At 46.2% G+C, this 58074-nt stretch overlaps 1 protein-coding gene across 13 annotated transcripts; it reads left to right on the top strand.

Moving 5' to 3' along the window:
• Positions 1-1439: 1439 nt before the first annotated feature.
• On the top strand, positions 1440-57589 carry LRRC8D (leucine rich repeat containing 8 VRAC subunit D). Of its 13 annotated transcripts, none has more exons than XM_068952557.1 (4): positions 1461-1520; positions 18857-18992; positions 25517-25704; positions 54711-57589. In XM_068952557.1, the coding sequence occupies exon 4, from the start codon at positions 54713-54715 to the stop codon at positions 57281-57283; it is 2571 nt and encodes an 856-aa protein (XP_068808658.1). In that variant the 5' UTR covers positions 1461-1520; positions 18857-18992; positions 25517-25704; positions 54711-54712; the 3' UTR covers positions 57284-57589. The 13 variants fall into 13 exon arrangements, 12 of the variants coding, with proteins under 12 accessions (XP_068808655.1, XP_068808664.1, XP_068808658.1 ...); XM_068952553.1 differs by lacking the exon at positions 1461-1520 and adding an exon at positions 8170-8268; XM_068952558.1 differs by lacking the exon at positions 1461-1520 and adding an exon at positions 17907-17981.
• The last annotated feature ends 485 nt before the right edge of the window (positions 57590-58074 follow it).

Raw genomic sequence — 58074 nt, 5'->3', positions numbered from 1 at the left:
AGTGCAAACGTTGTGGGAAGGTAAAAAGGAGGAAGAAAAGGATACAGCAGTGTCATAAGGATTTTTGTGGCTGCGGAGTGCAGAGAAGAGAGAAGGGAGACAGAGAGAGGGAGAGCTGGTGTGAAGGTGGAAAGGATGGAGAGAGGGAGATGTTCCAAGGTGGGAAGGAGGGGGAGAGACAGATGAATAGGCAAATTATAACTAATAAAAGTAACTGTCTGGAGGAGCAGTAATGGGATTGTCACCCAAAAAAGAGGATGATGCTGGCAGTTGGTGAGCAAGAGGGAGGCGTGATCAGGCAGGCGGGGAGAGGGACAGAGGTGGGCTGAGCCCGCTGGGCGGGAGGGCGGCAGCGGCGCGGCGGGAAGCGGCAGCAGCAGATGCTGGGGCTGCAGTTCCTATGGCAACGCACACAGGCGGATGCAACAAGTGTGCAGACGTGGCAGCCTTCGCCGGGGGTAGCTCCGCACGTTTCCCCATCATGCTCCTCGCCGTGAGCGCGGAGCAGCACATCCTCATCTGCTGCGCTGGGGTATTGTCCCTGCTAAAACCAGCAGAGGTTACTTGCACGTTCTGGGAAGGACAGATCCTCTAACTGTTCAGAAATGGATCTTTTACACCGTTTCTCTTGGGCGTTAGACGTGATAAATCCCAGCAGAACGAGAGCTGCTCAGCGTCTCGGCAGCGGCGCGGCGTGCGCGTGCCGCACGGCGAGGCGGCAGCTCGCCAGCGCGTGGCCCTGGACGGGGTGGCAGAGCGCGTCCCTCGCCGCAGCGCCCAGACCCCCCGCTCCCGCCAGCGGGGAGCCCGGGCTCAGCCTGTCGCCCGGCTGTGGCAGGCCGCAGCGCCGGCTGCTTTACAGCGCGTCGGCGCCGTCCAAGGGGACAGGCGTAACACGGCCCCAGCCTAGCGCGCGGCAGTTTTCACAGGCTTTGGGCTAGGGCTGAATTTGTCACTCCCGACCATTTTTGGCCTGATTTTTCCCTTCCTCTCCCTTAATAGCTGTTGCAATTAAGCAGTGCTTTGGGTGCGCAGCCACTCCACAGCATTGCACTAATGTCCTGTGTTAAGCAGCAGGGCACAGCGCGGAAAGCCCAATTCTGCGCAGTCGAGAGGCGCTAAAGCTGGGTACGCTGGCGCCCGGGCACCGCCGGGGTGAGGGCACCGCTGCCGGCTGCCGCGCAGGGACATTTCTCCTCCTGCTTTCCCGGGCCGCCCCGGCAGCGCCAGGCGCCGGGACGGGGCGAGCAGGCCGCGCTGCGCGCCCGCGGCAGCGCTGCTTGCGCGGGGCTGCGCCAGCCCCTCCAAAGCCGCCCCGGGGCGCCTCGGCGCCTTCACGCCCGCCCTGGGAAGCGCAGCTGCATCCGACAGCAGAGGGAGCTCGGGGAGAGGAGGAGGAAGGAGGAGGCGAGGAGGAGGAGGAGGAGGAGGCGGCGGCCGGCGCAGCGCGGCCCTGCGCGGCCCTGCGCGCTGCCCGCGGGGAGGCGGAGCGGGCGGGGGCGGCCGCGGCCGCGCAGCAGGTAAGGACGGGGCTGGGGGGAAGCGCAGAGGGATGGGGGGGAAGAGCCGGGGGTGGCGGGGGGAGAAGCGGCTGAGGAGCAGCCGCCATGGAAACGAACCGCCAGAAGAATTGGAGGTATAAAAAGACGTGAAAGAGGCCGAGGGGCGCCGAGGGGCGCGGGGCGCGGCGGGGGGCTGCGGCGGCGGCCGGGGTGCCGGCTGCGCCCCGGGCGCGGGGGCCCGCCGCTCCTGCGGCGGCGCTCTCTGTGTGCTTAAATGTTTACAGGGTCTACCAAACAACAACAACAACAAAAAAAGGAATTGTTTTCCCCAAGGACAGCCGTGTGCAGTGAGCAGTGCTCTCGAGCCAAACTCATTTCAGGAAGTTTCAGTGACATTTTGGGAAACTCAGAGTCACACCAGTATCAAAGCAACGCGGTGAATATGCCTCTGTGGCCAGATAAACACAGCCATGGTGGAAGAGGATGGCTGTTTCTGCCACACTCGGGATTATAGCAACCCCGATCAGTCACATCCTATTCCTACAAAGCCAGAGCACGGATATGAATTTTTAGTCATAGAGCTGTGAGCAGGAAAATAAAACTATTCTGGTCTTTCCATCACCCCGTTCCCTGCGGTCCTGGGTACAGCGCGAGATCAGTCATGATTCATTCATTGTACAGTCTCTGTACAAGCCAAGGGAAAACCACCTGCTAATTTCAGTTTATTAGGTCAGAAAGTATTATTAACTCGACAAACCAACATGCTATTTTGGATTAAGGTGTGATCAAACCTTCCTTCTCCTGCTACCTTTTTTTGTATGGCAATAAAAGGAATTGGAGATGTTTGGGGTTGAGGGAGGTATACGTTTTGTTGTTTCTGGTGGCTAGACAGCACTGGCAGTGAATTCACTGCTGTGCAGTACTTGTGTTCAGTGCTTTTTCCAAATAACTTTCATTTTGAAGGCAAACAGAAGACAGAGCGTACTCCAGAATTCAGAGATTAAGGTAACTTGCGTCCCTGTCACCGTACATGTTTGTAACACTGCTCCCTTGCACACGTCTTTGAAGCAGGAGACGAAGCAGGTTTTCAATGAGCGGGCCGAGCCGCACAGCAGCCGTGCATGGGCATCGCAGGAGCGGTGGGATCTCTGAAGCGTGTTGTGTTGGAGGGTGGATAGTGTGATGCTAATTTGACAGTGGCTATCTCATTGGAGAAGCTTTAGGGATTGGAGTACTCTTGTTGGTTGTCACTGTATTTGAAAAAGCCTTGGGAAGAGGCTTTCAGAGGTGTAATTATATCATGCTGTTGCTATGCTTTCCCCTGGGTAGAGACTCTGGAATGAAGCGAGCGGTTTTGTTTGATCTGTAATATGTGCGGGGAGCTAGCAGAAGGTGCTGCAGCCATAGTGAAAAGATTAATCTAGCCATTTCGGGCAAAATCAACTTCTCTTAGCGCTGTGCTGGCAGGACTGGGACTCTGCAGGCTCCCAGGCGCACACAGAGCCCTGTTTCAGGTGTCGAGGTGGGAAAACAGCTCCAAGGGCCCTGAGTAAGTCTCCCTCTTTTTAAATAAGCTTTCTCTACTCTCCATTTATAGAAGGTGCGGTATTTTCTTTGCCCTGTGGGCAGATAGGGAGACAGAGAGGACATGCTGCATGTAAGAAATAAAATGATGTATTTTCCCTCTTCTCCCCTTTTTGGGGGCTGTTTTTTCCTTGCCTTGCTCAGTTCTCAGGTTTTTAATGGTCCAGCTGGGTGAGTCCTTAATCTTCAGCCATGTGAATGGCTCTTTGCAGCCTCAGAGCATTTTGGGCCCACATCTGTTTTTTTCTCTTCTCTCTGTTCTTGCTGTTCAGAAAGCTCTGCGCAGCTGTGCACCTCATTATGTCCTTGCAACTAGGCTATTTTGAGAAAACTTCTAAAGAAATAACAAAATCAACAAGCCCTAACTATTGTAAGTCGGATTGGGGAAGTAAAGGTTAAGTGCTAGCACAGGTACAGCTAAGCACTCTGAAGATTGCCCTTTCTTTAAAGACCACCGTTTTCTTAGATCAAGGTAGGGCACTTAGATTTTGTGTCATGTCATTTGTACACAGAAAGTGCCAGAATCATTCTATAGGGAAAGTCAGTCGAAGTCTGAAGAGGGAAGGAAGGTTTTCGGGCGTGATTTGAAAAAGGAAATAACAGACTTAAACGTCCCAGGGGAAGGCAGGGAACTAGCTCCAGCTAACTGGGCTGGACACGCTGTGACAGCTGGAGGCTTCTGTTGCTCTTACCCTGCTAATTCTGGTCATGCCATGTTTTTAATTTTTATTTCCTACTCTATGCTTAGTGTTCAGTATTTGTGGAAACAAGGGCGAGCAGGAAGGCTAGAGACCGTAGAAGTTGTTGAGTGCAAAATTAAGAAAGCACGAGGAGCTGAAGCTCCCGACGCCTCCGAGGTGGTGCCTGGCGCACGCTGCTGAGCCGGGGCCTGAGGAGAGCACGAAGATGCCATGTTAAGGGGAGCGATACTGGACTCTGCAGCAGGCTCCATCTCGGGCTGACTGCGCGAGACAAACCTTATTCCTAACGCCCTGCTCATGCCGTAGCCCTGCCAGCAACGGCCCGCAGCGAGGAAGCGGCCGGCAGCAGGCGATGCCGTATGCCCACAGCTCCCTGCTCTTCCGCCAAGCCTCCCTCTTGTCTCAGGTGCCTCTGGGTATTTTGTGAGTCTATCGTCCTTTATTGATAAGTTCTGGAGTGAAGAGGATTGGCCATCGGGTGGTATTTCCACTGGATGGAAAGTAAAAACTCATGAAAACTCGATCTCCCATGTAACCAGGAGCAGCAAGCATAGGCGGCTGGGTTGTTTCTGCCTTCCTCTGAAAAACTTTGCAGAATGCAGCCTGACAACACACACCGCTTATCGTACACCCAGGCGCAGCTGCTCCTCTTGTTGTTTCAACACGTAAAGGTTGTGATAGTCGTTAAGAGTGAGGCTATTTGGAATAGCCAAATTCTTCATTCTGTTTTTACATGGCTACGTTGCACGTTGAGTGAATGACTTTTTATTATCTCAAATGAAATAGAAGAATTGGTGAGTCGGTTGTGGAGTTACAGGAGAAATAAGGAGGATGAAGAAATCATGTTTTATTTAAAACGATCTCATTCTCACATTGTACAATAGAGGGACTCCTCTTTGCAGCACAAAGGCAAGGTAATGAGACAGTGTCTTTTTCCAAAGAGGACGTTGTGAAGCAAGGCATGGGCCTGGGTAATCATGTAAGATGGAGTTATAAAGCAGCAAAGAAAATTGGTTGACAGGAAGTAAAAAAACAATTGATGAAACTGTAGCTGTACCTAGTATGATTAGGACAAAGTTTTGCAGTGCTTTTTACAATGGAAGAATTACGCTTCTCTGAGTTGCTCAGACACCTTTGAGATTGTCATAAAACTGTCGCTAAAGGAGAACTGGTTGGCACAATTTAGTAGACTTTCTAAAAGCTTGGGCAGCGTGTCCTGGTTACGGGGCCAGCTGTGCTGCAGGAGTGCCGGACAGTGCCGGCGCGCAGCCCTGGGGTGACAGGTTCCCTTCTCCTCTTTGAAGGAGCAGCGCCTCGAGCTGACCGTGCTGCGGCCAGCTCTCCCCGGCGGCCTCCCCGCAGCCAGCACGGGCGCAGGCAACGCAGGCCGCTGCCAGCGTCAGCCGGCTGCAGGGCAACAAGACGGCTGCCAACCCGCTGCTCGATTTTGCCTGAGAAGTCAGACTCGCCGCGGCGGGAGGGTGCAGAGGCGGCAGGGACGGCTGGGTGCTCTGGCTGGGAGCGGGGCGGCACCTGCAGCCCCGTCCCCCTGCCACTTGTCCGGGGTGGGCACCACGAGCCGAACTGTTCAGCACTTACAAGTGCTTTTTTTTGCTGGGAACTGGTGGCCAGGAGCCAACCAAAGTGACTCATATACATCCTCCCCCTTATTTAAACCAGAGTGTTCCCCTTCAAGCTTTGCACCTGCCATGAAGCCAAACCACCATGTTCCTGGAAGGGAAAAGTCGATCCTCTGGCTGCACCTCTCTTGTATGTTGCCATCAGCACCTCCTACCAAGCAACCACCCCATCTACCCTCTTCAAAATCCTAATATTCCCCTTCATCTTAAGTTTGGCTTGGGAGAAAAAACTGTCAGCCCACCAAAACTGAGGCTGAAATATTTTGCAGTGAAGAGTTTCCCCATTAGCTTCCCCAGGAGCCGCTGGCACGCTCTGCTCTTGGCACCAGCTCTTCCCTGCGCTCCCCGTCTGCGGGTGTCCAGCTCTGCCTGCTTGGCCTGGGCTCACAGGGCACCCACTGGGCACTATCCGGCAGGTGTATCTGAGATGCACAGGATAGCGATTCAGAAATTACCTCCTGCGTCCTCCGCACCAGATGTGTCAAAAGTTGAGACACGTCTTTGGGTGAAAGGAGGGAAGGACTGGAAAATCTCTTAGAATAAACTGTTGTTTTTTCAACTTGGCCAAAACCAAAACTCCTTCGGAGGACTAATATTTTCTAAAGCTTTTTAATGACACAGGAGCGGGGATAATGCTAAGGTGGAAAAACCTGTTATCTCTTGGGTAATCAAGGTTAGGGAACTTGCAAAACGTAAACTAAACTGCAGTTGTAAAAATAAATAGGTAGAAGGTATCCTGGAGGCATTACAACTGCACTGTTATTGCTTGTTAATGTCAGCACTAATTCAGCCCTCTGAGCCACAGAGCGAAGGAACAATTGTAAAGCGCCAGGGCCAAACCTGCTTAAGCAGAAAAACACCATTCTCTCCTTCGCTGTCTGTGTTTTTCTGGCATCTCTTTTATTATATGGAATAACTGGAAGCTGGCTAATTTGTGCTTCTGCTAAAACAAACCTATAGACTGTAACAGGAAAACAGAATAGCTGGGACATAAATTAGCCCTGACCTGAGCTCCTGCAGGTTTGTAACTCCCCTGCTCTTTCTGCCATCCCACGTCAGCCTGTCCCAGAGAGCCAGTGCCAGCCCCGGAAGGGGCAGCCCAAAAGCACTGCCGCTTGAGCCCAGGGAACACCAAACCCGAGGTAGGGGGAGAAGACCTTGGTAGAAACGCTTGAAAAGGAGGCATGTAGAGTTTTAAATTAAAAAAGTGCAAGTTACCTTTAAATACATATCCTAACGAGGGGAAAAAAAAAACCCAAAAAGCAAAAAAACCCCAGTGCAGCATATGGTCTGTAGGAGGTAAGTCTTCTGCACTTGTATTTGCCCCATCGGAAATGGACTGTAACTGGATCTGCATCTGTTGAGCGCCGGTGTCTCCTGTCGCCAGCGTTACTCATCTGTTTTGCTGGTGCGCCTCGGCTTGGCAAGGTGGCTCTCATTGCAGAACGAATGCGGATTCAGCTAGTTCTGACCAGCCCTGGCATTTGAAAAAATCCTTTTTTTCTGCTTGAATTTCTCTGCCAGCTGCTTGCGAGTCAGGATTTCCCAGCCAGCAACTCCTGTTATTATCTGTTTTCACCTCCCTTGATGGTTACCAGATTGGACGGCTTTTAGCTCCATTAATCTTTCATCAGTGCGGAGCCCCGGTATCACAGACCCCATGTGGCCTGGGCGCTGGGTCAGAGCAAAAATAAATAAATAAATAGATGATCAATTTGCCTCACTGAGGAAGCACTTAGTGAGGTCTGAAATTCTGGCCAAAAATAACACCAGTATTGATGATCTCAGAGAGGAAAATAGCTAAAAGCCGAATGAAGGTATTAAAAAAACCAAAGCTTAAAATAAATGACAACTCCTTAGACTAAATCTGAACTCTGCTAAAATTCTTTACCAGATGAATTTCATTTCACTGGTATGAAAACAGCGCTAACCAGCTGCGAGCAGGGCAAGCTGGCCTAATTTTCTTTTGGTCTCAGAAGCTAATGCTGCTAAGCAGGGCCTTCCTTTGTAACTTTTGGTATGTCTCACAAGCATTTGGATGAGACGGTCTGGTTGAAACGCCTCTAGTAGTGTAAAGGAGCGTTTCTCAGTCTTTAAAGGGCCATAAAGCTAATCTAAACAAGCAGTTAAGGATTATTTCCCATCCCCTGCAGTTCCTGGAAGTTATGGGGATTAAGTAAAATCTGGAATAACAAGATGAACCAGTATTTTTTAAATTAAATTCTTGATCAAGTTCAATATAATTTCAAAGGAATGGGTCACATCCAGCTCTTGTTCAAAAAAAAAATTAGTTCTGCTCATTTTCAGGTCATTTTCAGTTTTTTTTCCAACAAAAACTTCAGGATATTGGTGTCATTTCAGTTTAAGAATAAAGATAAGGGGGGTTGTTGGGGGGGGGGGGTAAGGGCCAGGTTCTGGCCAGCCCCCCCCCCGCGCCGCGCCGCGGAGCAGAGCGGAGCGCTCCCCGACGGCTGCTGGGCGAGGTGAAGCCGCCTTCGGCTTTGTGCCTGACGCGCAGAGGCAGCGCCAAGAGGCGCCGCTTTTCGCGCGAACAGCAGCAGACGGGCGGCGCGCGGCCCGCGCAACCGGCCCGGCCCGGCCGCGCGAGCCGCCCCCGCCCCCGCCGGCCGGCCGGCGCGCACCTGCGGGCGGGGCCGGCGCTCACATGCGCGGCGCCGCGGGCGCCATTGGCCGCCGCCGGTGCGGGCGGGCAGGCGGAGGCGCGCGCGGGGGCGGGCGGGCGCGCGCCGCAGGGCGCTGCCGGGAGCCCCGCGCGGTGCGGCGCGGTGCGGCGCGGCCCTGGCCGCATGGCAGCGCCGCGGCGGTGACCGCCCGGAGCAGGTCTGTGTCCCGGCGCGGGGGGGTAGGGTTGCCCAGCGGTAACCCCTCGCCTGCTCCGCCTCGGGGATTGCTTTTCGCGTGCCTCCCCCTCCCCCCCTTTTATTTAAATTATTTTCCTAATTCCGTCTGCACGCGAGCCGGATTTGTGTGGTTGGTTGCGGTGGCGGCAGCAGCCCGGCATGCGGCGGCGCGGCTCCCGAGGCGGCCGTGCGCCGGCTGCCTGCCTGCCTGCCTGCCTGCCTGCGCGCGGGTGCCGGGCCCACGCGGCGCCCCGCGTGGGAGCGCGTCGAGCAGCGGGCGAGCCCCGGCGGCGGGCTGGCGCTGCGGGGAGACGCGGCTGGAAAGCGGGGGGGCCCTCCAGCTGCTTGCGTGTTGCGTGGGGTCAACCGCGCTTGGCCGCCTTGCACCAGGCGGAGATCGCAGGGCCCCAAACCCCTCCGTGAGAGGCATCTTCGGGGCGGAAACGGGCGCGTCGCCTGCCCGCCGCCCGGTACGTGGCAGTGCAGCGCTCCGGCCCCTCGGGGCTCGCCGGCCCGGCAGCCTCCGCTTCCCCGGGGCCGGGGGCAGGTTGCTGGGGCTGGGGGGGCGCGGGGGGGCCGTGCTGCGCCTGCCCCGGCGGCGGGGGGTGCTCGGGATCGCTGCCGGGGTTACCGCTGCCGTCGTCCTCGTCCCCCCCGTCCCCCCCGTCCCCCCCGTCCCCGAGTTCAGAGCAGTATTTGTTTCAACATTGCACCTCTCAGTCATGACAGGGAAGGACGGTCTTCTGCGGGTCTGCGAAAGCGCCCGTGGGAAGCCGGCCTGCCCCCTCGCTCGGCGGGGAGGCCGTGCGGTTGGGGAGACTCGCAGGAGCAGCCTGGCGGCCTTGATCCCCCCGAGCTGAGCTGTTGAGAAAGCGCTCTCATCCCGGACAGGCTGCATAAGTAGTCCAGTGCCTTACTGTGTTTTTCTCTATCTTTTTTTCTCTCCTCCTCCTCCCCACCCCTTCTGGTGGCCGAGGAAAGCCCCCTTCCTTCAAACACTAGGAGTAAGGGTTTTGGTAGCGCAGAAAACTGGTGTGATGTTATTTGCTCTTGATTGCCGTCTTGAATTTGTTCACCAGGCCCTGCTCTGAGGCCAGGATTGTATTCATTATTTTGTGATTTATAAATCCCTTTTAAACCTTTTATTTGTGGTTGGAACTGATTTATGAGGTCCTGAGCTAGGTGATGTTTGCTGTGCTGCACGCCATTTTCTCAGCTGTTTCTCAGGAAGCGTTGCCTCTAGAGTAAGCTCACTTGCTGCTTTGCCTGCATGTTGCTCAGTGTGAGGGACGCTTGTCTGTTAGGTCTGGCATGTCTGTTCTCTTGCACGTAATAAACCAGCAATATTTAAATAGATACTGTTATTTGCGATCAAGGTTACTTTGATAAAGATCCAAAGTTTATAAAGGCTACCTGAGGTGACATAGAGAAGGAAGCAGTGTAAGCAGTAATTTATTTTGTAAGATCCGGATATGCACACTAAATACGTGTACCGGTCCTGACATCCTTTGGGGGAGCAGTTACCTGTGCAGCGTGTCCAGACCTGGAGGAGGAATTATAAAGTAGCAGCACTAAAAGCAGAGAAAGTCTGCATGGGAGGGTAATTATTAATAGGAGCAAACCTATGTAATAGCCACGCGAGGAGAGTCAGAACAATTAGATGCTTGCTGCGAAAAGATTATCGTACATTGCACTAACATATAGCTGAACACGTGAAATACAGTTGATTCATCCTAGCCCTTTCTTAGCCCTATTTCCTGTCACCTCAGAAAACTTTCTTTCTCTTCTGTGAAAGTAGGTAGCAGTCTGGAGGTGAATCAGCTCTAAATGCTGTATGGGGACATCTTTCTTAACTGCATGCCTGATGAGTAAGAAAAAGCTAATGCAGTTGGTGATACGCTTTCAAGAGGTCCTCCCAGTAAATGCAAGCGGGGAAAATAGTAGATGCCTGCCTTTGTACAAAAGCACTTGTAAGCCTGCGTGTTGTGGCTTGGCGCAATTCTGTAAGAAGCGAGCGACTCTACTGAAATTTCCCACCTTGAAGTTGCTTCTTTTTCGTTTCTTCAGGTCTTCTCTTTCCTTCTCTGCAACATGTCAAGGACTTTTTTGAAGTCTATTGAAGCCAGTGGAAATAAGTGGATTTTGAGTCAGGTCCTGTATCGCTGGCTGAATTTTTTCCCCCCCTTGTGTTCCCTGATCACATCAGCTGTTGTGTCGTTTTCTTCAGTGTTGCTTCGTGGTGGGCTGGCGGGGGGGTTGGGGCAGTCCTGCAGCCTGGAGTCCGCCCTGGCTTGCTCCTGCACCTCCAGGAGCCAGAGCAGAGCTTACTAGTACAGGTACGTGAAGAATTAAGTCTTAAGGCTCAAAGTGTGTAATCAGAACATAGGCTTGCAGATGGCCATTTCTCTGAAAAGTAGCTTGAGTCACAGATGATGTCGTGGGGAACCCAGGGTACTCCTTTCTCAGCGGGATGCAACCAACGGGAGCTCCAGCTAGTTAGTATTTCTTTTACCGGATAATGAACTGGGAAGGTGGTTCCCCCTTCCCCTTCTTCTCAAAAGAACGATTTGTATCTTGTAAGTAATTAATACGTTTGCTGTAGTTCTTAAATTTTTAGCAAACCCAATTATCAGTCTTTACCTTACACTCAAATGTTAGGAAGAGTAAAACATCATATTTGTTTCTGCTATTTTACTTTTTCCATTTTTTTGTCAGCATTGAAACTAGTCTACACAGTTCTCCTTTTTGCTTCTTTCCTTCTGTATTTTCTTTGGTAATTGGAAGATTACATTTTATGAAAAAAAACCACTGCTATTGATAAGACAAGTGGAAATAATTTTCCCCAGAAAACTGGCGTTTGGATAAAGATTTTTCTGTGCTTTTGCATAACAGAAAAAAATGTTTAAGATGTCAAACTAGCAGTAAAAAGCCTGTGGACTTCACCATGCGGAGACTTGTGCACATGATTAGCTTTCCACACACGTGTGGTCTCATGAGCATGCACGCGTGCATGAGGCGCTCTGGGGTCAGAGGGCTGGTGCCTCATCTCACGAGTGCTTACTCTCGGCTGTGATGTTGAGTTGCTATGGGCCTATACTTGTGAGTATTTGCCAGAAAAAGGCTAAAATGTTGAGAAGGAAGCTTGTGAAATGCGCAGCTTTCCAGGAACTACCAGCTTTATGTTTCTAAAAAGCGAGCTGTGGTGACTGTTGTGAGGCAGCTCTGCACCTCTTACCTTGAGCTCGCTCGGCTCGGGGCCAGGTTTTTTCCAAGGGCGACTTGCTTGCGTTGGGATGCGATTGACTCCAGATCTTGTGGTCTAAGCAAATTGAGTGCAATTCTCTTTTAACCATTTAGCAAAGAGCAGGTACCGATTGCTTGCCAAATAATTCTTCCCCTCAGGGATCCCAAAGAAATTTAGGGAAGAACAAAGCCAGTATTTCTAGTGTTTAACTTGTGGAGAATCCTCTTGGGCTTTGGCCTGTTAGAAAGCGAATCGCGTCAGAAGGCAAGTTGGCACTTCCTAATACCATCAGTAACGCTCATTTCCACATCGTTAATTTTAACTGACGCTGCCTCAGTCTTTCTCTCACTGCAAATATCTTTAATTAAAAGAATGGAGGCTCCTTTCAGTTACCTCTATGTTCTTTATAACCATATTCTTCCAGTCTTGCCAGAACAGGATCCCGTCCCCTCCAGGAAACAGCTGGGGAAGATGGCCTCAAAACACCTTCCCGTGGCAGCTCCCTGCCTGCTCCGGGAGATATCCCTGGCGGGAGGGAGCTTGTTCGCTTGAAAGGGAGCCAGCAAAACGCCGGCACTGCCCAGGGCTCAGGGCTCGGGAGGGAAGCAGGGCCATGGGAAGAGGCCCGTTGGTTGGCACCACTCTAAAAGAAATGCTTTCCCTTGTCTTCTTCCTCCCTTTCCATGGATAAATCAGGATATGAAAACCTGTTGTTTGTGCAGTCTCAAAACTGGTGCTACCCATAATTTTTCCTTCCTTTTACTTGTTCTTTCTTCAAAAGTGGCTTATTTTCAGGCTGAAGTAGTTATGAAATTCAAGCCTTCAAAAACAGTTGTGGTGTAAAATACTGCTCCCCCTAAGGAGAAGGCAAACTATTTGTTGTTCAGATTTTTTTTTTTTTTCTTAAAGACCCGTTTCTCTGAGAAGGTAACTGTGACAAAGTGAGGAAGAAAATAAGCAGACTGAAAGCATGTGGCAGCCAGCAGCAGGTGAGGAGAGCCATCGCCTTTACCCACTGTGGTCCTGCATTTTGCCTTACGTAGTCAATAGAAGAGGAAATGGTCCAGTGCTTGTGACCTGTCTTGCTCCTCCTTAGTGCTAAAACAGAGCCCTTTCTATATATGGCCTTTTTGTTGAAAGCTGGGCACCTCAGGTGTTGTGCCTTATGAAGGTCTCCTTGGAAGACCAGGAAACTGCAAGGGATGATTCCCCCGGCCCAAGGGGAGGGCATGACAGACGATTAAATGCTGCTGCTACCTTGTCTTATTACTGTGCTCTTCAAACTGTTTGCCATGCATTTAAATTAAAAAAAAAAAAAAAAAAAAGCACAATCCCTAAAATAATTTTAGACAGTGCTGATAAAAATCCCTCTCGGTTCACTAGTGCAGGATTCTTGTCCAAGTCATGTCTCCTGATGATTTTCCCTGTGTGTTGGGAAGAAACGTGGGTGGAACTGCCTAAACATAGGTATCTATTGCTGTTTTAGATGCCTTATCTGTGACACCCACGTGGAGCTGGCAAACCTGAGGAGCTGGCAAACCTGACAGGACCTACAGCAGAGTGTGTTCTGGGGCATCTGCTGGGGACCAGCGATGCTGTGGACTGAGCACTTCCCTGGGTTTGTGACGTGAAGATACGTGCACAGGGAAGGAGTGGGCATGAGGGCTCCTTAGAGCCCTTGCAGTGAGGCAGCGGAGCAGGCTCCTGCCTGCCCCCGTGCAACCTCATGGCTGCAAAGCCACAGCCAAGATGTGGGCTTTTTTTCCCCTTGAACTTCATTCTCTACAAGTCAGCACTGAGATAAGTTTCTCTATAAAAAGTGTTCCTGCTTGCTCTTGGTTTCTGCTGCAGCCAGGGCTGCCCCACCTCTGCCGGGCTGAGGCTGCAGATACCAACATGCCCGCTAAAAGCAGCGTTGTTTTTTGAGTAGACTTTGGTTGAAGAACTTAATTCTTGCTGCAGGGATTTTGCAATTTATGGCAGTAGCTCTAAGGAGAAAACAGATGCATATGATGTGCATATAAATAGCAGTGCTGAATATCTACTCTTCAGCCATCGCAGCGTAAGAAGGAAAGGGGGTTTGCGCATTTTCAGGTGGTGTGAGATGTTGCATAAAGAGTGCCTGTGCCTTCAGCAGGCTCGCTGAAGCTACGTGCGCTACAGAGAGAGAGAGAGATGATCCTAGGCTCTTGCGGTGCCTTAAGGTCAAAAGAGAAGTTGGAAATCCTAAGGAGATTTATTGTGCATCTTGGTGGGTATATGTACAAAGTTGGCTTGTCATATTTTATCAACAAAAAGTGTAAATATCAAAGTTGTCTGTCTCAAATGTACTGATTAAAAAACAAGGTTATACAACACTGATTTGCTAATTATCTGAAAACAACCTTTCAGTTCAATAGCTTCCTCTGTGCGTATTAATATTTTATACAGAAGTGTTATATAATAGACATTTTGTCATCTTTGCAGTCTTGCGCAGAGGAGTACGTTGTCAGGCTCACGTCATTTGGATTGTTTGGTATAAATTTGTCTGCTAATCCAGTGCAAATGTCAGTGAATGGTTAAAAAATGTCCATCTTGCATATTTGTATATGCCGGTTTGTGTACAGATCACGGAAAGGGAGGATAGGAACTACTCTGATTTGACAATCTTGGTGTTAAAGCTTGGGCCAGACGTGTGGAAGGTAACGCACTGTCCTGTTTTGTTCTCAGGCACCAATATGGTTACAACCACTTTCTGCATGCATTAGCAATTGCCTTCATCAAAGATGCACAGAGGAAGCAGACTTCACTCTTAATCTAACTGGTGTTTAAAAATACAAACTCAGAAATGTGCATACAGAACTCCTCTGAACGGCTGCCATCCAGAGATGTCCATGCCCATGGACTGTAATTAAATTGAGAAATAAAACCTAAACTACCTTAGCCTGGAAGAGGAACTGACGAAAGGGAAATACAACTTTTGGGGCTTTTTTTTCCTTTTTTTTCTTTTTTTTTCTTTTTTTTTTAACATAACACTTACTGTTTTAGTAATTCATATTAAACTCCTTCACTGCTTTACCATGTTGGCTTTGTTAGCAGAGGGAAAGGGCAGACGGGCTCGATAGCTTTGTGTGTCCCCTGCCCCCGTCTCCATCCCTCTGACAATAAACCCGTTGGCTCTTGCAGCGAGGAAGCAGAGGAACGCAGGCAACAAGCATGTGTTGATGCTGCAGAAGTTGCGAGGTTAGGCAGTGCTCGTGCCCCACTGGAAAGCGGGTAGGAAAGAGTCAGGCAAGAGAATAGCGGGAGAAGAGTGGTTCTTGAGGAGGAAGAAGGGAGGAGAAAAAGGAAAGAGACAGAAGTGGGTGTGATAAAACAGGAAAATGAAAAATGAGGTGATTTGGGCAAGACTCTATTTCTACTGGTTAATATTTGTGGTTACATTTTGCATGTGTGTGTTTTCAGTGTAGTTTGATTTAGGATGTGTCTATATTGAAGGAGGAGTGTCCTGATTAGCATCAGTCCGTTGAACCGAAACAGATTATAAGGACAGAAATTATCTGGCTCAGGGTTACAGGAAAACAAAAATGGTGAAGTGTACAGTAAAGCCAGAAAATAAAAACATGAAGGAAGCAGGCAAAAACCTAAAAGAAAATAGTAATATTGTGGCAAGCGAAAGGAGATAGCAAAACTGTTGAGATAAGTGTGAGTAAAAATAAAAGCCGAAAGCACGAGCTTGTGTGCGCTGTTCTGCCCGCGCAGAGCGCCTGAATTCTGTCCCGCTGAGGCGTCTCCTCTCCGGAAACGGCTTTCGCCCTCAGCGTCCCAGGGCCGACCGACTTCTGCTAGTTCAAAGCGAGTCTGAAAACACGTTGCAAAAACAGTGCAGGGCCAGGCCTGGACGTCCGTGTTCGTTACGGCAGGCGGGACGGGCAGCTGTAAGGGTGCAGGGCGCGGGCCAGGGGCTCTGCCGAGAGCAGCGCTGCGGGGCTTCCCGCCGGCAGCCTGGTTTCCAGGCCGGAGCTCGGGTTTGCTCCCGCCGGCCGCTGTGGAAAGGGGAAGCGGCGCCGTCCTCGCCTGGCGCGGGGGGCGAGCGCCCTTGTGGTGGCCTCGCAGCGGCTTAAGCTGATTGTGAAACCTCACCCGGCGATAGCAGCAAAATCTCCGATTTGTCGGGTTACGTTGCGTTGTGCTTTTGATAATGCTTCTATGCCAGCTTGGGTTTTCCACCTGTCTCAATAGCGTGATGTTTTCCCTGTGTGGCATTTTGCTGTTTTTTTTTTTTCCTCATGCCACAGTAAGAGAGGGAGATGGCATTTTAGCCAAAGTGACTGTCAGGTGTGTACTGCCGGCTGTGTACTTGGAGATAAATGCAGGACCGAGAATTATTCAGTTGTGTTGAAATTAAGCTTCTAATGATGAAGTTATTCACTGAGTTCCCTCTCCCACCAAGATCTCTACTTAGTCCCCAAAATACTATGATTTCCCTCCCTGTCCTTCCTTTACAGTGACTTTGTAATCGTTTGGCCTGCGAGTGTGTCATCTGATTTTTCTCTCCGCTGGCAGTGATTGTTTCCCTGCTAAACACAACAGAAGCAGTGTTTTGATCAGCGGAAAAAATGTCTGATCGCCTATGGAGAGGAAGGCAGGCACGTGTAGGCTACAGTATATAGGACGTGGCCATTTGGAGGTTGCACGTGTTATGCCTGAAGTGCCAAATGCCTGGCTGTGGTTCAGATAAAATTGGCGTCTGATGCCATCACCTCAGCATAAATGAAAAATCTTTCCCTATGCCAAAGGGGCCTGAAAGAACAGAGAAGGATTAAGGAGAGTACGTGCCAGAGGAGGATGGATTATAAGCAAATTGATGCATTTGTTCGTTATTTAACATCCTTTATTCCAACTATTCCACATACTGGCTCTGGTAAAGAGTGGGTGTGTATTCCTTGTATCAGAGCAGATGTTTCTGCAAATAAGACATTGCTTTGTTTTAGTAAGTGAAGTTGTCACCTCTACAGCGGGAGGGGGAGCTAATGGCAGAAACTCATAGAGAGAAATTGCATATGGCATTTGGAACAAAATCCAGGAGGTTTTCTGTGGCAAGAACTGCAGGGAAAATGCCTTCGCTGATCTTGGTTTTACCCAGACGCTGATACTTACTCATGCACTGATATCGTTTATATGAGGATGTCTGCTTTAGCCTTTTTTTTTTTTTTTTTTAAACTTTATCCTCAGGAGTGATTTTTGTCATTTGTTTGCCCTCACCCCCCCCCCTCCAGGTACGCTCTGTCTCATACGCATACACACTCAGTTTCTTCTTGGAAAGGTGAGGATGGTGGTGATGCGCCTCAGTCCTTTCAGCAGTCTGTCAGGTTGAGACAGAGTGCTGGGAGACATGTCCTTCCTTGTCTCCAGCGTCTCATCAAGCCTGGTGGTAGCGCTCAGCATAAGCCAGTAGCTCCATCTCCCTTGCTCGAAGGCTGATCCATCTTCATAAAAGGCAGCACTCCTACTTTGGCAGTGGGAACTGCCTTTGCCATCTGTTTCCAGAAACTGTTGTCTTTGGGATGGCCACAGAGGAGCGAGTGGTGGAAGGGTATGGAAAAGCTCTGCCTAGGCCCCTCTCATGTGCATCTCTGACCTTGTAAGAAAAAGTTACAGAAACAGCCGAGGTGAATGGCCCTGTGGCTATTGGAGCGTTTTCTGTCAGAGCTCAAGTAGGATCCAAAGGTCTGCTTGGAAATCCGCCCCCGATAGACTCGCCTGGAAAAAGCTCTGAGTAGATATTTTATGAATTTAAAAAACAAGCAGCAGTCTCGAAAGCCTCCGATTCTGGTGCAGTATCCTGTGAAGTGATTTAGTTCTCCCAAGACTTGATCGCTGCTTTGCTTTCCTCCCTTTGAAGGAGGAGAAGAGGAAGCCTCTGTTATTCCGCAATTGTACTTCTTTAAAATGTATTATCTGTTTGTGCACTTGGCAACGTCTTCCCCCTCTCCTTACCCTGGGTCTCTACCACTGCGAGGAAACCTGGAGCAGCAGGTTCCTGCTGACCTTTACGCTCTCAGCAGAAAGCATGACACAGGGCAGCGCTCCTGCGGGCTCCCGAGCGCCGGGGGCTGGCAATCCTGGCAAGGCCTCGGGAAATAAATTACGAGGGAAGTAAATTGGAAATGAAGCGCTATTCGGGACGGCTCAGCGGGGCTGCCTCTGTGCGGCCCGTGCAGCGAGCTCGTTTGCTGGAACGAAGCCGCCGCCGCCGCTCCGCCTGCGGGAAGCGGCTGGGGAGCGGTTCAGGCGCCCGGGCTGGCGCGGGCCGCGCTGCGGGGCAGGGCAAGCCGTCGGGGGGCCGCCCGGCGGCGGGGAGTCCCGCCACGGTGTCGCCACCGCGGCGAGCCCGGGCCCGGCTCCGGCTCCCGCCCGCACATGGGAAGCGCCGCGCTGTGCCGGGGCTCGCCGCCCCGGGGGAGCAGGTAGGAGCGCCCCGCTCTGCCGCCGTGTGCTGCCGGCTCCGGTGTGTTACCGGCGCGGAGCCGGGGGAGGAGGAGAGGGCCGCGGCAGGCGTGCGGCCGCCTTTGTTCTCGGCGGACGCAGCGTGCGTTGCTGGGGGCTGGTTGCGGTGATAAAGCGCCGCGGGTACCGGTACCGCAGCGGCCTTCCCCGCGCTCGGAGCGGATTGCTGTTTTGCAGTTTGCAGTTGCCGCAAAACGCTCGATTCGCCCGTAAGCAGCGAAGCGCAGTAAGCGCGGATGCGCCGCCCGGGTATCGCCTCTGCGGAGCGGCGGCCGCCGAGGCGGCGGGCAGCGCCGTCGCTGTGCGGCGCCCGGTAGCGCGGCTCTGGTGCGGCTCCGGCCGTGCTGCAGGGCCGGGGCGGCGCAGCAAGAGGGGCGCTTGGTTCAGCTTGCTGGGTGCACTCGCGTGCAAATATGCAAGACATGGTAATTTGCTGGTTGGAGGGATCTCTGCTCCGTAGCAAGGGGGCAGCTCAGCGTCTCTGAAACTGTTAGAAGGGGCGTGCTCAGCCTTCCCCCGCGACCCGGACCGGACTGGTGAAAGGGGGACTGGTTCTTTCGCTAGGGTGGGTGCGTTGTTCAGTCCCTCCGGCTCAGTGGTCTGTTTTTATACAGGAAGTGTTTGTGGGGCCTGTTAAAATGAGCAAGTGACCGTCAGCCCCCGGCTCAGCATTCCCCAGGGCGTCTCTGAAACTGTTAGAAGGGGCGTGCTCAGCCTTCCCCCGCGACCCAGACCCAGACCGGACTGGTGAAAGGGGGACTGGTCCTTTCGCTAGGGTCAGTGCGTTGTTCAGTCCCTCTGACTCAGTGGGTTTTTTTTTTTTTTTTAAACACAGGAAGTGTTTGTGGGGCTTGTTAAAATGAGCAAGTGACTGTCAGCGCCCGGCTCGGCATTCCCGTTGCTGGAGCTGCCGGAGCCTGCACTCAGCCGAGCCGGAGCCGGAGGAGGGAGTTGAAGCACAGCTTGATCAGGTACCGAGTGCGAATGGGGTGAGCTGTCTGCTGCTGAGTCGAAGCGGTGAACAAGCATTAGCTGTAAAAATAGCGCTCTGTCCCTTAAAAAGCATTGCTAACGTGTGCGACCCAGTAGGGAGACCGTGCCTCCTCTGTGGGGCTGCCGTGGGTGCGTGCAGGAGGTCTGCGCTAGACATAAACGCGGCTTTGCGTTTCCTGGGGTGCGTGATTTATACAGCTGATGACAGCCCGGTAAGTGCTTGTCAATGCCTGTATTCAGGCTCCACGTGAGCTGGGAAGAGTTTGACTAGAAGTACTCTTAGTGAATGTTGAGGAGCAGTTTGATGACTTGAAGGACAGAGTTTTTCCTCCGTTTTGTTCTTTTTTCCTAGTAGGGAGATACACGTGCCAGCTCTCTAGGGACATAGTGTTATGAGGTAGCTATAGGTGCAGAAAGGGAGCAGGCTGATAGGTTTTAAAACAAACCGAATACCAGCTTGTTAACTGTGTTTTTATTTGCTGAGATTCCCATAACTGTTTCTGAAAACCAATATTTGTTCTTGCAAACAAATCTTTCAAATTGTCATGCATCCAGAGGATTTTGTTAGGTTTGTCTTGTTGCATGCAGACAGTCAGGAAAGGTTTGAGGTTTTTGTTTATTTAATTTAAAATTGTATTCATTTTTTTTCTTAGATAACTACATTTTAGTGCATGTGTAACTCCCGTCTCGAGGTCCGGGTTCTGAAAAGGCTTGTACATATTTTTTATGCACCTTAGAGATCCCTCAAGAATAGGGCTGCTTAGGCATGTCCCTGCAGTGCTTGGAATGACAGTAGCCTGCAGTTTTCTTTTAGGGGAAAGTGTTTTTTGAAGAGGTACAGTGTTTTCCACTGAAATGATGCTTTCTCTCCAGAAATACCAGCATCTTTTCCTTGGTTTGTCTGAATTTATTACAGACCCCTTTTGAGGTTATTTTTTTATTTATTGACGCAGATGGAAAGAGTGAGGTTTTGTTTAGATGATCTGTTACGAAAATTATTCTTAGCATTTGCAGGGTAATTCCCAGCTCTGTCTGATTAAATCTTTCCCTGTGTGGTTGCAGAAAGGGGAGTCCTTTTCTAGCATGCTTTGGGAAGCCCTCACTATTTTATCTGGGGAAATAAGAATGGCATTTGTTGAATTCAGCAGTCAGCTTCCTGCCTCGCGGGGAGGAGAGAGCGGCAGATTTGCCCGCAAACATCCCTCCTGCGGTGTCTTTGCCAAGGGGTTGAGGAAAGCTGGTAGCTACTAGTTAAATAGCTGCGTAGCAGGATGAAGAGGGATTAATGAAGCATTGCTAGAAAATGTATGGCTCTGGGCAGGCCTCATGTGCTCCGCAGACAAGCTGACCTGAATTCTGCAGCCAGGCCTTCCTGGTTTCCGCAGCCGTGAGATGTGGCAGGCGGGATAACCTGCAGCAGGTTTGGGCTGGGGGCGGGAGGGAGAAGAAAGAAAGGAAGGAGGAGAAGCAAAGGTATTTATATTGAAATGGAAACACAAGCAGTGCAATTCTTGTGACTGTACCGAATTTCTCCTCAAAGCTGTGTTTTTGTTGTTGTTCTAGCCCATAGTTCTCTATTTTTATTATTGAGAACTTCCTGTGGAGTCGGGATGAGTCTGCATCGTAAGGACTTTCATTAGGGAGAGCAGAGAGGTTGTTTACTCCCAAATGGGAAAACATATGGATGGTTTTACCAGTGAGAGGTTTTTAAAGATGGTTCGGAGCTGAGACAGGTTGTAGCAGATAAATACTAATACGTATCTTATCAGCAGTGAAACAGTTAACTGAACTGAGACTTGATCGTCGCTTGGGGAAATGGGTTAGTGTCCCCTTGGTATAAATGGAATAGCTTGCATGTATATTTTCAGGCTGTCTGTTCATTTGGGAAGATTATATATATTCACAAACATGACATGAAAATCCAAATAAAAAAATTAAATCTGTCAAAGCTGACGGTTCTGACCTGTATGCAGAATTGTACTCCTGTAACTGCTGGTGGCAGGGCTGTGACTTTGCAGTTCAGTTTCTGCTAGCACAGACCTGGTGTGATGGCACTAACTTCTTGCTCCCTTCCTCTGTAGAAGTAAGCTGCACTGGTGCATGCTCTCCTGCTTTTCCGTCACCCTCCCGCGTGCATGCTTTCGGTACCCTACCTCGCCGCTTCCTGCCGTGGTGCTCCTAAGGCTCCCGGAGGAATTTTTCCACTAGTGCTGTTTAAACCAAGTCCTGTGAAAGGAACAGTTTATGCTGGCAGAAAAATCTCTCTGCCAGTAGAAAGGCTTCTGCAGTAAGGTTTTTGCTGGCATAATTGGGGGGGGAGGGGGTGGGGAAGGAGACTGATACAGCTAGATCAGCAAAATTTTTGGTGTGGCTAGGGGCTTTACTGTGCAAGTATTGTGGTCTGGTTGCTCTGATGGAGTGTATGTATATATAATATAAGTATATTTGGAAAGCTCTTTTGTAAGAGCATGAGCTTTAAGCACTTTTGAATTTTTTAGGAGGAATTTCTGCAGCTACAGAATTGTGGAGTGCCAGGGGAAACAGTGATATCCTCAGACATAGTTGGTTTATTTTAAATCACGTTTCACTGATGTGCTTTCAAAAAAAACCAACTTGTCTGCATAAGCTATTTATTTACTATATGCGCATAGTAAGCGGCAATGCCTACCTCCTACTGGAAGTAGAAATAAAGGGGACACAGGGAAGGTATGAATTTACTTGGTTATTTTCTGTTTTTGTTTCTTGCGTCCTGCTTACCAGCGTTTCAGCACATAGTTGAAATCCCTTTGCAGTGTAAGAGATAATATTAGTTCTCCAGAGGTAGGTAAATCTAACAGATTTACTCATTAATATATCAGATCTATCCATGAATAAACTATAAAAATATATTGGTATCAAACTTTAAGTTAACAGGTATCGTGAGTCAGCCTGCTCTTACCTGTTTACGGAATGCCAGATGTAATCTGCATTGATGGTCCATTGCGTTTCATATGTATGAGCCATGGGAACTTGTGGCAGAAAAGGACAGTGAAAACAAGATAAAAAATAGCTTGCTTATGAAAATAAAATCAGTTTGCTGCAACCAATATTTTTGACAACGGCTGCCAAAGGGAAGAAAGAAGATGGATATATTGAAAGAGCTTTGTATTTATAAGTGTCCTCCAGTCTCTGGGGGAAGGTATACTCAACTCCAAATGTATTGCATGTGATAGGCTTTTTAGAATGTTAATCTATACATAGGCTTTTAGCTTAATATTAAAACAGGCTGCTGCTGTAGAAAATGCCTGTTGATTTTCAGAGCTGGATTGGCTTCACTGCAGATCTGCATGCTCATGTAATGAGACAGTTATATTGATATTATTGCCAAGGCTGCCTCAAAGCAGAGGTAAATTTTTACTTAGGTGTAGATAGAGTTCTCATTTTGACTACTATTTTGCAGTAAAAAGGACTTCTACGTACTCACTTCAAGGTTACAATTTTCATGTGAGATCATTCTTTCTTTTTTCCTTTCTTCCTGGTGGAGTTCTATTCCTGATGCGGAATTTTTCAATGTTGACTTTAGATACAGAAGTGGGAAAGTAGCCTTATTTTGATTATTTTTCACTGTTTTTGCTTCTGTACTTCTTTGGGTAGGTGAGACTTGTCCATCACTGAGTAACAAAAGCCAGTCTCCACAACAAAACTTTTGTGAGTTGAGCTTTTTCCAGCCAGCTAGTTCTTCTGTAAGTCTGGATCTGTCCCAACAGTTGGGTGGTGATATCGACTGCAACACCTGGGTGAGGAAAGGCGCAGGGTATGCAGATGCTTGTCAGCAAACTTGCTATAGCATGCAAAAATATGACCAAGGTCAGAATGTAGCAGTTCTCCATTTAAATTTATACCAGAAAAATGTTATGTTGCATATTTTCATGTGTTTGGATGTATTTCCTACCTGATAGATACCAAATGCAGCAGGCTGGGGGGTAATCTTAGCTGTGTGTTTTGACACGATATGACATTTTGAAATATTTACCTGCTCTCTGTTCTCCACCGGAACCTCTGGAGGTGTATTTTGGATAGATGGGGAGAGGTTCTCAACACGTAGTTGCTCCCTCAAGCTTCATCCCTTGTATTAGGTAGGCGACACTTTTTTTAAGTAAGGCCACACCATCGCAGTATGTTCACCTGGAGGTTAGTTGTGAACACTGACAAGCAAAAACAGCTTAGTGAGGCTCAGCATCGGAGTGAGGTAAGCCCATCCTTGTCCACACCTACCCACCTCTGTGCCCCATTTAGTCTAACTGGGAAGTGAAACATTTCTAGGAACTGAGAAGCAGGGAAAGGATTTGGGGGAGAAGGTGGGTGGTGGAGGTGGCCTTTCCAAGAAGACTTTTCCTTCCTTGGGTAGATGTGCCCAACACGTTGCCAGGTAATGCTGTATTTGCACCTCTTGGTGGTGAAAAGCACATGCTCTAAGTAGTTGGTGACATTATTGTCTGGCTCCTCAGACAATAAAGATGGAGAAAGTTTTGCAAGGGGCAAACAAAGAGCTCTTTGTTGCCCAATTATTTTAATGCTGCTGCGTTATAGTATATATAATGCTGTAATATTGTGTTACTTTGTGTGCTGCTTTTTATTGACCTCTTTTAGAGAATTTTTATGTTTAAATAAATAACACGTTTCTCTAGATTTGTTTCAAGTGCTAGAATTTGTTTGCAGTTCTACCATTCTACTGCTCCTGGTGATTGAATATGTAAAACCTGGCCTTTACTGCTGAGCAGTCAGCTCTCAAACTTTCCACTTACTTGACTTTTCATTTCATGAAGTAGCTCTTGCTCACTGTATTATTGGATGCTGTAGAAAAGTTTTCTAGGCATAATTAGAATTCATTTGATCAACAAGTCTTTTTCCTATTCCCATAACTCTTATCTTCTGCAGGCAGAAAATAAAGGCAAAAAAAAAATGTCCTGCTCAAAAACAGAATCTGCCACCTGCTGAAGTAAAAATGCTTTTCAAAACAGGCTGCAAAGCCATTTTTATGAGCAGTTGAAATTTCGTGAGGTCTTATGACCGTTAAGGGTAATGATGTTTAAACTAAAAAAACAAAATTAACGTCCATGAAAAGTAATTTTGTAAATACAAAAATCCCAGAAACCCCCTGGATCTGTTGTTTTGAAGTCTTGCAGTAGTTAAAGCAAAATACTGCCCTTATTTATTTGAATCATGTCTATGGAGGAAACATGATGTTTTAGAACTTCAGAGACAAAGGTCAATATAGAACATCAGCTTGCGGTCTGCGCCAGGGCTGTGTGCCCTACAGCCTGGGCCACGGCCAGCCTGCAGCGCTTTTCCTCACTTGCCGAGCCGCACTGCATTGTGGCTTGTGCCTCCCACGCTGCAGCCCTCTGGGGTGAGCCCGCAATGGTGGCTGGGCTGCTGGAGGCCCAGGGCAGGGAAGGGCCGTTCCCGCGGCCCGGCGGAGGTGGTGGCGATAGGAGCGATGGGGAGGGAGATCGGTAGTTTGGGACTGTGGTTAGGCATGAGAAGCAGCTTCGTAAAATAATCGGGATGCCAAGAAGTCTGTCGTCTTGTTAAGCATCATCTGTGATTTACAGTATGTTTGTCTCTCTTTAATTCTTCATCTGATTTAAGGTATACAAGCGTGGCTTTTAGCACTCTTTTTGTCTATGTTTTCTCTCCCTACAGCTCTTGTAAATATTTCATTTGGTTGGTTGGTTTTGTACCCCTGCCCTATCTCAACTAGAGCTCAGACTGAAGGAAAAAACTGAGGAAAATTGGTTTCTTTCAGTAAAACTGTGTGTATGGATTATGGAGGATGAGAATTGGAGCTCTCATCCATAAACATTTACCAAAGCTCATTTCAACTGCCCTTTCTAGCTTTGTTGTAATTACCAGAGCTCTGGCCACGTAAAAAGCCCCAAACTTGCTTTGCTTTAAAATTTAGGGTTTTTTTTATGTACTGTCCTAACTCGGGGAAGAATTACTTTTGTTTACCTGGTGCACTGGATAGCACTTACGTCTATCGCTGCGTGAACTTGGGGTGATTTTTTGCACCATCCTTGAGTTGTCTTTGCCTGTGTGGGTTGCTCACATAGCAGTGTGAATGGGAAGAGAGAAACACTCAAAACAGAAACATATGGTGAGACAAGGCCTGTCATGTATTATGTGTATATTCTGCGCCTTGCATGCTGACCTACTTGAGGCCTCTAGCTCCTTCTGCGGTATACACGTTTAACGATGACGAACCTCAATATCCGGCAGAGGGATTCAGCGTGCAGGTGCAACACCTGAAACAACCTTCCCTGAAGTTAGGCAGTTTCGAGGCTCCTGTTCTTTGGGAGCGGCTGGACAGGGTGCTGCTGCTCCGCGCGTGCTAACGTCATAGTCGGCGCCATCCTCTAGTATTTGTCAGCAAAGCAATATGCTAGAGCTGTCTTGCTTGACCTATTTTTTCTGTATTTTTGTCCTGCAGAAATTCTGTGAGTATATGTTTACTTTTCAGAAAGAGCTGGTGTACCAGGAAAAGCTCCAGTCACTGATAACATCTGAAAACAACCAAAAAAAAGAGAGAGGAACCAAAAAAATCCCCAAACAGTCCCCCCACAACTGCAGCCAGAGCTGTAACGCGTCCGGGGAGAGGAAGCTGTGTGCGGCCAAGGGCACTCGCCGAGCGTGTTCGCGGCGAGACAGGTATGAAAACCTGACAGTGAGCTTTGATTTTTGAACGAGGATGAGTGCAGTTGTGTTCTCCAGCTGAACACTCTGAATAGTCATGTTATGCATTATTACTTAAAATATTTAAATGGCTGAGTTTTACAGCTTGTCACGAAAGGCCTTGGGGCTTATTCTCGGCTTTCTGGATAGTCCAATCGGAGATGCTGGAGCTAGGCAGGCTGCAGGGTCATGTCATTTTACAAAGAGATTCTCTCAAAAATATCTTGATGACCCTCTGGAGTTGGAGGCGTCCCTGAGATAAGTGAATCTGACTGATCCGCGGCCAGGGATGTGAGTGTTTCTTGCTTAGCGCCACTCCGAGCGTGGATTGATGTGCGCAGGGTTAAAGGACGGTGTGTGAATCAGCACTGGCTGAGAATGTTTTCTGAGGTTTGAATGGTTTTAATAACAGTGTTACTGATGTTTCTTGGTGTGTTTTTGGAGTGTCATCTGCCATGTTAAAAGTCTGTGTAGGGAGCGGACTTGTTTTCCTCGTTCTGTACAACGGCGAGGCACGTTTTCAACCCGCGGACGAGCCTCCGCTGCTCTGGTCAGCAGCGTTGGCCCCCTTCCTCGGGCTTCTGCTCTTTTCTGGCCTCCGTTCCCCAAGCGTGCTGGTGGCAGAAAGCTGGCTTGCTAGAGCAGTGTCGAGTCCCCTGTGCGTGGTTTGCACTCAGCCTGTTTCGATACTGACAAACGTAATTTTGGGTTGTTTTGTTTCTAATTGTGCCTTGATCCCAAGTTGTGCTGCAAGGGCACCTTCCCTGCAGTTGAGTAACATGATGATTAACAAATGGTTATTAATCGTGTTGGGGGGAGGTGTTGTATTTAGTCTGTTATTGTTATGCTGAGTCAGTTGTATGGGTTTATTTTCAGGTTTTCTCATTATTGCCCAATAATTGAGACTTACTTGAGTTCCAGATTAATTGACTTGTTCAGTTTGTATTTTATGTGAGCTATGCTGCAGGGGTACCAGGGTAGGGTGGGCCTGGGAAAAACGAGCGGTTGGGAAGAGTCGGCGGGAAGGCCAAGGCCGGTAAGACTTGAGCGTGCAGGCTGCAGTTTCTAGTATGCAGCACGACTTGAATTACAACGCCAGATCCCAGGGTTGGCTTTCCAACTCGCTTAAACTTATTCTCACAGCTCGGTGTAACACTTTACTCATGGCAGTTCAGGTGTCTTCCTGTGATGGGTTGTAACTTTTTATTACTTTAATTCCTTTTAGTTGGATCGATTTAGCTGCTTTTTTTTTTTTTTTAATGGAAGCTTAGGAGATGGATGAGCACCAGAAATTTTTAGCACTGTCATCATTTTTATTTTTTAAATAAAAGCTTTTCTGAAAATAACAGTGTGCATGTGCACCAGAGTGTAAATCAAACTCTTCAAACAGGTCTGCTACCTCTCCCTTCCCCCCCTCCCACATATATATATGTGTGTGTGTATATAAAATTTTTTTTTTTTTTAATAGCTTTACTGGAGTAAAGTTGAAAGCCTGGTTGTTTTAATTGAAGTTATTGCAAAACTCCTGTGGCTGTAAAATGGACAAGAATCCTGTGAATTTCTTGTTACTTCTGCCTGGTTAAAATTAAAGGCAGCAGCTCAGGCTTCTGATAGAAATATTCCCAGGAAACCTGGGAACATAGGCAAGACGAGGGGAGGGGTGACCCAGCAGAGACTCTTCTTTCCTTTGCTCCTATTTCACTGCAGCCCCTGGGCTGAACAGAGTGAAAGGGAAACGTGGGGCCCGTTCTCCTGGCGAAAGGATGGGGGAACGTCGCTGCTTTCCTGAGAGGAGCCGTGAGGCTGTGCAGAGGGGAGGAACAGTAGGAAGCTTTTCCTTTCCGGGGGAGCTTCGCATCTGACACGGATAAGTGGCGGTCGGCTGCGAAGCCTCGGGGCTGGCGAAGGGCAGCACCTTCCCGGGAGGCGCTGGACTTCAGCCCGGGTGTTCCCGCAGAGCAGGTCGGCCGCCCTTTCCGGGTGCGCCGCCCTGGTGCGCTTGCTGAGCCTGGAGGCCCTTGTCTTGTCACCGCTGACAAAATATTGCGTGCGTGGGAGATATGCAAATGTCTCGTAACGTTCTGATGTAATTTTAGCACAGGAAAAGAGCAAGCTCTGTACATAGATATTGCAGATTGTGCTCCAGTCTTACAGCTTAGTTTATTTAATGGTGTTAATTCTGAAAAGAGGTTTGTGTGGATGTGGGGTGCAGGGTTGCGTCCTTAATTTTGTAAACTTAAAAGGCAGCTCCTCTGCAGGCATGCTTGCCTTTACAGACTGTAGGAACTGTCTGCATGGGTTTAAAAGCATTGGATCGTTTAGTGGCATATTTATTGAGGATTTGTGGTGATATGGCCAAACCTTTTTCTCATTGCTTGCAGCCCGTACTGTCACTAGAAGAATACACGTCTTGCTATGGATGGCTGAGGTGGCCTTTATCTTCTCTTCTCTCTCTTAACGTACAAATTATAAATTTCATTTTGCCTTGTGATTTATTGTGATTTTTCGTTTCAGGCTCAATGAAAAGGTGATCTTTCGTGGGAGAGAGGAATGAAGCTTCTGAAATCCTTTCTTGTATGCCGAGTTAAATATTGCACTCGGGGGGAGATGCTCCAGTGGAAGTACAGTCTTCTCATACAATTTAGACTTCAGTTTAAAAAAAAAAAAAAAAGTGGATGAGTCATTGCAGGAGCTTTGATAGCTGGAAGGAGTGATAAATAATTAATTTTAAAACAAGAAGTCCTCTCCTTCATGTCCTAGCTTTCAACCACTCAAAACATTATCAGATTCTCACATTTAGTTTAGCATTTGAGTGCCAGGGATAGGTTTGTTTTGATGTCTTTTCCTGAACTGCAAATGTTACTTTCTCTTTGCTTTTGTTTGCATGTTATTTATAAAGATATAACTGTCAGATTTGGTTAGAGTGTCTTGGCATTTGAAAGAGCCAAATAATCCCTTTGTTTTGGTGTGAGGATGAGGGTTAATTATACTTGCTTCATGACTTTTGGGTTGCACTGGTGTACTAGGTGCTTCATGGATAAAGGTACTGACTTTTTTTGGTGTCTGTGTGCACTTGCATACAGCTTCATTTGCTTTTCCTCAATAAGTGTTTCTTAAGCAAGGCCTCATATTTCAGCAAGCTTGTGTTTAAGCTGGGTATCTAATGGGAAGCCCTGGGACCATGATGTTTTTTTGCCTATGCTGGGCTAGTTGTGAAATTGGAGAATCCTGCAGACTGCAATGTGACCCTGCCCTGAAGGGATGACTCAAAACTGAACCTTTGAATCCACTTCAATTAGCATAACTAATGTCTATTTGAGGAGTTTTTCAGCAGTGGTAGGCCAAAGACAAGGAGTCGATCAAAACCAATTCATGAAAAGCATAGAAGCTTCAGCCTGCTTTTGAGGCAAATCAATCCCCTCTGAGTGCTCCTGTCTGGGGTAGGTTTTTGATATGAAGTATGTATCGTGGCTCTGATCTTGGAAGAGATAATAAGCTGGATTTTGTCTTTTTATTAATTAAAACCCTGCTATGTGGAGTCCTGGGCATGTTCAATATTGAATCTTGAATGTATTTATTGCATAGTGTGTGTAGTTCAAGGCATTTGCTGACAGTGTAAAAAATAACACTCTCTAACCTTTCATTTTTACTTAAAAGAGTAAAAGGTGAATGAAAATCTGTAGTAACTTTAATTTGGGGTGTCTCTATAGTTTATAATTTAAACGTGAAATGCTTCACATCTTCAGTTTAACCGTCCTCTCAGTCATTAAATCATGAATTACGGCTAGGCTCTGGTCTTCTCTTCCGGCTTCCCTGATGAGGAGCTGGCTGTCAGATATTTGGCATGGAGATGTAGCTGCAACCTTCTGGTGTTAGTATTTATGGAGCTGCGTCTTGTCAGGTACACAGGGGTGCAGCTGCTAAACCTTGCACTCTCCAAGGCCTGAGCCTGTGAAGGGCTATCTAAATCGTCCAGCTTGCAGATAGAGATACACTTTGGCCTGCTTTAACCATGAACTTTAATTTACCTTAGTCAGAAGTTAAGATTTAGCTGCAGTGCAGTACGAGTTCTTTATAACTTTTGTTTTTTGTGCATGGTGCAGAGTTACCATGATTAGAGTTTTTGGAGCAGAAGAGCTTGCAGGACTGCTGTGCAAGCACAGCACTGGAGTTGAGCTCCAGTTTGTTTTGTAAAAGGAACTGCTTAGCCTTGGTAATAAAATAAACATTTCTCTTGGCACAGAGTATGAAAGAGGAAAGGTTTTGTGTGGTGGTTTTTTTTTTTTTTTTGAATTTGGGTTAAATGGGTTGAGAGTGGGGAATGTGGGGATGATGAAGAAATTTTACCTGTGGGAAAGGATACTCGGTTTTGTTTGTGAAGCTAGACCTCCTTGAATGCTTGTTTTGCTCTGTTAGAGCCTCCCTGGGTAAATGTCACGTGCAGGGTGGAGTGGATGTTCACCTGACCGGTGACAGAGAGAGGAGGACGGGAAAGCAGTTCACTCCTCAGGGGCACTCGCAAGAAGTGGATGGTTTCATGGCTCCAAGTAGGCAAAACTTGCTCTGGTGACAGTGCGGGCAGGGAAATTTGACTGGAGGTGGAAGGGGAGAAGGGGAGGACAGTTGTGTGACTGAGGAGATGCTTGGGTGATCAAAGGACGAAGCAGAGTCTGGAACTTCTGGTCTGATGCTTTTTGAGCGTATGAAGTGAGCCGAAGGAAGCCAGTCAGTGGGTGCTGGGCCATAACTGATTTGCTCCAGTTTGCCAAGTAGGTGTGGACAGGAGGAGAGCAAGGTGACCTAAGAGACAAAAAATTGTGCGGCTGCCCTGGTCAAGAGGAGATGTCAGCAGGCACCTGGGGCTGCTCTAGGTGCTGGTGTGCCCGGCAGTGCAGCCGTATTCAGTTCACACCTGCAGAGCTGCTTTGTTCGGACTCCTGCGGTGGGAGCCTCCAAATGCTGAGTGGCTGCTATTGCGTTCATTTTCCCTGTGGGATCACCGTACAGCTCCAGGGAGGCTGAGAAGGGGTCAGAGATGGCCTCCATTTCCTCCAGACCTTAATTTTTTTCTGCTCACAGACTTGCCTGCAGAGAGATGCTTGTGGGTTGAGCAGTAGAGCTACAAGAGGATTCTGCAGCAAGGTGGGTGGATCTGGCTCCCCCCTGAGAAGCACCAGGGCAGCTTGCCTACTGCGCTTGGTCAAGAGCATGTAAAGCAAGAGTTGACAAAAACAAAATGTGTGGCTAGGCAATGCTTTTGCATTAAACCTTGTAACTTGTGCAATAGTGCATCTCCTTCTAAGTACTCCACTTCTGACTGGGTGGTAAGTGTGGTTTCTTTCTCTTTTTATTTTATTTTATTGAATTGGAAGTGGTCCAACACAGGTTTTCAGGCCTGGGCACAAGAACACTACTTGTCATGCGGTGTCACATCAGCCAGGAAACCTCCAGACAATAAGCCTGCCTAGTTTTTTGAACACTTGCCTTTCTGCTGTTCTAGTTGCAATTCTTCCAGTCGCAATGGTGAGAAATCTCTTCTGATGATCATTGGAACTGACTGCTCTTGTGTGTTTTGGTTATGAGGGTAGTAACAAAGCCTGTGAAACGTTACTTCATCCATGAAAAATAATGCTCCAAAATATTCCTTTGCCATTTCTAATAGATTCATTTTTCACCTGTACGTTTGCATGAATAGCAGTTTGTTTCTAATTCGTCAATACAGTGCCCTCTGAAAATAATTGGTTATTAGGATTGGGTTGGTTCCTGTAGCGCCCTTGGTGCTGCAGCTTTCCCTGGCTAGCTGTGGCTTTGCTCGTGTGCACAGCAGAGTTGTTTATGTGTCTGGAATACACTAGCGGCAAGGAGAAGGGGACGTCTCTAGTGTGATCCAGGGAGATGTTCTGTGGGGGAGGCCGCAGCCCCTTTCACAACAGGAACAAATGTTGGACGCTCATTCACAACTGATCGGTGCTTCAAGAAGGTTGCTGTTTATGAGAAAATTCAAGACTAGTGTATTATGCGCTTTCCAGACACCTTAAAAAACATGTAGTTTTGATCCTCTTTAGAAAAACATTCCTCTCCTGTTGTTGTTTTGAACTTTGTCGAGCATCAGTGGTGCCTGGTAGGAACATCCATGCAGACTGCTCCTGCCCAGCTCCAGCAGCTTCTCTGGGCTGCTCGTGTTGTAGAAACAAGCAGATGCCTGCTACTTTCAGTTCCTCCACGAGGACCCGGTGGTCGTGTCGTTGAGGCTGCTGCTGGAACACCGGTGGTGGTGTTAATTTTGTTTTAAAGGCAGATGTGGGGATTTACAGGCTCCACAGAGTAAGAAAACAGTTATTGTGCCAGCAAGCCATGAACGTGAGAAAATGGCTCATCTCTGATTGCCAGGTGTAAAAGCTGGAAGGAGAGGACAAAGACAGATGAAACAGCTAGGTGAGTATAGCCAGAGAGGAATGAAGAAGAAAGCAGCCAAAAACCTCCTCCTCTCCCTTCAGAGCTTTTTTTTTTTTGTCAGTGATAAACAATTCTGGCAACGCTGCTTTGGATCTGCAGCAGAGACAGTTACTATGATCTGAAAAAACATCCCCAGAAAAGAAATAAGGGATTTGCCTGAGGGTGGGCAGCATACAACGCTGTGGCCTCTCTTCTGTATCTAAACCTGGAGTTCCTGTTCTGCTTTTTGTTGTATTTCAGGTGGTGCTTAAAATCTCACCACGAGGGGCTTAAGTCCTAAGCGATGTTTTGGATTATGCTGTGTGGTTACATTACAGCACGTCAGCCATGCAGGGTGGCAGGCTGGTCCATAGGCAGGGCAAGAGAGGAGCCGGGGGACGCAGCTCAAGGAGGAGGAGAGGATGAAGAGGAGTCTTGGAAACCTGTGTGAGGATAAGAAGCTTTTAAAACTAAGACCAGGTGCCTGTTGGAAATGCTTTCCTAAAACAGGCCTGGCAAATACACAGTCATGAAGTCATTTACTAGAATTTGAGCTTTTATGATTGTGTCGTTTCTCACATTCTTCTGGTCTGGGGTTGAATCGGCATCCTGCTGCGTAGAGTTGCTTGGATTTGTCGTCCCAACAAGCAGTCAGACAGTTACCCCTGAGGAAGTGCTGCATGTGCTTCTGGAGCTAAGGGCTGGTCCTCACATGCAACTGTGAAATGATTCAAAGCAGCCGAAGGTGTGAATTTGAAGTGGCTTGCTTAAACTGCCTTACATCGCTGAGAGAGAATAATTAAGAGGCGCTCTGATTCTGAGTAAGAGTGACTGAAGAGGGATGTAAAGCAGTTAATCAATTTGCTTTTTAATTTTTATACTTCTAGTCTTTTTGGAAATAATCCAAATTGCCTTGTGTAGACAAAGCTTCAAAGTGGATTATGCTAATTAGGGAGGCTGCGCTTAAGAAATTGGGAAGGCTTATGTGGACACAAGATGTATTACTAGTCAGGAATAGCACTTGTATTTTAAAGTCACTCTGCTTTCATCTGAGTTTAATTTTTGAGCACAGATTCCTTCAGACTCGGCTAACCTTAAGCTGAAATTATGAGAGGAATGTGAACTGACTTCAGTCTTTGCAATGGACTTTTGAAACATTGTTATGGCATCTTAAACCTGTCATTCATTAACTGTGTCATCACTGATGGTTTTAGTAGAAACTTATTAGTTAACATATTTAATCCATGGTAGTGAATATAACGCACATTTTAGGTGGGTAAAGCCTGTCAGCTGGTTTCTTGTACGATTTTCTAAGCTGGTAGGGAGGAAGGTGAAAGGAGTTTAAGAGGCGTAGGAGCCCTTCCAGAAAATCTTGGACTTCTGGCTCAAACTGACGTTCTTCCCATCCCTTTGTATATGTGTGTACAAAGAGGAGAACTTTTGTCAAATCTGGGTAGTAGAAAAAGATTAAAGGTTTTTGCAGGTTGCCAAAAGCCTCAGCTACTTACTTATGTTTACCCTCAACCCTGAGAGCAGGCGACAGAGTAATCTTAACGCAGGAGGTGCAAACTTCATAGACTGTCTGTCCAGACTGATGGTTTTGAATACTTTGCAACCTAATTTAGGGGCAATTTGTTGTAGAAGGCATGAGTAGGGCTCTAGTTTTGCTTTTTAATGTATTGCTGCAGTCTTTTTTCTTTCCTCCACCTTCCCTCCCATTTTTCCATTTTAAGAGGGAGAGTGAAAGACTAAAATACTCCCTGTATTTTTTTTTAGTCATTTTCAGTTGTGCCAAAAAAAAAAAAAAAAGAAAGAAATTGCGGTTTCTGATGTGCAGCAAGCACTCAGGTCATCTCCATTTCAGTTACTGAATTTGGACTCTCTTGCTAAACACACCCTACTTCCTCTGTGACTAAGTGCATGCAAGTATGTGCTTCAGGAGCCACAGGGGACTCGTGATAGCGTGGAAGGGTCCATCGTGCACGCTGAACTGCAGAGTTGCATCTGTCATCTCTTCCTGCCGTGCTTCTAGGACACTTAACAGGTCACTGTGCATGAATAGTTAGCGTATTTGTTTAAATCAAATTATGCTCGATACTGGTAGGATCTGAGTGCTTTTCCTGCTTTTATAGCAATTATGTAACCAAATGATGTGGTTTTCTTGCTGAATTCTTTAAGTTTTATTGCCCTTTGAAAGACTTGGCCCTAGAGGCTAAAGGTTACTTCTGTACTGAGTTTTAATCCACTGCACATGCAAATCCAGGTACAGCACGGATGCTCCCAGCCTGGTCAGATAAGGCCTCATAAGGCCTCCCGTATCTCCCTCAGAGCGCACGTGCTCTGCATTGCCTTTCGTCTCCGCTCAGGCTGCTGTGTAGCGCTGTAGTTTTGTAATAGAGCCACACTGGGAACGGGACTGAGGTCAGTTCATTTTGCCTCGTTTGTCAAACAAGGAGCAGATGGCTGATAATACGCAAAAGTTATTAACCTGGTGGAGAGTCAGGCTGCGACGAGGAGCCTGGACACGTCCGTTGTCTGGTGTGGGCACGCCGGCGAGTGCCTCACTCACTGCTGCGCTCAAGGGCCGGGAGAAACGAATAGGGATTATTCACAAGCTTTTTGTGGATGTCTGAAATGGCTAATCAGCAAACTTACACTTAGCCTCCCTTTGTGCACTCCGTTTTGTTTTGTGTCTCCTGAGGTGCCAGGCATCTGTTGGTGTCATGGAAAGGTGTTTGGTGCCTCGGAAGTTCAGCCCTTTGCAGATCAGCCCTGGTTTCCGCTCTGCAGTGGAGATAGCTGTTGTGGACCTTGTTATCACACAACTGGAAGCTGGTGGTTGCCATGGGACAGCCGAGCGTGACGCTGTCCCTTACAGGATAGGGAAATAGAGAACAACCCCAAAGAAATATATGCTTCAAAAGAGCACGTTCCTCATCACTGAGGAGAACTTAGTGAATGTTATTGAAAGAAGAAAAATAGGAATAAAAACAGGGATCTCTGTAAGAAGAAACTGAATAGCCATAAAGATGTGTGGTGTGGTTTTTTATTTTATTTATTTATTTTTTTTAAAGACAACAACTAGGCTGACAGCTCTCTTTGGCTTCAGGATGCATCTCAGAGCAAAAATTCCCAGCACAATATAAAAATGAAGGGAGAAATGGATACGTGAGAATTAACACATTTAAAAGTTAAGAAGTAAGTTAAAGAGAATTAACTCCCTATATTTTATATAGCTTAAATGTGTTAGGAATCAAATAACTCAAGTTACGGGATGAGGATGATAAAATAGTTGATTCAAGAAAAATAGAAGTATTTGTTAATACTGCATTTGGGAAGGTGCAGAGTGATAGAGTCACACCAACAGAGGATGATGTATTTTTTTAACTGTTAGTAATGAATGAAGATTTTATAACTTCTAGGGATAGGCATATGTAAATCGGCAGCACTATAGCTCAATTGTTTTAAAGAGTTTTCTGAAAAAACTGCAGGCCTGCAGACAACAGTTTTTAATAACCCCTGGCATAGGGAGACTTAAAAAAGCATGGTGTTAACAATAGAGGAAGGAAAGGTGGGTGACTCATTTGAGCATGTTCCAGCTAGCCTGACGTTAATCCTCATCAGAATATTGGAAAAGTTAATGCAATATTAAATTGATTAAAAAATTAGACTGACTAATGCCACTCTGTATCATTTCATGGGAACGTCTTAGCAAACATGGTGATGCTCTAGAAACTGTAAGTTTTATGTGAGGGACACCTGCATGGATGTAACAGCGCTGTGTCTCTGAAAGACTGCAGGGAGACAGCCCAATTCTTGCAGTCCTCTGCTACTCCCTTGCTTCTTCCATCTGCTACCGCTAGTTCCCTTGCTCGGCAGCATCGGGGTAGCTAGCCAGGGCTTTGGTGTACTTCTCCCCCTGTCCTGACACGTTGGTGCTATGTGGTGTTCCATTAAGAACTGACTAACTGATGTTTAAAAGTTAGTCATTGGTGGTGAATCATTATCAAATGGGAATGCTGCTAGAAATCTGTTTTAAGGATAGAAGCGAGGCCAGATTCCATTGGACCTTTTTGTCAAGTACCTGGAAACAAATGCAGAATCTCTACTGATAAAATTGGCAGGCCACACTGTGCTAGGTAGGGTTTTAAGTGAGGACAAGGTAGTAGTTATACAGAGTAATCTGGGTGTCCTGGTGAGCTGTATTGGTCAAAAACGCATTTTAAGAGTCAGAAGCAAGATCATAGGGCCTGCAGGTGTCATCTGTCAACACAGTGACAGAGTAAGAGCTTGAGGAATAGACTACTTAGGGGTGCAGTGAATAAACAACTAGACATGACTGATGTGCAGCAGGACAGCAAGGACCTTTAGTTTGGATGTTTTGGCAGGAGGAGAGACGAGCACCATAAGGTCAGAGCAGTGCTGCAACAGTGCGTGGGTCTGGGATCAGGAGGAGCCTGCTGAAAGCGGGATCGAGTCAGGAAAGAGTCAGAGGAAATACATGAAGGCTGGGTGGTGTTCAGGGTCTACTGAGAGAGCCTGAGAAGCTCATTCTGGATTGGGTCAATGGGGTGTGACCTGGTAGCTGAGGAGAAGCACCTCCTGAGGGGGAGGAGGCTGGCGCTGAAAGACAAGCGGAGATGGACATAACCCAAAGTAATGTCTGGAAGCTGTAGTCAGGCAAAGTTAAATTAGAAATAAGGCATGCATTTGTAATGGTTAGAGAGTAAGCACTGGATCACATAAATGGAAATAAAAGGAAAGTGGTTGATTCCACCCAAAATGTTCCTGAGGCTGAAAACTTTTCTGGAAGTGTTACGTTAAGCAAAGAAAGATTTAGCTTACAGTTGCATGTGATTTACTGGGCTAAATACAGGTATAACTGAGTGTAGTGGCTTGTGGTGCCCCTATGGCATTAGTAGTTCATAGATGAACTGTCCAGACTTGCAAAGCAAAATGTTCCTCATATGCAGTGTGCTGAATAAGTGAGCCCCACTCACTTGCCCTCTCTGATGGAAAGTATAGATTGTGTGTATATTCATATATATATGTTTTTTACATATATATATATGTGTGTGTGTGTGTGTTTATGTTGGGCATGTATGTGGATAGTGCCTCCTGGTCTGGAATACCAAGTCATTCTGTTAACGTATTTTGAGAGCTATAAACAAATTGGAAGTCCCCAAGTGGTTACCAAGAGAGTTTCCTAACCATGTGGTGTGGCTCCTCATGGATTCTTCACCTCCACCCTCAAAACGTTATGGCTGCATTTCTGCCCAGTTATACTTAGGCTGGGAAGTAATTCCTCTCAGCAGGGCTGATGAGATGGCGTGCAGCACTGTCTGAACTCCGTCCTCCTGTGTCTGGACGGGATCTTTCTTGCGTATAACCTGTTTTAGTATCTGCACTGCAATTCTCTTGCAAAATAGCTGGGTCAGATCTTTCTGTTCCTCTTGCTGAAGACATATCTGAAGATGCAACGGGGCAACTAGAATGGAATGGAGCAAGTGCAAGGGGAGGCTGGAGGGCAATGAGTTTATAAGCAGCAGGATTTTTATAGTGAACAATTAACCTCTGGAACTCACTGCCACATGACACCCTTATGGATAAGGATTAGTAGCTTTCTAGGAAGGATTAGGAACCTCAGGGGATGAGATTACTTAGTTTAATATTTGAAGTCAATCTCTTGTTCTAGATTTTAAAAGCATTTTGTACCAATGGGGATATAACCTGATGGGCAGGTTATTCTATAATTGTTTCGCAGGGAACTTCTTTCACAGTAACATCTGGTTCTAGCTACTTTCAACAACAGGAACTGGTGATTCAGAGGTCTGTTTCTAAATTTAATATGAGAAGGAACGTAGTCCTGGCTGAAGTAATGTTGAGGGTGTGTGTAAGGAGGGGAGGTGGTGATAAAGGGAGAACGCACCCTGCATGCTAAAATGTGTCATTGTGCCTCTGATTACAGGCCATAGATGCTGATATCCAAGCAGCGTATATGCGTCAGGCAGCAAACTGGCTATAGGTGTTCTGCTTCTCGATGATCCTGTTTAAAACCAGTAGTGTGACAGCGCACAAAGTAACTGATTTGCAGAGAAAAAGTTTCAGTCTTTATTTGAGGATTGATGTCTTTAGATGTGGAGAGGGGAATGGGAGAGGACCAAGGAAATTTAAGACGTGGGAGGAAGAAGGTCTGGCTTTGTTTTTCTGACAAGCAGAAGTCTCACATTCCCCTTATTAACTAACTCCAGACGTGTATTTTGTAGACAGCTTCCTGCTATCCTTAAATTGAGAGTTCAGAATGTTTCACCTTCATTTCTCTGTTTTTTTCTCAAGGATACGCATGCCCCTTTCATGTGTGTGTGACAGTGGGATCTGGTAGATCCTAGAGGACAGAAGTCCCTGGCAGGGAGGAGACTGAATGTGTGCAGGCATTGTGACTGTAACGGTTGTTTCGCTGCTTCTTCCCTTGTGTGGCCTTCGAGCGCTGGGCGGTGGCAGCTCAGCCTCGCTGGCGGCCTCTGCCTCGGTGCGTGCCTGCGTTGCTGCCTGGAGAGCAGAGAGCTTTTGTGTGTTTTGGCATTTGTGTCCACACGGAGACGCCTGTACGTGCTCAGGGGAACCCTCTCAGCTCCTGGATGGCTCTTGTGATCCACCTCTTTGCTTTGCCCAAGAGTCTTGATGAAAAGGAGTCTACTGAATTGCAAAGTCTTAAAACAAGAGCATCAGAAGAATGATAATGCAATAGAAGTTTTAAGACTTCAGCAAATGCAAAAAGTAAGATCAGTAGCTTCTCCATCCTCTGCAATGGGAGTGATTACTTTGTTGTCTGCCATTCCCGGTCCAAAGATAGGTCAGTAGCAACATGAGTGAACTTCATTTGAAGGTACGTACAGGGATGCAAGTAACGCAGCTTTGTCCTACTGCTCTGAGCTGCCTGTCTACTTTAACATAGCACTGATCTGGCAGAGCATCAAGTAGGGATGCTGGAACTTTGAACAGAGGAAAAGACTGTGTTAGAGCCGTAGATGCAATGAAGCATTGAAGAACTCTGCTCTCTCTGAAGAGCTGGATCAAAAAGTGCAGTGTAAGTGTGATATTTTGTGGCACTTGTATGAATGCAGCATTTTTCCCTGCAGGCAGTCACTAACGCAAGATTTCTTTTCTTTTTTTCTTTTTTTTTTTCCCCTAGAAAAAGCTAAATATATTGGAATGCTCAGTCTGAAAAACGGAGGATATACTGCGGCAAAAGACTCCTGTGGGATTTTTTTATGAGATGGATTTCATTTGCTAGATGAGTTTTCAATAGTTTTTCAGTATGTGCTATTGTGCTGGTTGCGTGATGTCTTGCACGCTTACTGGTCTGATCTGGACTGTGATGACTGCATAAATTGCATCATTTGTTAACTGTGGAAAGATGGCTTGACCTAACAGACACAATTTTATAATGTAATTGTAAATCAAAAATTAGAAAAGTTCGGCTAATGCCAAATACAAGCTGAATTCATAGCTCTTGGTGTTCTTGTCTGCCCACAGGAGCTCCAAGAATCAAAGGAGATCATAGAGGAAACTGAAGCCACTTTTATACTTCATTTGAGGGGAGAAGTAATGAAATAAGTTATGTAGTCTAAGACATCTTGAAAATTGAGACTTTTAAGTGGTCTTTGGGCTTCTACCAAGGAACGTGCTGCTGACGTTCTGGCTTTATGCATTAAAAGAAAGAAAACACTAGAAGTCCCTTGGCTTTGGTTTATAGAGAAAGAACTGTACTTTGGTACCATATTTTGACCATATTGGTTTTTGGCATATGGTTGTGGTAATTCATAATTCTATGTCCTTTGCTTCTCAGTCACTTAAATTACTAAGAAAAAGGAGTTTGTCTTGTGGTGATTGGTGAGTGTGTGTTGCGGTTGGCAGGGGACCTTGTTCAGGCGTTGCTGGATCAAACCTGTGGTCTGTTGTGGCTTTGACAGTGCCAACTATCTCAGAGGAAGGCTGAGAAAAAATACAGCAGTTAGTTGCAGCGACATAACCCGCTTGTAAGGGGTGATTCTGCGTTTCCATTGGTCGGTCACTTGCTCAGCTTTGCCTTGGACTATAGAGCTATAGAACTCCTAATTAAAATAAATAAACGCAAGTCTAACCTTGCAATCTGAATGTTTCATATTAATCTGTTTATGCTTTTGCTGATGTGCTTCCATAACACTAATAAACTTTAATTTTGATTCTGCGTTATGCTGAGAGGATATAAGGATCTTTATTCTGATCTCTGTTTGAATGGCAACCCTTCACAACTGCTCATAAGAAGTCATTTTATGTAACTAGATGCTTTCAAGTGTGCCATCATCACACAATTTTATGTTGTTGTTAACTGGAGGTAGTAAAGATTTCTTAATAAGTGAGTCACAGTTGCATTGTTGTTCTTATTTATATGACTGAGATCCTGTAGTCTAAGCCTGTTGGCCTTTACCTCCAGGAGTGTTTTGATTTTTGATGAGGATTTTGTTTTTGTTTTAAAGCCACTTCATGATTACTGATTACATCTGTTTCTTGCACATATACAGCCAGTTGTGTACTTTCCCATTAGGGAGGGAAGCAAAACTTTATTACAGTTCATTTCTCTTTGCTTAACAAAGCAAGTATCAGTGAATGCAGCCAGCTCCAGCAAGTAAGTCTGCGCTGAGGCAGGGGAGGGATTGGAAGCCTATGGCTTGCACAGGGCGAAGCAGCATCGTCCCTGGGTGAGCTGAACTCCATGTGGGAACCTCAGCCCCTCTCCCCGCTTGGGAAGCGTGGCTGTAGCCTCTGAGCCCCGCGTGCTGCTAAGGAATATGGGCAGCATCTCGTGTGGGGCGCTGGCTTGGTTGGTGCAAGCGATAGCTGCCTTGTTGCAGGCTTGTGTTTGAGGCACTGGGAGCTCACAGAACGAGGAAGAGTTCCAATAGCTGGAGAGAAATATAGCAAAATTTACTGCTAATTTATATTCTGCTATGATATCTTTACTAAATTGCTTTTCAGAACAGAGTTGCGTACTAAGCAATATCTGAGGCCGTTCCAATGTACTGCTAATACTTGCAAACTGATTTAGGATGTGCTTTTCTTGTGATCAAAATGTTGCTGATGAGGAAAATAAGAGGGATTTTATTCTTGTCTCTAGCCCATGTCATAGACTCATAGATTCTTCCGACTACAGCTGGTCAAGCTTGATACTGTTGCCATCCTCAAACACTGTGCCATGTTATACAAGATGAAATCTGATGCAATTTAACTGAATTTTTGCTTGTAATCTTTTTGAGACAGGATACATGGATTACACAATGCATAATGCAATGAGGCCTTGATATAGGAAATTGAACCCTTTAGGTAGTGCAAGTATTAAGTGCTAGCAGAATCAAGCTGTTTGTCTGGAAGTCACTTTTGAAAATTGAGTACCGAGGAACCACGATCACGAGGCAAGAGCTCAGTGCTGGACAGAGAAAGTGCAGAGCTTGCAACGTAAGTATTGTGAAAAGGAAGGGCCATCTGAGGCATAACATGATGAGGCAGAGGGGATGATCCTGATGAGTCAGGAGTGGGTTGCCATCGTGGTCTGTCACGTAAGAAATGTTTAACCCCAGAGCAGCTTGGCTGCTCTGTGTCAGAACAGCCAGCGCAGTGAGCCATCAGCCCTGTTCTGGGGCAAGGCTGCAGCCTCCTGTCAAGCCTGAAGAACGATGGCTCTCACCGCCAGCAGCTGCTGCATTGGCTCTTCCTTTTTCTTGGCTTTGAACCAAAAAAAATGGCCAAATCATGTCTGCCTGCATGTGGCGAAGTAGGATCCAACTTCGATATTCCCACAATGGCCTTGGGATCCAGAACTGACTGACTGTGAACGTGGACATGGCTGTGTCCATGTGCAGAACTTTCAGCTCACAGCAGTGAGACATCACCTACCTTCTTCCAAGTCGCTGTTTCGGGTCCATTCTGGGAAGTCATTCTTTGCTGTGTATGGATGTCCCAGGCTTGGGGACAGCTGTAGAGAACAGCTCCTCTGACTTCTTAAACCAAGTCTGTTTTGGGGGAATAGAAACCAATGAAGGCTTAAAAGAATAATCTAATTCGGTTTTGGTAACCGAAAGATTTTTGATGGTTTTATATCTAAATGACTAAGAGATGGGATTTACATTGTTATCCTTTGAGGAACATGAAACAAAGATTAGAAGTGCTGTTTAGCATAAAAAGAAACAAAAATGACGGTAGTTTTCTGGGTTTTGATAACTTTTTTTAATGAAAAAACATGTACTTGAGGCATAATTTGGCATGCAAAATTCTTGGTCAAGGACAGGCTGTTGCAAAATTTTGTAGTAAATGAAATGGATGGTTTTGTTCATGTTTTGGTCTGGCCGTGACAAGTCCTAAACTCTTACGGATGGTTTATGGGAATGCAGTCATATGTATGTTATTGCTGTACACCCACATTCAGAGGCAGTAATCCAAGTGTGCAGATGAGATAGCAGAAACATAAATAAAACATTTGGCTAGTTCTGTTAATGCACGCTCTTGACTAGATCCTTGTTAAAATAGTGCCAGTCAAACTTATGACTAGATCTGGTGTATCAAAGGTTACTCGCATTAAGCTATGACATGATATGGGGTCACTGGATGGGCACTTTCTGGCCATTTGGTGTGTTTGTTTTGTATTGGGTCAAGAGTTTGAAATGAGAACCGGGCGTTCAAGTAACCCCGAGTGTCCCTGGAGAGTTGCACGTTGCCTCTGGCTTGTTCCTGTGGCCGAGGGGTGCTGGGGCCCGGCCTGTGGCTGTGCCGGCTGCTCGCTGGGAGTGCAGGTGGGTCTCTTCATGCTTGTAGGAGAGGAGTACTGTAGCTGTCCTCTTCTTCCCACACCATGGCACTTCTGTTTTCTGGAGCTGTCACAAGGTGAAAGGAGCATCGCTTGTTCCCCGTCCCTGTTTTGCATATGTGAGTAGGTGAAGCCCTGTCCCACAGGACACGCTTATAGAAATACTGCTGGAAGTGACGTCAAAGAACAGTTCACCTTAGGTGAGATCCTGAGTCTTCGCCCTGTTCTGCCCAGGACAGCAAGGGGCTAGATTGCGCCTCTTTCTGCGGTCCTTGCATTATCTGCAGCCGATGGCATGATCAGAGCTAGGGCTCTGCAGTCAGTGGTGAGGTGCTCACACCAAGCTCCGACTTTCCATCTAACCTACTTTTTTTTTTTTTTTTGGGTGGTGTGGGGATGTAACTCTTGGCATGTGGGTGGAAGGCTAGAAGGTAATTTGGAAGGAAATGACCCTTCATCTCCCAGGTCAACATGATGCTAAAGCTATATTCTGATCTTGCCTTGCTCCTTATCTGAGCTTGCCCAGAACCTTTTTGTGAATCTGACTTGGCCTTGCTTTAGTATATGAAAATTATGTTGTTTGGTTCTGTATTGAAACAGTGGCAACCACAAACACCCGACTGATTTGTTTCCCTCCAGTGAGATGGCACCTCTCCTGTTATTTCAGGAGCAGCTGGGGAGCTGCTTTAAATGATGAGTAACTTGCCAGAAACAAGTTCACACGGCAAGCAGGTGGGGTAAGGGGAAGCGCTGCCTGCAGGAAAGAAAAGGAGCTGCCTCTGTGGTTTAAGCAGATTGCTTACGGGTCGTAAAGTCAGCAACATGGAGCATTACTGGATGTCTGTGGAGGTGGCTGCCTCAAAGGTTATTGCGGGTGCATGGTTAAGGCTTTAGCAATCGCGGCAAGGCGATAAGGTCAGGAAAGAATTAGCAGCTCCACTGGGAGCATCTTTTTCAGGAGACACCTGCTTGATGCTTTCACTTGCTGCTGAACAGAGCATAAAACTGGATTTAGTGCTGAATGAGATCTGTCTATAGATGAGATTAAATACAATTTCTCCTTTCTACATTTTTGTTTTGTTTCTTTGAGCTGAACTGAAGTACATGCTCAGAAAACTTCCTTGCCTTTGTTGAAACAGATTTGACTGGAAAAGGTAGGTTTCAAGAGCTGTTTGTTTAGTGCCTTACTTCTGAGATAGCGTCAACCTCAAACCAGTGGGAAGAAGTAGGGCTAAATATGTAGGAATGTTGTAAATACAAAGGGATTTATCTGGACATACTATTAAGTCTTTTCAAAGATAACAGTGCATGAAAAGGTTAAGTTTGATTATACTGTTAATTATGCTGTTACTCTACTTTTTCTGAAGGCCTGATGGTTTTTCTTTTCTTGCTCTGAATTTTACAGCCATGAACATGCTTGCCATTGCCTAACAAATAATTGGTTTTAGGCAGGAAGCCATGTGAGGCAAGGGTTGTCTGCCCGCTCTCCGCTGCAGAGCGCTTAGCACAGAGGTTACAATTCCAGCTGGAGTATTGGGGTCAAATCATAATGTAAATTTAGAAATAGCAAATAGTGAAATTGGGGGCTGCGTGGAAAAGTTGGTGCTGGTGAATGGCAGCAAGCAACACAATTGAACCTTACCCAAACCTTTCTGCAGAGTTGGAAGCTTGCTTGTTAGAGGTGGAAGGCTGTGGTCTTAGGAAAGACAGGAAGTCTTTCCGAACAGTTTTTGAATGCAACATTTTGAAATGGATTTTGAGAAAATACAGCATAAAAAGGAGGGAGGTGATTTGAACCCATCAGCGTAATCGCATAACTTGAAAATCTGTGGTAATGTAATTCCTTTTTCTGTGCAAGTACTGAGATTGAAGTACACACCCTGAACCAAACAATTATGGGACTAGGTGGACTTAAGCTGCATACTTTAAGAGGTAAGCTATTTACTTAAGTTTAGAAGAGGAAAGAGAAATATAGTGAGCTTGAGTAAATCCCTTTGAGGATAAATGCTTCAGCTGCAGGCATTTTTCCTGGCATGAACCCAGCAGAGGTTCAGCTGTTGGAAGCTTGGCAGGAGTGTGCTAACATTAATAAGTCATCCTTCATTTGCTGATCACAAAGGGTTTTACGTGGGAAATCATCGTTGTTGCCCATCTGACAGGACGGTCAAAGCACAGGAGACCTCTTTGCTTGACGAGGAGCAGGTAGGGTTGGGGTGGGCTGTCTGCTGCTGAGCAGGTTCCCCAGTGTCCACCTGGGGGATCGAAGCTGCTTACGTTATCCTAGTTATCCTGTAACTAGTTATCCCGAGTCGTTGCTTTACAGCTAGCCCATGGCGTGAGTGAGGCAGTGACCCCCTCTCCCTGGGGAGAGAGGAGCCTGCAGGATGTTTAAACAGGAACATAGCTTGAATTTTGTCCCATAACGAATTGGAGAGACTGCTTATTTGCGAACTGAGGATGCAGCCTGTTTAACACGCTGTGAAGTTGCTTCTTTTATCAAGGCAGCTCCCTGGTGGGTAGGAGGGAAGGCAGGAGCGGGTTTGTGCGAGCTGGAGTTGGAGCGCGCTTTCGGAGCCGGCGTCTTGGCTGCATGGCGGCTCCCGGAGCTGCGCTGGCTGCAGGAGAGGTCCTGGCAGAAATGGGGGAGCTTGGGGAGAGCGGGAGGCAGGTGTGCGTGGGTCACTGCTGTGGTAGTGGGTTGTGTTGTTTTGATTGTTTTTAATTCCAGTGTGACCTTTCCTAGGTCGCTTTTAGCTAATGGACGTGGTGGAAGTGTTATTGCAGATACTTCGAATAGTGTTGCATGTGTGTGCAAGCCTTGCATCTAAAACTATAGTTTAATGTGTAACCCAGCGAGAGTGGCTGTGTTTGCTGCTCTGCCCGGAGCAGCTGCTGCGAGGCCGGGAACACCAGACCACGTCCTGCAGTGAGGGACTTGTGCGCTCTTGAGCGCCAGAAGGATGTGTTAAACGTCCCGGTGCGAGGTCACCGGCACTGCCGCTAATAGTAAAGAGAAGAAAAGTATTCATTGAAAGTAACTGAAGTGACTCAGTAAACCTCCCATTCTGTTGTGAAGGTAGTTTAGAAACTGAGTAAATGTAGACTTGCTCTTAAGAGAGGCTATTAAAACCTACAGCAAAATGAACCTCAGTGATACTTCTCTTTCTTTGGTAGACCCTCCTTACTCTTAACTTTAGGTACATTTGAGGTGTAGTTAAAGGTACTAATGTCTCCTGTAATAAGATTTGTGAACTTACTGGCTATGGCTTAAAAACCCCAAACCAGCACCTCAAAGCCAAGTTCCTTTTCGTGCAGCCTTTGAAGCTGCCCCACTTCCATGTGAATCCAGAGCAAGATGAGACAGAGGCTGGCAGCGTGTGTGGCTGTAGACCAGAAGGAAGTGTTTAGCAGAGGATTACATGAGTCACCGAGTGCCATGTCAGCTCGAGCTGAGGCTACTTCATATAACAAACTTCAGAGCCATATGGGCTTAAGTAAAAGCTAACTTAAACAACATTTTAGAGTCTAAACCATCTTTGAACTTTCCTGTTTTTTCAGATTTTTAAATTAAAAAAATATGTAGTTTTGTTACAATTTTTTTATTTTCCTCTTCTGATCATTTTAATGATTATTTTTAATTGTATCTCTGTTTCTCAGTGATAAAAAGCAACCTCTAGGCAATGGAATTACCCAGTGTGCTTTTGTTTTGGTGCTGCTTGCTTTGTATCTTGATAAGTTCCCCAAGTGTTGTGGTCGGGGGAAGCCCCAGATGTTCGCTGTGTGTTCCTGCACTTCTGATAGTTGTGGTGAAAACGCTGCCAAAATATCCCTGTCAAAAAGATACAGAAACAGCAGGTTGTGAAATGGCAAAGAGATTAACCATTTCATGCTTGTCCATGAACAGCTATTGTCGTTTCGTGGCTGGCTGTAACTTTCGATTACAGTGTACGTCCCTGTGTGCACAGGTTAAAGCAACTGGAGAAACTTTCAGTTGTGTCTGTACTTGAGTAAGAGTGTTTGGTGGCAAACTGTTGGCCTTGCACGTACAAATTAAACTCTCTCTTTTCAGTGTTATTGGTTTGGGTATGTCTTAGGAATTCTGTGGAATAAGATACGAAGTGTCTCCTGGCTGTTTTTGCTTTGGTTTGGTTAAATAAAACAAAGTCCTTTGTTTGGCGTTTGATCTCTCAGCCTTAGCACTGCTCTTTCCCTCTCTGGTGATGCGTCTTGGGTAAAAGGGAGCTGAATCGGTATCGTCTGAGTACGGGTGGCTCCACCAGCAGTCTAAGGTTTGGAGAGAGAGAGGGTGTGTATGTGTGCCCACGCGAAGCCATGGTCTTTGCCTTCACCTGCAAGGCCTGTTTGTTGTTCTGCTCTAGGATTTCGGTTCAGGCAGTTGCGCTTTGTAGCGTTTCTCCTGAGATGAGGAATTTCTGTGCATTCATGAGACGTTCCTTGCAGTTACAAAAAACATAGGTTCAGTATTTATTCCTAATGGGGTCCAGCCTCATTAATCGTTATCTCCTGGTTTTCTGCATGTTGCCTTGCTAGGTGGTTTGTTTTATAATTGTAAAATGACACCAGGTTAATTGACTGTAACTGTAACACGTACGGTTACAGCAGCACGCTCTGTACCAGCTGGAGACCTATGCAGAGGGATGGACAAGGACCTCTCCCTCTCTGCTCTTGTTTCCTAGGTCAAAACCTAATGGGTCGTATTTGGAAAGATGCTGAACTTCACCTTGAAGCCTAGTGATCAACGTGAATAAAATCTTAAACTTGTGCTTGTGGTCAAAGCAGCCCCTCTTGTAACAATTGCTCAAGAGCGCTGCAGCGGTCCGAGGGGGAAGTTGCTCATTTTCTGAGTTCAGTGAGAGCTGAACTAGTGCGTGGTGAGCTGTGACTTAACTGGTGGTTATAGTCTTCAGGTACTCTTGGGAACTAGTCAGAAATGCAGCATTGGGCTTTGATCGTAAAAGTGATCCTTAAACAGACCTCTCTGATGGTGATTTACAGCAAGGGAAGAATGAGATATGGTTGGAGAGTTTATTTTTAGGGGAATTATGGCCACAAATACTGTTTTTTAAATATCGTCACCCTGATTACAAAACCATCCGTGTAGGAGTGATGTATAGCACTAGACCTTCAAAGAGCTGGTAAACAAGAAGATTCAGTGTAAACACTAAAATAGCAGGCTCCAAAAGTGGGTTAGAGGATTATACAACCTGAAAAAGTCCAGCTTTGAAGGGCAGAATTTTCAAAGGTAAAAAAAAAAATGGTTTTAATGGAGCTAATTTTGGTTGATGGATGCTGATCTGACTTTAGTTACATAAAACAAGAATCTTATTGTTGACTCCAATTTACTGAAGCATAACATTTCTGTATGCAGCCTGAGACATCAGGTTTTGGTCATTTGTTGTTTACTGAATTACTGTCAGTTTGGTCAGTGTTGTTCATAAAGAAGAGGGCACGTTCCCCAGTTTGGGGAATTTATTTACAGTCTGTGTTGGAGAGAGTATGTATTCCCTTTAGAGGAAAGTCCAAAATTGTAGATGTGCAATTTGGGACCAGAGAGGGAGGCGGTTGTTCATGGGGGGGGGGGTTGGTTGGTGTTTTTATTGTTATTATTATTTTCAAATAATGAGTTTATGAATGGTGCCAATTAATACTCTTTCTCCTTAATCCTGTATGTTACCAAACAACAGCATCACCTTCTTTCTCTCTCTACACACGCGTATACATTCAAAAGCTATTCTGGAACTCTGGTTCCTAAGTTGGAGTGTTTTTTCTCTATATGAAATCTCCCTTCAGCTTTGCTGTACTAGTTTTCTCCACTAGTTTTCTCCTTGCTCAGTTAGCACTGTTATGCCCACAGTGCATCTTGTGATAACAACATGTCTGAAATAGTACCTGCAGGTTGCCATGCAATTAATTTTGAGAAAGTGAAATCATAGGAATAAACATCCCATCCCATAGAAATTTACTTAGCCTAAAATATCTAATACGCCAGAACAATAACACTGCGCTCAATCAAGGAGTAGCCAAAGAAAAATAAAGCAACCCAAATCTTGCAGATTGATCTAAAATCAACAGAAATGGATGCTGCCAAATCTTTTGGGCAGTGGCTTTGAGGAAGAAACAGTGAGTAGAAATTCATGTCATTCTAATTTGGAGGAAAAAAAATAAAAGGAAGTCTTTTTTCCCTTCTGTGTTTTTATGTGAAACTTGTGTGGGATCTTCCTGAGGGAAAAGCACTGATCAGGAAGTATCCAATTCCCAAAATATCACTGCAGTTCTTGCACTCTGACATTAGATATATTCTGCAGTACCTTCAGTCACTGAAGGAGCAAAAGATTTCATACAGTAGGGAAACACACGTTTTAAAAATGTGTGCGCTGTATTTATTTGTGAAATGTTTCCTGGGCTTTCAAGGGAATAGGAGCACTCAGCACTAATCCACGTTCAGCTGAATCTTGGGTTTTGCTTTGCAGTGTAGTTACAAGATAAGAGAGCCTGTAGCCTGTTATACCTGAAGCTCGATGGGTAACTTGAGTCCTGTCAGATAGAGCAAAGCCCGATAATTCCCCATGGAATAAAGTAGCGGAGAGCAGTTAACTTCTTTTTTTCAAATGGACTGCTGCTTCTCTGTAGCTACCCGGCGCACTGCCTCAGCCGACACGCCAGGAGCTGCAAACCTGTCCAGGAAAAGTTGTTATATTCCCAGCTACAGTTGCAGGGACAATTTCCTTCTATTACTATTAGGTCCCCCAACCTACTGGTGCCTTGGTTAAACCTCCTCCCGTTTGTTTTAAGCTTCTGTTAATCTCAGAAATTTAATACCCAATGCAGGTGATGAATGCATCAGTATGTTTCAGGATGCCTACGTTAATTTAGGCTCTTTTCTGAATGACTGTATGCATTATTTTACAAGGGCTCTGGGGCTCCTTTCTTTTGATTCTGTGGGAAGAAAAAAAAAAAAAAAGGTGATGCCATCATACTGATCTTTGCACATTGTCTGTGGAGCCGTTGACATTCACCACGTCCTGTGTAGGAGGAATCTCATAATCTGCTCTTATCAAATTCAGGTCCAATTATCTGCCTTAATAGGATATTGCAGAAGTAGAAAATCGAGGAATTAAAATTGTTAGTGGAAAGAGAAAATATACAGAGGAAATAGATTTAAACCTATGGTGACTTGATCAAAAGGAAGCAAGCAAAGCCTTTTAGTTATGGGAAAACTTTTTTTCTTCTTAATTTCCTGTGGGAAGGGAAAAACTAATTTTGTTCAGTAACAGCTAATTTTGTTAGCAGTAACAAGGCTAATCCAAGAATCTTTTTGTTTTCTGAGACAAAGTGGGCTTGTTCGGAGTCCTGGGAACCTGAAAGTAAAATGAGAGATTCATGTGCTGCGATTCTGTTTTTATTTGTTTGTTTTAACTTTAACTTTAAATATGCTCTTAAAACAGGAGGGCCAGTGAATTACAGGGGCAGACAGATGAAGTTTTTATCAGTAAGTACAGGAAGAAGTTGGATGTAAATAAACATTAGAGTGACATACCAATCTGCTGCTTCCTTTTCCTCTAATTTCTGTATTTAACTAGAACAGTTTCTTAGGAAATACCCCAATATGTCCATTTTGTATTTCAGCATTTGTAGTCTGAAGTACGTCAGAAAAATTCACTAGGTTAATGACGTTCTGAGGTCTGATGTTATAGCTTTTTAAGATGAATGAAAGGATTGTAATTGGTAAATAGTATGATTTATGAAATTAATGGTTATCCTTGCTGATTTAACTTGGGCCTGTAACTTAGAACAAATGTAATGTTGTTATTGTCAGTCCTCATTGCAATTTTTTGTATTGTTTTCATTGGAATACATTGGAATCTTTGAACTAAAATCTAAGGGAAGCATACCTTAAAATATGCTCCCTTTTACAGCAGAAGCGCGCATATTCGTGTTCTATTGGATCTTGCTAGAAAACATTAAGACCTACTTTATAAACCTGAAAAAAAAAAAAAGGTTTTGGCTTTAGGCCTTCGTATCACATTAGCAATGAAAAGGGAAGTAGTACTTCTATACTTGCGGGATTTAACTGTTTTTCCTCTTACGGTCTTAGGCGGTAGCAAGAACAAAATGGCGCTTTGAAATAGTTGCTTTGTTCAGGCCAAAGAATTTTTTTCCAGGAGAGAGAATCCACCCAGTCGATAGCTGCGGGTAACTGGGCTGGAGCTAGGAGAGGCTCATGTTATCCTAGAGAGTCATCCAAGGCGCCGAACTGGAGACGACACGGCTGGGAGGTGTGAGGGCTACTTGGTAAAACGAATGAACTTGTTCCCTGCAGTTATGCCGCCTTCTGCCTCCTATTGTAATAGGCTTGAATTAAAATCTGTGCTTGTTAAACCTGAACTGAAATTAAATACAATTTTTCTCTTATTACCAAATCATCATTAGAGTTTGCCATGAAACCCCAACCCCAATCTGGCACCCTTAAAGGGAGACGAAAATTAGTGGTGAAATAATCTAATTCAAATAGTAGTCCAGGCAGTAGGATTTAAAAGCAGATTTTAAAAGTTGTAAATGGTTAAATTGGACTTTAGAGGGGGGGGGGGGAAAAAGTGCAACACTGTATTAGATCTGTTTTTCTGAATACCTCTGAGTAACTTAATATTTTGAGTTCTCCTAGGCATTTCAAGTAACAGCCAAACTACCAAAATGAAAGTTAACTTTTATGGTTAATAATTAAGTGAAATCAAGGACTGATAAACTGAATGATGGAGTTAATGGGAGACTACGTGAAATATATTTCCAGCCTGTCAGTCAGAATGTGTCTTACACTGGGTGTAGGTTTTGGGTTTTCGTTTTGATTTTTCTTTTTAGGCTCAGAGCTTTTAAATATGTCAGATGTGTGGGGAGGGAAACTTGTTCTCAGTTCCTGGAGTTGATTTTGCTAACTAGAAAAGGGTCTGCCTCACTTTTATGCCACGTAGGGATTTTTTTGTTTCATAACTGTTAATCTCCGCCAAAACAGCGGTTCTTCTGTGAGTATCAGTAACTTGAAAGAAAAGACATGTTCACAGCACTGACCGTGGTACTTCCAAGCGTAAAGCTCCTGTTACATCACGCTGCCTGCAGCCTGGCTGAGAGGATTACACTGGCTCTGTCAGGTTTCCTGACCTTTTCTGAAGTCATTTTTTGTGTGTGCAAGGCAGAAGTTCGATAGCGGTGACTTTTTTTTTTTTTAGCTTTTTTTATTATTCTTTCTAAGTCTGCAACTAGAACCATTGTGTGCTCTCTTCTTTCTTTTCCATTATTTCAGTTGCTTGGCGCAGCCCAGCCGGCAGCTGCCTGGGTTTCACTGCTTTATCCAAGCGTCCTCATGGCAAAAGCAAAACACCATCTTTATTCTGTGAAAGGAGTTGTTGCGAGTTGGGCCCCAAACTGCAACGAAATAACTCCCAGCGTAGTTCGAAACGCCTCGCTTCGAAACAGCTTTCAAGAAAGCAAATCCGCGCAGCGAAAGCAGCGCTGCCGCCGCCGCGTGGCAGGGCCCCGGTCCCGGCAGGTAGCGGCGCGGGGAGCCGCTTCACCTCCCGCTGTCCTCACAGAATCACAGAATCGTTTAGGTTGGAAGGGACCTCTGGAGATCATCTAGTCCAACCTCCCTGCTCAAGCAGGGTCACCTAGAGCATACTGCCCAGGATCACATCCAGACGGCTTTTGAATATCTCCAGCGAAGGAGACTCCACCACCTCTCTGGGCAACCGGTTCCAATGCTCTGTCACCCTCACAGCGAAGAAGTTTTTTCTCAGGTTCAGGTGGAACTTCCTGTGGTTCAGTTTCTGCCCGTTGCCTCTTGTCCTGTCGCTGGGCACCACGGAGAAGAGGCTGGCCCCATCCTCTTGACACTCCCCCTTCAGATACTTGTACACGTTGATGAGATCGCCTCTCAATCTTCTCTTCTCCAGGCTGAACAGGCCCAGCTCTTGCAGTCTTTCTTCATAGGAGAGGTGCTCCAGCCCTCGTGAGTGCCAGTGGCTCATGTCAGTCTTTTGCACAGCCTTGGCATTTACGTGCCAGCGGCAGCAGCCTAGGCCCAGCCGTGGCGCCGTGACTCGGTCGGGTCCGCGGCAGGCGGTGAGCGGGAGCCCGTGGCCGCCTTCGAGCCGCTTTGCCGCCGTAGCAGGATCGGGAGGGAGATCCGGAGGCCCTGGGGAGCCGGCCCGCGAACGCTGTACTTGGGCGCCTGCGCGGCAGGAGGTGAGCGCGGCAGCCCGTAGAAACGCCGGTTAATTATCTGGTGTGGAGATGGAAACGAGCCCGCTGCGCGACCGTTGCCTGTCCCGCGGGGTTTGTGAGGCGCGGGTGTGCCGCAGCTTGGAAACACGAGGTGTGCCGCGTCTTTGTCCTGCCTGCGTTGATCTGCGGCGCCGCGCAGCGCTGCTGCCCTCCTGCCCCGTCCCGCTCCGTGGGGCGCGCCAGCTGCCCCTTTCCCTCTAGAAACGGCGAATTTGGGTCATGAGTTCAGCAGTTAAAATGATGATTTTACCACTTCCTGCTTGCACAGGAAGCTGCTGCTTTTTTTTTTTTTTAATAACTGATAAGTTGAATCCTCCAGATTTTGTCAGAACAAAAAGAAAAACAAACTATTTAAAGCTGAAAAGAGGCTTGGATTCCCAAATCAGTTTGCCACTTCTGTCTCACAGTGCATGGTTTTAAATTAAAGGGAAAGCCACACAACTTGCTCCTGTGCTAGTCAGCTTCCTGTAGTCGCTGGGCTGTGATAACAATCTGAAAAAATATTTTTCTCCCTTGCTGTAGAGGTAGACCTTTCTTTTTTCTCTTGGTTAGTTGGGTTGGGCTTTTCTGAGAAAGGATATTTTTTTCTTTTTTTTTTTTCTAAAAAGATTCTATTTAGTACATTTGGTCCAGGAAGTAGGTGATCATTTTTTCGCACTGTAAAACATGGAAACACAAATGAAGAAAAAGCATTTTGTGCAGGATCGTCACAGAGTGACTACGACACTTCCACTCGTGCAGTGGTGCTTGCGGGAAAGGAGCCAATCAATCTGGTGGTCAGCATGGATGCTGAACAGCAAGGAGGGGAGATATTGATTGCTGCCAAGTTAAATGAAAAGAAATGAGAGGCCTTTCACATAATGTAACAAGCGACCTAAAACGTGCCCTGCAAATCATGAGCAACATGCAGAGCATTTAACAACTGTTGTCTGTTTTGTTTAAATGCAAAATATCTTTTAAAAACCGATGTTAATGCTGGGTTTCACATTTTCAAAGACTCAAGCAGTCGTTTTTATAGGATCTGACTTTGTGCAGGGTAATCAGTTGTTGCTGTTCATGTTCTTAAGACCCATCAGCCACAGCACGTTACCTTTCAGACATTTCAGTTGCACAGAGCAGGCCTTGGTGCTTGTAGTGGGAAGCAGTAAAGGTATACAAATATATGCCTGTATATCATCTGACCTGAAGTGAGAAACTTTCTGTTTTGATGCTGAAGAAATGGATCATTTCAGTACGTAACCATTGAAATAACCTTCCTGAGTGGAACGATGGGCAATGTGGGGCATGCAACAAAATATAATGAATGCACAAACCTTTTGATAGTCTGTATGTCATAGTGCGATTGCTGTTAAATAGTAAAATAATCTGTTCTCCAAGCAACAATAGTGATTTTGTTTTTGTTTTCTTGTAGGAATGTTTACCCTTGCAGAAGTTGCATCGCTTAATGACATTCAGCCAACTTATCGTATCCTGAAACCATGGTGGGATGTATTTATGGATTATCTAGCTGTTGTTATGTTAATGGTTGCCATTTTTGCTGGAACCATGCAGCTAACCAAAGACCAGGTGGTCTGCTTGCCAGTTTTGCAGTCTACTGTAAATTCAAAAGCACAACCCGGCACAACAGGGAAGGCTGATGTTACCACTGTTGAAACAACCACTGGTCAAGGAGAAGACGCATCGATGAGAACGGTTTCCTTTGGAAGTGCCCCTACTGTAACACCTGATGTACCTCTGAGCAGAGCTACCTCTTCTCAGTATCAGCCCACTGAATCGGGTCAGGAGCTGAAGAAGGAGCAGAAAGATTCTTCAGGCCGTAAAACCAATTTGGATTTTCAGCAATATGTATTTATTAACCAGATGTGCTACCATTTGGCTCTTCCTTGGTATTCAAAATATTTTCCCTATCTTGCTCTCATCCATACTATTATTTTAATAGTCAGCAGCAATTTTTGGTTCAAGTATCCCAAGACTTGCTCAAAGATAGAGCATTTTGTATCCATATTGGGGAAGTGCTTTGAGTCCCCATGGACTACAAAAGCATTGTCTGAAACGGCATGCGAGGACTCCGAGGAGAACAAACAGAGGTTAACTGGTGCCCAGTCTCTGCCCAAGCATGTTTCCACTAGCAGCGATGAAGGAAGCCCAAGTGCTAGCACTCCCATGATAACGAAGACTGGCTTGAAATTTTCAGCTGAAAAGCCAGTGATTGAGGTTCCCAGCATGACTATTTTGGATAAGAAAGATGGAGAGCAAGCCAAAGCGCTGTTTGAGAAAGTCCGCAAGTTCCGGGCCCACGTGGAGGACAGTGATTTGATTTACAAGCTCTATGTTGTCCAAACTGTCATCAAGACTGTCAAGTTCATCTTTATTCTCTGCTATACTGCAAACTTTGTCAACGCCATTAGTTTTGAGCACATCTGCAACCCAAAAGTGGAACACCTGATTGGCTACACGCAGTTTGAGTGTACACATAACATGGCTTACATGTTAAAGAAGCTGCTTATCAGCTATATTTCTCTCATTTGTGTCTACGGTTTTATCTGTCTCTACACGCTCTTCTGGCTGTTCCGAATACCTTTAAAAGAATATTCCTTTGAAAAGGTCAGAGAAGAGAGTAGCTTCAGTGATATTCCTGATGTCAAAAATGATTTTGCATTTCTTTTGCATATGGTAGATCAGTATGACCAGCTGTATTCTAAGCGATTTGGTGTCTTTTTGTCAGAGGTAAGTGAGAACAAGCTACGGGAAATCAGTTTAAACCATGAGTGGACTTTTGAAAAGCTGCGGCAGCATGTTTCCCGTAATGCGCAGGAGAAGCAAGAGCTGCACCTCTTCATGCTGTCAGGGGTCCCTGATGCAGTGTTTGATCTGACAGATCTGGATGTGTTGAAACTGGAGCTGATTCCTGAAGCAAAAATCCCAGCAAAAATCTCCCAGATGACAAATCTTCAGGAGCTTCATCTGTGCCACTGCCCTGCGAAGGTCGAGCAGACTGCCTTCAGCTTCCTCCGGGACCACTTGAGATGCCTTCATGTGAAATTCACAGATGTTGGAGAAATTCCTGCATGGGTGTATTTGCTAAAAAACCTCCGTGAATTGTACTTGATAGGCAACTTGAACTCTGAAAACAATAAAATGATAGGGCTTGAATCTCTCAGAGAGTTGAGACATCTCAAAATTCTCCATGTGAAGAGCAATTTGACCAAAATTCCCTCCAATATCACGGATGTGGCACCACATCTAACAAAACTAGTCATTCATAATGATGGCACTAAGCTTCTGGTACTGAATAGCCTTAAGAAAATGATGAATGTTGCCGAGTTGGAACTACAGAACTGTGAACTGGAGAGAATTCCCCATGCCATCTTCAGTCTCTCTAACTTACAGGAACTGGATTTGAAGTCAAACAGCATACGCACAATTGAAGAAATCATCAGTTTCCAGCACTTGAAAAGATTGACTTGTTTAAAGCTGTGGCACAATAAAATAGTCAACATTCCTTCCTCCATAACCCACGTAAAGAACTTGGAGTCACTTTATCTCTCCAATAATAAACTCGAATCCTTACCAGCCGCAGTGTTCAGTTTACAGAAACTTAGATGTTTAGATGTAAGCTACAACTCAATTGCAGTGATTCCAGTAGAGATAGGTTTGCTTCAAAACCTGCAACATTTTCACATCACAGGAAACAAAGTCGATATTTTGCCAAAACAGTTGTTTAAGTGTGTTAAATTGAGGACTTTGAGTCTGGGACAAAACTGCATTACCTCAATCCCAGAGAAAGTTGGTCAGCTGCTGCAGCTAACTCACCTGGAACTGAAGGGAAACTGCTTGGACCGTCTGCCAGCCACGCTGGGGCAGTGTCGGCTTCTCAGGAAAAGCGGGCTTGTTGTGGAGGATCACCTCTTTGATACTCTGCCCTCAGAAGTTAAAGAGGTGTTGAATCAAGACACAAGCATTCCCTTTGCTAATGGGATTTAAGCGGAGGTGACATGCTCGAGTTACTGACTTCCAGACAGCAAATGCTAAAAAGTGGGGGTATTGTAAGATCATGCATTTAGAAACAGGAACTCCTTGGAAGGCAGGATTTACTAACAGGATTATAAAAGATGTAACTGAGTGTTCAGTGTTTGCAGTGTTTTAAAAGATTATTTCCTGAATTTTTGAGAGGATAAAAAACCTTAATAATCTCCATTCTTTTTTCCTTAAATTGTTTGTAACTTGGATGCTGCCGCTTTTGAATGTTTACAAATTTGCTTGCCTGCTTAAAGTAAATGATTAAATTGATGACCTTTTCTTACTATGCAAGTTATTCTTTAAGGTCTGGATTTACTTTAGTGCATTATGGGGGAAAACCAAGGATAAATGTTGTGTACGGTATGGTTCTAACAGCTCTTGAAACACACGTTGATGTGCATTGTTAGTGTTAGCCATTCTCAGCAAATGCAACCAGTTTGGCTGTGCTTTGAACTGCAGTAAAGCCACAATTTTCCTCCGTAAAGGTATGTGGTTTGCATAAGGCCAAGTGTGTTTGCTCTCATCATTCACCCCCAAGGCCTCATGTTTTTGGATGAGGTTTGCTCTGCGATCCAGTGTGCTACTCCTCCAGACCTGTGAAGACTCATCCCTCTTCTGCAGCTGATCTCCCCCAACTTTCACAAGGCTCCTCTGTCCCAAGCAACGATGGGTGGTAAAAGGGAGAGGAGTATTGCCACGGGCTCTCAAGCGGTGACAGTCTTGACATTTGAACTGTTTTGCCAGGTGATTTTGAA

The sequence above is a fragment of the Struthio camelus genome, chromosome 8, assembly GCF_040807025.1.
Source record: "Struthio camelus isolate bStrCam1 chromosome 8, bStrCam1.hap1, whole genome shotgun sequence".
NCBI classification, from domain to species: domain Eukaryota; kingdom Metazoa; phylum Chordata; class Aves; order Struthioniformes; family Struthionidae; genus Struthio; species Struthio camelus.
This window is presented reverse-complemented; position numbering and strand designations above follow the sequence as displayed.

Bases quoted from the DNA above. Each gene is read 5' to 3' on its own strand.
- LRRC8D (XM_068952554.1), top strand. From the start codon at position 54,713: ATGTTTACCCTTGCAGAAGTTGCATCGCTTAATGACATTCAGCCAACT.